The sequence below is a fragment of the Notamacropus eugenii genome, chromosome 5 (assembly GCF_028372415.1).
Source record: "Notamacropus eugenii isolate mMacEug1 chromosome 5, mMacEug1.pri_v2, whole genome shotgun sequence".
NCBI classification, from domain to species: domain Eukaryota; kingdom Metazoa; phylum Chordata; class Mammalia; order Diprotodontia; family Macropodidae; genus Notamacropus; species Notamacropus eugenii.
The window spans coordinates 37,492,182-37,564,270 of NC_092876.1; the positions used below are offsets into that span (position 1 = coordinate 37,492,182).

The 72,089-nt window shown below is 40.9% G+C and overlaps 1 protein-coding gene across 2 annotated transcripts; it reads left to right on the forward strand.

Moving 5' to 3' along the window:
* Positions 1 to 18,089: 18,089 nt before the first annotated feature.
* LOC140504073 (tumor necrosis factor receptor superfamily member 14-like) lies at positions 18,090 to 47,977 on the forward strand. 2 transcript variants are annotated; one of them, XM_072608608.1, is made up of 6 exons: positions 18,090 to 18,210; positions 19,184 to 19,292; positions 21,650 to 21,775; positions 30,937 to 31,092; positions 40,136 to 40,226; positions 43,986 to 47,977. In XM_072608608.1, the coding sequence occupies exons 1-6, from the start codon at positions 18,121 to 18,123 to the stop codon at positions 44,203 to 44,205; spliced, it is 792 nt and encodes a 263-aa protein (XP_072464709.1). In that variant the 5' UTR covers positions 18,090 to 18,120; the 3' UTR covers positions 44,206 to 47,977. The 2 variants fall into 2 exon arrangements, with proteins under 2 accessions (XP_072464709.1, XP_072464710.1); XM_072608609.1 differs by lacking the exon at positions 18,090 to 18,210 and adding an exon at positions 18,234 to 18,731.
* Positions 47,978 to 72,089: the final 24,112 nt, after the last annotated feature.

Consider the following 72,089-nt stretch of genomic DNA (forward strand, 5'->3'; position numbering starts at 1 on the left):
AATAGTGAAGAGCTTAGGTAACTGCTAACCCACCTCCTCATTAAAATGTTTACTAGTTGGAATTACCTTGTGTTTGCCAGGGAAGATTCAAATGTTGTACATCAAGTCAATCAGAAGGAAAATACAACTGGGTTTAAAATCATCTGTCTGCTCTCACTCTGGGTCTTTGGTCATTAAGAGAGACCATTTTCACAACTTATTTGTTATTGCTAGCTTAGCATGTTGACCATGCTCAGATCCTTGGCTTTGCTGAGCTGGCCAGTGGCCCATTATTTTTTAACAGACATGTGTGTCACTGTTAATGAATTGTTATCATTCCCTGGAGAAAATCAGTCCTCAGTTGCCTCAGTGTCATTTTACTTACCACAAGAGTTTCTATTTAGTGAGGATGACAGAGGGAGGGGCAGTGAGAAGTGTGCCAGCTCTTCCCTTCTCCCTGTGTGTGCCAAGAAATGTAGGATCCTTGAGGGCAGAGAAGGTTCCATTCTTCCCAGTCAAAAACCTTGTAAACACATTTCTCCACCTCTAGCATTGAGATTTTAAAAGTCAACCAGCAAGCATTTATCAAGCGCCCATTGTGTACCAGGCATCATGCTAGATGCTAAAAAGATAAAATTGAAATAACCCCTATCCTCAAGGAACTTACATTCAAATGAGGAAGGCAACATGTGTAGGAGTAACACCTTTATGTGGGGTGCCCTGATATGGACTTATATAGTGTGTCCACCCATGTTCCCTCCTAAGTGTCTTACCCCAATCTGCCTTCACACTGATAGGTGTGAATTCCCAAAGAAGGTCCAACATCACATATAACTCAAACTCAAGGTCCAAACCATGGGTGGGGGGTATAGGAATACATGCTCTCCACCCCCATCCCCACTGCACTTTCCACTGTAGCTTTTGAGCCCCCACTAGTGTGCTTCCCATGTACATGAAAGAAGCTATTCACAGTGATGGCAGCAGTAACTCTTAAGATTATTCTATTTTACTTATTTATTAATTTTTAACATTAATTTAAAAAATTTGGAGTTCCAAATTCTCTTCTCCTTCTACCTCTTGCCCCACCCATTGTGAAAGCAAAAAAAATGATACCCATGATACAGGTGAAGTCATGCAAAATATTCTATATTAGATATTGCCAAAAAATAAAGACAATAAAGACAGAGTTCCAAATTGTTCTCCAGAGTTGTTGGACCCATTCATAACTCCACTAACAATGCATTAATATACCTATTTTTCTATAACTCCTCCAGTATTTTCTTTTTCCTTTTATGTTTTGTGAACCAATCTGATAGATGTGAGGTGGTACCTTAGAGATGTTTTACTTTGCTTTTTTCTAATCAATAGTGATTTAGAGCATTTTTAAAAGCTTAATAGTATTTGATTTCCCCCCCTACTTTCATGTGAAGAATGTTTTTAGCATTAATTTTTACAAGATTTTGAGTTCCAAAATTTTCTCCTTTCCTTCTTCACCTCCCCTCTTCTGAAAATGGTAGGCAGTTTGATATAGTTTATATGTGTGCTATGATGCACAAAATATATGTCCATATTAGTCACAGTTGTGAAAGAAGAAACAGATCAAAAGAAAAACATGAGAAAGAATTAAACAAGTGAAAAAAAGTTTCAATCTGTATTCAGAGTCCGTCAGTTCTTTATCTGCATATGGATAGCAGTTTCCTTCCGTGAATCCTTGTCTTGGATCACCACGTTGCTCATCACAAGGTTGCTGATACTGTATACAGTGCTTTCTGTATACCCTTTTATAAAAAATACGACTATGTATAGCTCCTGAAAACTGCCTGTTTGTAGCACTTGAGCATTTATCAATTGGAGGATGACTCATTTTTTTTTAATAAATTTACCTCAGTTCCTTACATATTTGAGAAATTAGGCCTTCAGCAGAGAAACTTACTATGAAATATTTCCCCTAGTTTCCTGCTTTTCTTCTAATTTTGACTACGTTGGTTTTATCTGTGTAAAACCTTTTAAATTTCATGTAATTAAAATTATTCATTTTACTTACAGCACAGTGCCTTGCATATAGCAGATAACTCAAGAAATATTCATGGAATTACATTGGTTCACCAATGCAATCCTACCCAAGGACATTATTCAGAGATTTTTGATTTTTATTTGTCCCTTCTCTGACAAGTTCATAGTTTGGACTGATTTGGCTAAAGGGTCTTCCAAGAAACACCAGAGGAAAGTTATGGCTTTTCTCAGTGAGTTGATCTGGGTGGAGGAAGGGGGAAGAAGATGGGCAGTACTTGTCACCAGTACCACCTAAGAGGGCTCTAGCCTTGTTATCATTCTAGCCTGCTAAACAGGTAGGAGATAAGGGTAGGAGAAGGCAGGGACTCTGGATGATATGATGGCAGGTTTCTCTTTCATCTTGTGGCTGGTAGATTGGATAGGAGGTAGAGCAGAGGAGAGAGACCTCTGGAGGGCAGAGTGCATGTTGGGGGGATCCAGGTGTCTGAGTGGCCTCTTCTGGGGGATTGTACATGTACCCCTTGAGTTGTGGTTTTAGGCACCCAGAAGGCCAAAGAGGATTGTTACACTACTAGTGATGACTGTGTGTTTGAGAGGCACCCTTTCCCATCCTCTCAGGCGTGACTTTTTCAGAGATACTAAAACCTTGCTCATAATCAGAGGTGACAAGGCCCTTGGAAAAGGCACTGCCCCACACAATGATCCTCACCCAGTGAGGTATGTGTGATGATGGGCTGCAAGAGATCTGATAGATTAGTGGGAATTCCCCTCTCTGTGTTTTCCCTTATTTCTCTTCTCCAGACAGCCAGACCTCAGTTCTCTTGTGAAATGGGGATGGTTAGCTTAGGTTTCCAGTTTTTTTCTCCCACAGACAGTTTGAGCTCCCCACCTTAAAACCATCCTTTCCTTTTTCCTCACTTGATTGTCAGAGGAATTGATGAGGACTGACCAAGCAAGTGGGGGATATATAGATACCCAGACACACACTTGACATGCTCACTGATTTCCCCCTTACTCACTGCCTTGAAAACTATGTGGGAGTTTCCTGGTAAGAATCAGGGTAGGAGATGGAATGAAGGTGTGCTGTGTAGATACTTTAGAAGCCTGAGGAGGATGGATAAGCTTATCCAAAAATAACAAACAAACAAAGTTTTGTTTGAGGTAAGATGATATCCCACAAGCCCTTGGGAGTAAACGTCTTCTCATCATTCCTTTCTCCACTCACTCATTCCAATTTTTCTGACCTTTTAAAATTCATTAATTACTTTTCTCATCTAGTCATTTGTTAGCTTTAATTGGATCCAATAAGCATTTATAAATTATCTACTTAATAGGCTAGGAATATAAAGAGAAAATTAAAAAGCAGTTTCTCTCCTCATGGAATTTATATCCTAATGGGGATCCCCACTTTTAATTAGCTAAACATACAGAGTATCATTTGAGTAGGGAGAACTAGCACTCATACTGAAGGTATCTGGGAAGGCTTCCTGTAGGAGATGGTTCATGAGTCTAGGCTGCTTCATGCTGCTCCACTCTGGACCTGTGATTGTGTGGTTAGTCCAGCACCTGGGCTAAGATGTGAGCTCCTGCTTCTGGGGTTCTCAGCTGCCCTCACCAGTGATTCAGGCTGGCCTGTTCAGCTAATAAGAGAAGTGAAAACATCTGGGTCAGGCCCTAGGGAAGCAGAGAGGTCTGCCCTGGTCCTGTGACCAGAGGACTGGTGACTTCTACTTACAAAAGGAGGATTGAAGAAGTTCCCTTGAGATCAAATCTTTCTTCTCTCTTCCCCTCTCCCCGCCTCCACCAACTGCTTCATTAATAAAATAAGATAATAGGAGGAAAAGACAAGAGACATTGAGTTCAGAGGTTAGTTAGTCCTAAGTCTGGGTGACTACATTATTCTTTGTTGCCTAGCCTCATGTAATGCATCATGCCAATTCTGCATTCTTTGTGAATCTTCCAACTTCTAGACCTCAGCTCTAACCCTGACAGTAGTGGGGATGCCAGGAGGGTGTGGGGCTCAAGAGTTTGAGCTGAGCTAAGATCTACATCAGTAATCAACCCTCCTGCATGTAGTGTACCTCTCTGCCCAGGTGTTCAAACTATGGGGGCAGGAGCCCAGGTGAGAGGTATGTGTTCAGTGTGGAATCCAATTTAGGGCTTGTGTTTTACTTTTTGTCCTGAGGCTGGGAAGGTCCAGCATGGACTTAGGGATATGGGTGAGAAAGGAGCCAGGGATTGAAAGGTAGATCCTGGAAGCTCTGGAACAATAACCAAAGTGAGAGTTCTTCACCCTGATATGCCCTTTAGAGGCTACAGAGAATTTTCATAAACATTACAGTTGATCTTCACAACACCCCAGTGAGTGACAGAGGGCAAGGGCTGTGACAAGTGAGCCTGGATCACATCTTTAGTAAGTATTAGAAGTAGAGTTAGATGAGATCCTGGGTCTCTTGTTCCCTGTCCACTGCTGGGAATTACTACATGAGTAATATGAAGATGATAACATGGGCAGTGAAGTGTAGTGAGGTGCAATAGATAGAGTGCCAGGCCTAGAGTGAGGATGACCTGAGTTCAAATCTGGCTTCAGATTCTTACTAGCTGTGTAATTGGACAAGTCACTTAACACTCTTTGCCTCAGTTTCTTCATCTGTAAAATGAGCTGGAGAAGGAAATGGCAAATCACTGCAGTATCTTTGCCAAGAAAACCCTGAAATATGAAGAGTTGGACATGATTGAAAAACAACCAAACAACAACAGTACGGAGAGGGCATTCAGAGTCATGTAGAAATAACCAGTGGAAGTCTGAGAAATCCATATGGTCTTGGGATGTGCAAGGGTTGCCATGAACAAGGAGGCAATAATTTCACAATTTATTTTGATTCTCCATTTTAATATTCATGAAGATGATCACTTCTTATATTAGAAGATCAAAATGTATATGTGAGTGATGATGCTTGGAGAGACAGAGGTACAGGAACTCCAAGACTGGAGTTCCCTGCATGGACCATCTGGAAAAGAATTCATGGGCTCAAGCATTGTTGAGGTCCAGGTGGTAAAAATTTATCATGTTTTTCAGTGGGCAAGAGTTCTTAGGGAACCTACAACCTTAGAGGGCTACAGGTAAAGTTTATATAGGATATTCTATAGTAAAACATGTGCCAAATATGCTAACTAGGTGATTCAGGGCAGGATTAGGGAAAGGTTAAGGAGTGGTTAGTTCTTAAAGGAACATGCACTTTTAGTATCTACTTCACTGTTCATTGGGAAATAACCCAAGGTGGGGGCTACATGGAGGTGTGATTTCAGGCCTGAAATGTCACTAAGTCAACTAATGGTCAGGGCTGACTAAGGAGTACCAGGCTGCTCTCATCAATGTCTTGTTAGACAAGATAAGTGGAAGGGAGTGTACATATGTCTAAGTCTAGCATACATATGAATGTATGCTCAGTGAGTAGTAAATGTCATGATGACCCAATACCCAACCAGTTCAACAAGTACACAGCTGGTTCAAACTAATAAATTCTGTAGATGCATCTAGCTACTGTAGCAGGAAAAGAGGTAAAAGTTTTGCTAGGGCAGGTTTGGGTTGGGGAGAAACTGCATGGGATAGTGTTTTAAGGCTAGGGTAGAAATGTAATTTTAGAATTGGGGTCCAAGCACATACACCCAAACACCCCATCATGACTACTAAAGAAAAAAAATGAAGACAATGGAGCCAAACAACAGAACCAGACCCTGTTGCCCCGTTTGCCTCAGCAAAACCTCTTACATCTGACCAGAATTCCATTTCTACTGAAGCAAGGGCTTTCTGCCAAGGAAGGGCCCAAGAACAAAGCTGCTCCTGAATTCCTCACCTCCACCACAGGCCCTCAGGAAGACACCAATTAGTTACCTGACTTTGATCATACACTTGGATGAGCTGTTGGACAAGAAGGAAAGAGGCCAGAGGACATTCTGTAATTATATATCACAAACTCCTTGTCTGGAGGGCTGTGCTTCTCTGGCACTTCTGATACTTGGCAGAGGAGCTGCTCTTAGAGCAAGAGAAAAGGTCTATTACACATTTTATGAGTTCAAGCCTGTCCCCATTCTACAACTGAGTAACTCACTTTAAAGACTCAGTCCATAAGTTTTGGCACTATTCAAAACAAATCTCCTAATCCGAGGAGGACAGACCCCAAAAGGAAACTAACCAATCCCCCATGTAAGTGTGAGGACAATGGAGCTTTCTGGGAACCAGTATTCTGATGATCACATTTTCTTGTGTAAACCCAGAGAATAACATAGAAGCAGATGGTTAAAAATTTGTCACAGCCTACACTGAGAGGTAAATTCCCCTCTTCTAACATGAAGAAAAGTTCAAGAGCAGGTTCTCTTTACCCTTAACATCACTGAGATAAAGGATTTATAAGGCAGCATCTGAGGTCCCTCTGAAGAGGCCAGTTCTCCAAAGAGGAGAGTTGTCCATTCTCACCGAGGTTGCTACTCCTAGGAAGAGGAGACACAAGTGGTCCCTCAGGGCCAACAGGCCGCTGAGGTGCCTCCCTCCTGGTATTAGGTCCCCCATGAGAAAGGACACAAAGCCTCAGCTCTGGTTGTACATTATCCCATTCATTTCTCCTGGACCTTAGGATGAGTGTGTTCAATTCTGGGGCTCATGGTTCAGGAAGGATGTTGATAAACTTAAAGGTGATCAGAAGGGAGCAGACAGAGTGGGAAGGGGCCTCAAGGTCATGATGCCCTCGATAGGCAGTTTGGTCTGGAAAAGAGAAAGGCTGATGTTATGTGGCAGAGAAATTAGATAACTCTTGACCTTTACAGAGAACAGAAGTAGAAGTGACAGGTAGAAGTGGAAAATGGGGCCTGATGTCAGGAAGAAAGAAACAAAGAACCAGCTATCTAGCAACTACATCCCAAAGTGGAAAGAGCTGCTCTGGGAGGGACTGGGTTTCCCCTCAGTGGGAAAGCTGTATGACCTTGGGCAGCCATTTACCCTGCTGTGGCCTCAGTTTCCTGATCTGTAAAAGGTTAGGTTGTGCAGTTGACAGATATGTTGCAGTGGGGATTCTTCTGGAGACTAGGTTGGAACAGAAGGCTTCTGTGAGCCTTTCTGACTCTGAAATTTTGTGACTCTGTCAGCCCTATCCCCCTATTTTATATTTCAGTTCTTTTTCAGTCCTGTCTGACTTTTTGTGACCTACCCCACTTGGGGTTTTCTTGGCAGAGAGACTGGAGTGGTTTTGCCATTTTCTTCTCTAGCTCATTTTACAAATGAGGAAACTGAGACAAACAGTGTTCTGTGACTTGCCCAGGGTCACACAGCCAGGAAATGTCTGAGGCTGGATTTGAACTCAGGAAGAAGAGTCTTCCTCACTCCAGGCCTGGCACTCTATGTACTATGGCATCCTTTAGCTGTCTCATTTCCCTCTAACATCCCAAACTTTGGCTCAACAAGATGCTGTCCAGGGAATCCCCAGCAAAGATGGAGCTTTCTTGTTGGAACTTGGATATGCTAAATTCTAGAGCATCCTATTAATGGATTATTATTGACCCTTCTTTTTCTTTTTGCTGTGACCTACCTGGTACAACAGGAAAAAACCCTGGCTCTAAAGTCATAGAGTCTGAGTATCAGTCCTACATCTGAGCTGAAGAGCTTGGGCAAATCACTTACTTTCCCTTTGCCTTTGTTTCCTCATCTTAAAATTCAATGTCCTTTGGTGCTTCAAAGTCTATGATCTATGAAATAAAAACATTCTACCAAGACCCAGGGACCACCCTCCTCTCTGTCTACTGAGACTCAGTTGCATCTTTCGTTTTTCTGTGATGGATGCCCAGTAGTGACCTTTGCAATGAATCCTCTTCCTTTGTCCCCACTCCCCCATGCTACAGCCCCTTAGTGCATCATTTTAGATCATAAGTCTTCCCTTCTGTGAATTAACACTTCAGAATAATAAAGCTTTGGCTTCAAGCTTTCATGGACGATCTGAATGTACATGAAACTGTCTTTAAGTCATGAAATTGAGCTCAGAGTACATTGTATTTGCACACTCATTTGTCACCTTGAGGCCGTGTCCATCTTCATTTGACAACATGGCTGAAAACATCATGCTAAAAAGCATGGGAGCAAACACATAGCCCTGTTTCACTCCATTGGTGAGTGGGAAGGTATGAGAGCATTGTCCGCTATTCAGAACCCTGGGCAAGCATGCCATCAGATAACTGAGGTACAATACTGATGAACTTCTCTGGGCAACCAAATTTTGACATAATTTTCCATAAGCCCCCATGACTGATAGTATCAAAGGCTGTGGTCAGATCTACAAACATTGTGTACAGAACTCTGTTCTGCTATTGGCATTTCTTCTGGAGTTCTTGGGCAGTAAACACCATATCAACTGTTCTTCAGTCCTTTATGAAGCCACACTAACTCTCAGGTAGATGACCATCTTCCAGGTGAAGGATCAGTCTATTAAGGAGGACTTTAGTCCTTACTTGAACTAAATTGTCAAGCATTCAAACTATGCTTTAGAGAGCACAACTCCGATGTGCTGGCCACAATGTCTGAATGCAGAAGGCATGCTTGCCAAAAAGACTATTTTTATGGAGAGCTTGCATGGAGTAGGTGATCACATGGTGGTCAGATGAGGCGATACAAGGACATTCTCAATGTCTCTCCCAAGAACTTATAAATGGATTGTGTGACATGGGAAACACTGTCACAGGACTGCTCTGCATGATATTCCCACATCAGAAAAGGTACTGTGCTCTATGAGTAAAACAGAATTGAAACAGCTCAAAGTAAACATAGGATATGCAAATTTAGCATAACCACCCCAAATGTTCACATGGACTATCTGTGCTCAATCTATGGTAGAGCATTGCAAGCTCATATTGGTCTGATCAGCCACAGTGGGACACAATGAACATAGTGATGTCATTTTGGTCCTCTTTGAGAATGAAGGACAACAACCATACCATACAATACCAACCATTTGTCACCCCACAAATACTTGGAGTTTTGAGAAATAATTGATGGAAGCACCCAGTAAATGTGCCAGTGAGATACTCTCTTTGAAGATCCAGGAAAGCTGCTCTTAAGTAAGTTGAAAATAAGAAGTTAGAGACTGAATTTTAAATTTCAAAGGTTTTGGGGTTTGTTTAATGATCATGGGTTTTATTACTGGAGCTCCAGCTTGCAGGAATAAGAAAGTGATACTCCTCTGCTCTGGTCAAAACATATCTGCATGATTGGATTCAGATCTGGGCACTATAGTGTAGGTTAGACATGGAAAAATTAGAGAGTATCCAGGGCAAGTGGAGAAGTGAAAGCCATTGAGCCCATGTCTATAACAATGAGTGGAAAGAACTGGAGTTACTTAGGCTAGAGAAGAGATAACTCAGTGAGGATGTGAAAAGTCTCTTTAGGTGCTTGAAGGAGGGGTTAGAATTGTTGTTTGACCAGGAAGAAAAGGTAGATTTTTCAAAGGGGCAGATGCAACCTCAATGGCATGGGAAGCTTTCTAACAGTGGAATCTGTCCCCAAACAGAAGGGGCTGCCTTGGAAAGAGGTGGGATGCCCTCCTTTGGAGGTTTCCCAGCAAAAACTGGAAGAGAGGACCACTTACCATTTATTTTTTCCAATATGGGTTGGATTAGATGGACACAGTTCCATTCCAAATTCTGAAATGCCTCAATTTTGTGTGACTGAAATGCTGCAAAGGGGCTTTTTGAGGGGTAAAGGTGCTTTTTCTGGAAGAGAATTTTAGCTTAATTCATTGGACCCTGAGAGAGTAAGCCCAGCTGCTTCCCAAGGTTTTGGATTTCTCGAGTGAACATTTTGTGTATTCTGAACATTTTGTATATGCTAAGGTAAAGTCTAAGCTCCTAGAAAAGAGTAACTATTTCATTTTTCTCCCATGTGGTGAGTGCTTAAATGCCTGTTAAAATAAATCTTACATGAAGCCTTCCCTTTTTCCATTTTGTGAACTGTGGGGAATTAGTGTGGGTCACATCAGGTAGATTTTCTCAGACTTTCTAGGTGGTTATTCTGAGCCAGACAATTGACAAGTATCTCAAAGGAAATCTGGGCCCTCTACATTGTACAAGCTCCTGATCCAAGGGCTAGCTAGCCACTGGTAACTAAGATGGGATTCCTGCCTACTTGGAGTTTATAATCTAGAGGAGTGATAAGACAGAGAAAAAATGGGATATGCCAAGTGCATAAAGGAAATGTTATGATATTGAGATGAAGGATGGAAGGTGATAAGGTTACTGGTATTTAGTGCTAGTTTGCCTTGAGGGAAAGAGTATTTATGTTAAAAGACTAGGACTTGCCAGCATGGATAGAGTGCCCACCCTGAGCATTCAGAAGGACCTGAGTTCAAATCCAGCCTCAAGCACTTACTAGCTGTGTGACTCTAGGCAAGTCACTTCATCCTGTTTGCCTCAGTTTCTTCATTTGTAAAATTAGCTGGAGAAGGAAATGGCAAACCACTCCAGGATCATTGCCAAGAAAACCCCAAATAAGGTCATAAAGATTCAGACATGACTAAATGACAAAGTGACCAGAAAAGAAAAAACGTAAAGGGATGAAATAACCCCTGTGGGGCAGGGACCATTTCATTGTTGTGTATACCAGCACCTGAAACAGTGCCTACTGCTCTCTAGTAGGCACTTAATGAAAAACATGTCCATTGATTGGTTGGTCTGAAAAGATGGAAGACAATATAGACCTGTCAGATGCTGGAGAATAGAAAAGTGTCTCCCAGAGAAGAAAGAAGAACTTTGGAACCCATGGTTGTCCTTTGTTCGTGAAGAAGACCAAAATGATATCACTATAGCAGAGTCAAGTTTTCTTGTGTCCACCTGTGGTTGATCAGACCCCTACAAGTTCAGAATGCTTTACCACAGGTTAACAAACAGTCCATGTGAACATTTGGGTGGATTCTCTAAATTTGTGTATCCTGAGTTTCCTTTGAGTTGTTTCAATTCTGCTTTGCTCATAGAACACAGCACCTTTTTTGGTGTGAGCACACATCTGAGCTGTTCTGTGCCAGTGTCTCCCATGTCACACAAACAATTCCAAAGTTTTTCAGGGAGACCTTGATAAGTGTCCTTATATCTCTTCTTCTGACCACCACATGAATGCTTGCTCTTTGTGAGTTCTCCATAAAATAGCCATTTTGGCAAGCATACATTTGGCATTGAACCATGTGGCCAGTCCACTGGAGTTGTGTTATCTGAAGCAGAGATTGAATGCTTGACATTTTAGTTTGAGAAATGACTTCAGTGTCTGGTATTTTATTCTTCCAGATGATCTTCAGAATCTTCCTAAGGCAATTCAAATGGAAGAGATTCAGTTTCCTGGCATGGCTATCTAGGCTTCACAGGCATATAACAATGTGGTCAGCACAATGGCTCTGCAGACCTTCAGTTTGGTAGTCAGTCTAATACTTCTTTTCTCCCATACTTTCCTTAGGAGCTTCCCAAACACTGAGCTAGCTCTTGCAATGTGGGAGTCAACTTCTTTCTCAATGTGTACTTCCCCAGAAGGTAAGTGAACTTATCCACAACATCATTTTTGCTGTAACTGATGGTTCCACATATGGATGGTGTGGTGGTGACTGTGTTTTCTTGGTATTAAATTGTTAGGCCAAAATTAGCACAAGAAGCAGAGAATTGATCCATACTTTGTTGCATCTCAACTTCAGAGGCTGCATTGAGTGCACAATCATCAGCAAACAGAAAATCATGCACCAACACGCCCTCCACTTTGGTCTTGGCTTGTAGCCTTTTTAAATTGAAGAATTTACCATTAGTATGGTAGTTGACATTGATGCCATGTTCATCCTCATTGAAACAGCATGGGAGCCAGCATACAGCCCTGTTTTATTCTGTTGGTGACTGGGAAAGCATGAGAACATTGTCCATTATCCAGATGCAGGATAAGCATGCCGTCATGAATTTGATGTACAAGGCTGATAAAATTTTCCAGGCAACCAAATTTTGACATAATTTTCCATAAGCCCTCATGACTGACGGTGTCAAAGTCCTTGGTCAGATCTATAAACGTAATATAGAGACCTCTCTTTCTGCTTCTGGCATTTCTCCTGTGGTTATCTGACAGCAAACACCATATCGACCATTCCTCAGCTCTTTCTGAAGCCAACTGGCTCTCAGGTAGATGATCATCTTCCAGGTAAAGGATCAGCCTATTAAGGATGATCTTGGCAAAAATCTTGCCACCAATGACTAAGAGAGAGACCACCCTGCCCCCATGATTGTCACAGGACAATCTATTTCCTTTACCTTTATAGAGAAGGACAATGGAGGATTCCTTGAACTCCTGGGGGATATAGCCTCTTGCCATATAGGCTAGAAAATTTCAGTCAGCTTTTATATGAGCAGTGGACTCCCTGCCTTGTAAATCTCAGCTGGAATAGAATCAGCAACAGTTGCTTTGCCACACAAAGGAGTCTAATGACATTCAAAACCTCTTCTTCAGTTGGAGCTTCAGCTAGGGATGGATTAACTTCAACCTGAGGTGAATGGTCAGTGGTCTAAGCATTGATTGATGATGGTCTGTTGAGAACACTATGGAAGTGTTCAGCCCATTTCTCTGGAATCATATTCTTATCACTAATCAATGAGCCTCCATCAGCACTGAGTAGATGAGATCCACCATAGATCTTTAGCCCATAAATAGCTTTCAGGGCATCATAAAAGTGTTTTGGATTGTTACTATTAGCGTAAAACTGAATTTCATCTGCCTTCTTGCTGAGCCAAGAATACTGCATCTCTTTAAGCTTGCTGGTCCCTTACTTTTGATGGAATTAAATGTTGCTGTCCTAGAGATGGATGAACTATCCTGCTGGCAAACTCTGTAGAGTTCTTATTTTTCTGTTAGTATCTTCTGAATTTCACCATCATTTTCATCAAACCAGTTTTGGTATTTGTGAGTGTTCTAACCCAGATGAGCAAATGCAGTGCTGTACACCAAATCTCTGAAAGCTGCTCACTCCTTTTCTGCTCCAGTGTTGCCAACTGTGTGTTGGCTCAATTTTTTCTTCAAATTAGCAACCAGCTGTTCCCACTTAGAGAAGAGCTTTGAACTGTTGACATTAATTCTTCTGGTAGTGATTTTGTCTTGGGGATGCTATTTTTGTTGGATAAGGATAAGTCTATGGAAGGATGTCTTGGAAAGGATAAGTCTATGATTGGTCCAGCACTCTGCATCACACATTGCCTTTGTCACTCTCACACCCTGTCTGTCTCTTCTCTTTACAATCACATAGTCTATTAAATGCCAGTATTTGCTGCAGGGGTGCATCCACCAGATTTTATTGAATTTAGATAAATGGAAGACAGTGTTGGTGATGAGAAGGTTATGAGATGAACACATCTTCAGTAGTTAGTGATCCAGTGCTGTTGCTCTTTGTAATTCCATGTAATGCTAATGAGATATCCACAGTAGCCACTATGGATATGCATGCATATTTCCAGGGTAAATTTGTAAAATATAAACTCTCTTCCTCAAGGACAAAACCAAGGCATTTATTCAAACATGAGAAAGCCAAATCCATCATAGTAACAAATAAATCTATACACACTATCAATGCAGGGAGCACAGCCATTCTCAAGCCTTCCCTCTGTGAGGCCTCCCCACAAACAAGCTCCTTAGGCAAAATCACTCCCTCTCTCACTCATGCTAGCTGTTCTGCCATGCCTGTTTGCTCTCAGCTCCACGTCTCTCTCTTCCTGTTGCACCCTTCCTGCTCCACCCATTCAGCAATCTTCTCCCATCATTGACTCCATGTGACTTAAGCTGTGGGCTGGGCCAAAGCTCAAAGAAAGTCACATGGGTCTAGAAAAAGGCAGGAAAGATCTTCAAATTCCCTTACTGTTAAACTTCTTTCCTCCCTGGGACTCCCTGCCAAGTCTGGTAGTCTGAGCCTACTGTAGTATTTAAGCCATCTAGAATCATAAGCTTGTCCTCTTTTGGCACTTTGATGATAAAGATCTCCAGGTCTTCATAAAATTTTTCTTTGACCTTATTAGGGTTGGCCAGGGTGGGAGATCAGGCACTGATGATGGTGGTGTGAGGTTTTCCTACAAGTGGTAATTGCATTGACACAAGTCTGTTGTTTACTCTTTTTGGTAAGCATACAAGATTGTTGACTAGATTAGTTTTGATTGCAAAGCCTACACCAGCTTCATGGTGTTCCCTTTCATTGTGGTCACTGTAGAAAAAGTGTAGTAAGCTGGCCTTCATTTGCCAGTCTTTTTCACTCTACAACAAGATGCTACAACAAGAACTGTTCATCTTTCAAGTCTACTGGGCTTTGTGTCATTTATAAGTGTGAGCACATTCCATGTGTTGATGGTGAGTGGAATTGTCTTTGCAGACATTTTTGTACATTGTTTTGTGTTTCAGCTGCTGAGTAGGATCTCTACCTGCTGTGGTAATCAGGCCAGGGTTGGGAAAACAGATAATTTTTAGGGTACCTTCTCTACCCCTTTCCTCACTCCAGGAGGTGAGCAGTGCCATCATTCAAAGGTTGCCTAGACATCCAGGGGGCTGCCAAATCCCACTGCTACTTCCAATGAGAAACACCCCTAGGGCCTGGGTTGCCTGTGTGCAGGGTTGTGACTACAGCTCACAGTGTATCCACACTTTCTGGTTCATCTCTTGGCTGTCATCATAGAACTTTGAGATAAGTCAAATAGTAAAATGATATGGATGATGTCTTTTGATTTGTGTGCGAATTGGATTTAAGTGAGGCAGAGTTGCACCAAGTCTTTGCCCTCACTCTCTCCTCCAGAGTCATCACAGTTCAGTGGCAGAACAGAATCAAGATGACTGGTGATGGCTCCAGGTGCAGTGGATGACCTTGCCATCTTCTCTGTCTAACCAAACTCTAAATAATTCCCTACAGCATCTGCTTCAGCTGCCTTCATGGCTGTTGTAACAAATTGTTCTCATCTGCCCATTCCACCAGGGGAAGTCTTCCTGTGCTTGGGGTAAACTCCCCCTAACTCACCAATAGGCTTAAGACCCCTCAGTCACCCTCAACCTGGTTTAGCCCATCTGCCAAAATGGTTTACTGGGGTGTGACCTCTGTGCATGCCACAGCTTCTAGGAGCCACAGGTGAGAGGTGGGTAGAAGAGATAGACACCAAAGGTGGAAAGTAGTCCTGAAAAGAATTTGACAGCTTTCACACCAGAGGCACCAGTCTTCCCTGAAGACACCCTTGAACCCATGAAACTCATACCAATGGAGCCTGACAGAACTGAAGGGTGGGATTTCTATTGGTCCTTCAATAAAAGCCTGCAATTTGGACCTAAAAGTGTAAAGTGACCCCACTCACTTTACTGACCTCGCTGACCTTAAGAAAGTAAGATACTGAAGAAGCCCAGGACACAAGGAACCTTGTCCCAGCCTTAGAAATCTAGCTCCCAATCAGAAAATCAGTGATGAGAAATCCTTTTCTGAAGGACAGAGCTCCCACTTTGTACAGAACCCTGTGTGGTGCAAGGCTCCATGTAAGGAGAAGGCTGTCACAGTTTGTCTTAAAAGGAAGATTTCAGAGACCTTTTCCAAGAAATGTTGGTCAATGGCATCATTGGAAAATCCAGCAGCTCTTATGAATCACTTGTAGTGGTAGTGCCCAAGAAAAAGATATTGATAGGTATTTGTTACTGAACTTTGAACAAAAGACTCCAAGGGACCAGGTGTAAGACACTCTGGATTGTCTGCTAGGCAGCCAGTGATTTTCAGTCTGGGACTTGCCTAGTGTATACTCTCAATCAGTCAATCAATCAGTAAGTATTTATTAAACACCTACTATTTATCAACCACTATCAGATTCCTATATCTGATGGATCAAAGGAAAAGGTTGCTTTCCTAGTCCAGGGACTTAGATGATGGACCAGCTAACTCATGCAAGGTCATTAAGAGACTGGGAAGTTTTACAGTTTACAAAAGAGCCCCAGAGAATCCAGGGGGTCCTGTAAGGACTATTTATCACAACCACTTTGTACCTATAAGAAAGTTGGTTGGACTTTCCAATAAGCAGGGACACTCATCTGAGAAAAGGCTGAAAAAGAGAGACTACCAGCTCTACAAGACTTTCTGATCAAGATATGGGCATGGAAAGTGATGGAGCCAATAAAGGAAATTCTATTTATTATTAGAGGGCAGGAGAATTTAATCTGGAACCAGGTCCTATCACTCCCCAAACTGCTACAGAAACTCATGCCATGTAGATGAATATTCCAGAACCTGGAATGGTGGCCAGACCAGGTGTAGACACAGGTCTAGAATGATTCTGAGGGTCAGCCCACACCAACTGCTAGGGCTGGGACAGGAGCACAGAGGTCAGTCAGTGACAGAAGAACCAGGAAGCTTAGAGCAGTCACTAGATGAAGTTAAGATGTTGTAGGTAAACTCGAAGATGGATTTCTACCTGTCTCCATATGACAATGTGAGATAATCTCATGGGAAAAGTGCCCTGCCTGTGACTACATGCTTTTATTGCTGACTGCACATTGAGACTAGTTTTTATTTGCTGTTATATTCATGATTACATTTTGTGTTATACTCATGCCATGGCAATGTTTGTTAATTGTTGTACAGGTTGGTGTTTATAGTGCAGTTGTGTTTTATGTGTGGGTCTATTGACACTTTTGCAGCTGGCTAGTTCTGCTTTGAGTAGACTTAGCTTTTGAATGATTGCTTGAAATATGGGGATACATGAATATGTATGTGAATTTGTGTATATATACATGTGTGTATTGGTATAGACACACATATAGATGTGTGTGTGTGTGTGTGTGGTGTGTGTATCTAATGGAAGGGATTAGGAGGATTCTGAAGATCACTTGGCAGGATAAGGTACCAGACATTGAGGTCCTTGCTCGAACTAAACTGTAAAGCATTCAAACTGTGCTTCAGAGAGTGCAACTCTGATGGGTTGGATATGTTGTTTGAATGCAAAATGTATTCTTGCCAAAAAGACTATTTTATGGAGATCTCACACAGAGCAAACATTCACATGGTGATCGGAAGAGGTGATACGACACTCTCAAGAACTTTGGAATTGATTTTGTGACATGGGAGACGGTGGCACAGGACCACTCAGCATGATGTGCCCACATCAGAGATGGTGCTGTGCTCTGTGAATAAAGCAGAATTGAAACAGCTCAAAGGAAACGTAGGATGTGCAAATTTGGATTATCCACCCCAAATGTTCACATGGATTATCTGCCCAATCTGTGGTAGAGCATTTCAAGCTTGTATTGAAACTTGACCTTATCATCATAATGTCATTTTTGTCCTCTCCGAGAATGAAAGACAACAACCATATGTATGTACAATCACACACACATATATGTATATATATGTAGGTGTGTATATATCTATATCTATTTCTATGTGAAAGACAGTCCCTGCCTACAAGGAGCATGGTGTTCTTTGAAGTAGAAACCAAGAAAAATCACTGATGAACAGTGAAGAGTTACTGTCTTCAGAGTTTCCCTCTCGTTAGTCTCCTCTATTGCCCTTCTCCTCCCCCTCCTCCTGATCCCAGCCCTCATGCTGGATCTGGCAAGATCTTCTGGTCTTTGTACACATTCTCATTGTTGCTATTCAATCCTGTCTGACTCTTCATGATCCCATTTGTGGTTTTCTTACCAAAGACACCGAAGTGGTTTGCCATTTCCTTCTCCAGTTTATTTTATAGATGAGGAAACTGAGGCCAACAGGGTTAAGTGACTTGCCCATAGTCACATAGAATGTGAGTGTCTGAGGCTGAATTTGTATTCAGGTCTTTCTGATTCCAGGTCTGGCACTCTATCCACTGCACCACATCGCTGCCCTTATGCACATCCCGCCCCTGTCCCCCTAAGACTTTGGACATATTTTGAAGTTTCTGACAATCACCAGCTATTGTTTCCTTTACAAATTCATTCTTATCATGGGCACATTTGTGAGTTGGTCACACCCACGGCTGAGTCGGGCTGTTTACTTCTGAGAGCAGAATATCTCCGCCCACACTTTTGCGTAGTTTTTCTTTTCTCTTTAACTGTCTCGGAGGTCTTGGTCTAAGAACAAAACAGTATTTAATATGTTCTCTGGAGCTGGGGACTGCTGTCTGAGATCCGTGGTGATGATGAACACAGACTGTTTGATGATAGGAATTCAAGTCCAGTGGCAGGTGAACAGGGACAGCCTGTCCCCCATCCCCCTCCCTTCTATCCCCCACACCCTCCCAAAGAAGAGAGTGGAGGGATTGCTTCAGCCTCGACTCCAGAAGTCAGGGAGGAGGATTCAGAGGAAGATACCCAGCCAGCTGGAAAGCCTCTCCCCGTTTCCTCCCTAAGTCCCGCTCTAACTCTCTTCCCAGCTCCCCCCTCCTCATCCCTTCACCCAGCTTTTTCCTTCCTTCCCCTCTTCCTAAATTCCTTGACAGCCTGTGCCTCCTTCCCTCATTCCTTCCCACCCTACTCCCCTCCTACTCTCTCCATTCCTCTAGACTGGACACAAAAGGAATCCAAAGTACAGGTTCCTTCCTCTTGAATTCAGTGATGGGCCGAGGGGGAGAACACTAGAGGGTGGGAGGAGGAAATTAGAAACATCTAAGGAGAGTTAGATATTGTGTGATAGGAAGAGAATAGGAAGGGATCTCTGAGGCACTGGAGACCAACCCCTTCCTGCAGTTGCTTCTGCAAGTTGTTGGTAAGGCATTTTTCAGTTGTGTCCAGCTTTCCATGACCCCATTTGGAGTTTTTTTGGCAGAGGTCCTGGAGCGGTTTGCCATTTCCTTCTCCAGCTCATTTTACAGATGAGGAAACTGAGGTGAAGAGGGTAAATTGACTTGCCCAGGGACACATAGCTAATGTTTCAGCCAGATTTGAACTCAGGTCTTCCTCATTCCCAGCATGGTGATCTATCCACTGAACCACTTAGCATTTTACAGGTGAGGAAACTGAGGTCAAGAGCAGTACATCGTGCTGTCTCTCAACCCTCTCATTTTACAGATGGGGAAACTGAGGCCCCAAGAGGGTAAGTGCTAGCCCAAGGTCATCTAGATAGTGAGTGACAAGGTCAAAATTAGAATCCAATTTTCCTGACACCATGGATCACACTCACTCCTTCACCCTCCTTACATCCTCCTTTCCTTTCCCAAGATATTTAGCATATTTATGGCAACTCAGCTCATCCCCTTCAAGGAGGCGCTGGAGTGTATAGTGGGAGAGTATGAGGTGGATGGGCAGTGCTGCCCCACCTGCCATCCAGGTAAGTCAGAAAGTTTCTTCCTCCAGAACAGATCACTCTCTTCCTCTGGTAAATGTCTGCCTGTTTCAGGCTCTCTTCCTTTCTTCATATATCCGTTTGAATTCTAGAAACAGAGAATCTCAGAGCTTAGAGAAATAATGGAGGGTATCTCAGAGGTTAGAGGAGTCATGGCGGGTATCTCGCCCAATCTCTTCCCCAACATAGGAATCTCTTCTTGCATTGTCACTACCTAATAAGGCAGTATTCTTATTTTTGGACAGGATGAATTTATTCAACTAGCAGGATTTTATGGAGTGCCTCTTGCATGCAGAGTCTAGAGTTAAGCTGCAGTCTAAGGCTTTAAGGGGTTTAATGCAGGACTGTGTGGGCTGGAAGGAGGACAACTGGGTGGTCATTGAGATAAGAAAAGAAAAAGGGAGAAGTCCCCCAGGGCACACCTCTGATTTCCTCGGACTTCTCCATGGAATTCAAAGCCAGGTGGGACATAAGAACACTTATTCAGCAAATGCTGATACTGGACAGATTTGTCATGTTTGTCTAGATCCTCGTTTTCATTCAATTCTTCATGATTCCCTGTCCTTGGCCCTTAGACCCTGCATACCATTTGGATGTCTATGCATTAAGAGGTGCCCCTTATGTTTGGAATATCCTCCTTACCTCAGCCCCGTGGAACCCCTGAATGCCTTCAACAGAGATCTCAGACATCATCTCTCCAGAGGATCTTTTGTGATTCTCTCTCGTTTAAAAGAAATAGTATATATTTATTTTGAACACAATTTAAAACAATTTTTGAGTTCCAAATTCTCTCCCTCCCTCCCTCAGCTCCTCCTCCACCCATTGAAAAGGGACACAATATGATATCAATTACACATGTGAAGTCATACAGAAGATATTTATGTATTAGATATGTTGCAAAAAAAGCAAGAAAAAGAAAATGAAAAAATATACTTCATTTTGCACTAAGAATTCATCTGATTTTCTTTCTTTGTCTTTTCTCTCTCCTTCTCTCTCTCTGTCTCCTCTCCTCTCTCCCACCCCAAATCACTCTATATGTTTAGAATGAATTTGTATTTATTTATCTTTTTTCATACTGCATTCCCCTGCTTGAATGGAATCTCCTTGAGGGCAGACTCTGTGGTTTTTTATGCCCAAGTTCAAGCTGGTGCCTTAGAGATTTGTTGTACTTCAGGGTCTGACTCTTCTGGGGTTTCCCATCTGGGGTTTTCATGACAAAAAAAACTGGAGAGATTTGCCGTTTCCTTTTCCAAATCGTTTTAACAGATGAAGAAAGTGAGGCAAACAGGTTAAGTTTCTTGTCCAAGATCACTCACCTAATAAGCATCTGAGATCTGATTTACACTCAGGTCCTTCTGATTTCAGGCCTGGTGCTCTATCCACTGTGCACCTAGCTGCTCAGATTAAGCCTTGTAGAGTGCTTAATAAATTTGTGCTGTATTTTATTGTGTGCTGTGTCCTTAGGAATGTTATTCTGGATAAAGTCTAAAGAACACAAACATTGATTCTGTCTCTTGCACCTTCACCTTCACTCCTCATCAACCCATCTTACATTTTCCCTTATCTCATGCCAGTGACCACGGAAACCAGCCTAGATGGGGCCAAAGATTCCACACCTACCTTGGTCTAAATTTGCTTCATGTCAGAGTGGGATGGGATCTTAGGGACCAGCTTGACTCCTGGAGCTCCCTGTTACTACGTGTGTCACCTTACGCGAGTCATTTAATTTCCACATCTGTAAAACAAAGGTGTAGGACTAGGTGACTTCTGTCCTTTTGTTTACTGAAGTTATCCTCTTATTTCTGAATCCTATGTTCCAAGGTCCCTCCTAGCTCTGACATTCTAGGTTCTAAGGACTCTTCCTGTTCTGACATTAAGGGTCATCCCTGCTCTGATAGTCTATGTTATGAGATCCTTCTTACCTGTGACATTCTCTGTTCTACGAGCCTTCCCACCTCTAACATTCTGAGTTCTAAGACTGCCCTTCCAACTCTGAATCCTATTTTCTGAGATCTCTCCTATCTCTGACATTCTATGTTCTAGAGTTCTTTTTAATTCTGACATTCTAAGTGCTTGTCCTGAGGTCCCTTTCAGTTTTGACAGTCTGGGTTCTAAGGCTCTGAGGATAGGGGTACAGATGTGTACCATCCTAATTTTTATAGTAAGCCATAGTAAACCACCCTAAGTTTCATGGTGGCCTTGGTAGCTCCCTGGGTCTAGTCTCGGGTGCCATAGGGTGGTGTCAGGGTGATCCTGGGGGGAGAGTTGGGCTGGAGGGGTGTGGTTTCTGCAGGGAGGGGTCCTGTGCCTTGTTCTTGATGTTGGCTCTTTGATATCATTAGGTTACAGGGTTCATGAGACATGCAGTATAATGACAGGCACCATGTGTGTGCCATGTGATCCCGGGACCTACACAACACACCAGAGTGGCCTGAAGGAATGTCTCCAGTGTAAAGTCTGTGATCCTGGTAAGAAGCTCTTCAGGGGCCTTGGGGTCACCAAGAATTCTTGGTCTCACCCTGGGACGGGGGAGCTGCGGCCAGGGAAAGACATCAGTCTTGGAGCTCTCCAGACAAGATAGGGTGAGGGGAATTCAGCAAACCAGAGAGCAGAAGCTGGACCAGGTTAGAAGGAGAGGCAGTGAGAATCCTGTGCTGGTAGTTGGGCAGCCTGGGTTCCATTCCAGGCTCTTTGTTGTGTGACCTTGGATAAGTCATGTCCATTCTTTGGATCTCAGTTTGTCTGCCTATAACATGAGGACTTGGGCTAGTTCCTAAGGTCCTAGGACACAAGAAACATGATAGATTTATCACCCTCTCACGCAACAGTAGAACACAGACTATCCAAGCTAGAATGGACCTCAGAAAGGAGGACTTAAAATGTCAAGAATTCTGACGGGGCCTATCAGAAGATCTGGTCCTCAGGAACTTGTGAAAGAGGTTGTTAGTCCCTAGAGCCATGCCAGCTCCTTAAATGTGCCCATCTATATCTTCCTGACCCCTAGCCCATTGGAGTAAGATGACCTGTTGTTTCCTCTTGACTGCCCCAAACCTCTCCTTATAACCCTGTTGACCTGAAAACTTGGTTAAAGAAAAGGCAACAGGCTAAATGCATACATTTTATGATTTAATTAATTAATTAATCAATTCCCTATTAAAGAAAATGGTAACATAATGCATTATGCAGCCAGAAAGATGTTCTGGCTACCCAGTACAGAAATCTTCTGGCTTATATACATTTTGCTATGAGAAAGGAGTTCTCTTAGATAAACATATTGTAAAAAAAGTAGCATCAGTTGGGTTTTATGATCCCAAGCTACGGGCATCTTCTTTTCGTAGCACGTCTCTGTGATTTAAGATAAGGAAAAAGTTCCATCACCCAGATGACAGATATCCTGTCCTAAACAGGCCTTTGAAGTTGTGGCATCTTAACAGAGCTGACAAAGCTGAAGTTACAACTCAAGGTATCTGTGTTTTTCCTTATCACTAAGATGCCAGAAGAAGGGTCTGGGTAAGGAGGTCCCTTTTGTTTGCCTGACATCAAAAGGTGTCCTCTAAGTTAAACAAAGGGGACTATTAGGTCCAGGCTCTTCTTAATTCAAACTTTGGCCCTTATTAAAGTTCAAAATTATATTAAATATTATCAACCCCCAGCTAGGCTTGTCCTCCCCAGCCATGCTCTGGCATTTTCACAAAGCCCTCTTTCTGCTTCTTTCTGCCCTCAGTTGCCTGCCAAGGAGGAATTATGCTGAGCAATTCATTCACACTAGATTGTGGATGACTGTTAATGTTGCCCTTTTCTAGGGTATATAAAAAGTAGTTTCTTATTTACTTAAAGGCATGAATTTCTCAAGAGGAATTTTCACCCACAGTGATAGGAGGATGGTTTTCAAGAACAAAGGACATGCCCTCCCCATGATCCTACCCCACTTTATCCCTGAACTCCAGGTGCGTCAAGGCTGCATCAAACTGGAGAAGGGGGTGTGTCTCTCTGCTGGTGGGGGGATGGGGGAGAAGGAAGGCAGGTGAATGCTGGGTGGTAGAGCTGGCCTTGATGTCATCTCATCTACTTTGACTTCAGTATTCTGGAACTTAGACTTCTCTATTTGAATAGGCTGTTTTGCATAACTGGGAAATCTTCTTAAGCATGTCACATCTCTTATAATGTAAAGTACTGGGGACGCTTCTTGCTCCCTCATTTCCCCTTTTCTTCCCCGAGGGACTGAACACCTGTCCCCTCAGGGTTTATCTGCTCCATAGCCCCTATGGAAGGGATTACAAGATAACAGATCCGAGGTCATTTCATCCAGGACCCTCATTTTACTGAAGAAACTGACTCCAGAGAAGCTGTGATCTGTCCAAAGTCACAAGGCAGCAAAGAACAGTCAGGATTTGAGCTCAGGTCCTAAGATTGCAAATTAAGAACTTGCTTATAGCTTTTCATTTTTCCTTCCTCCAGTCTCACACACATTGCTTTTTAGAGTTTGAAGAGGTTTTCACACCCATTATTGACACCAGGTGATATACCTTGAGAGTCAACCTGGGTTCAAATCTCAGCTGTGCCATTTATTGTCTGTATGATGTTGGGCAAGCCAGTCAAGAAATATTCATTAAGTACCTAGTATGTGTCAAGCACTGGGCTAAGTGCCGGGGATCTAGAAAGACCCTTGAGAAGCTCATAATCCAATTGGGGAGACCCCATGAACCACCTCTGTACAGACATGATGGAGGTAGGACAAAGTGGAAACAATCTCAGAGGGAGGCGCCAGCATTAAGGGGAATCAGGAAAAGGTAACTAACTGTTCTGGGCCTGCATTTGCTTATCTTTACAGCGAGAGGGTTAGATGCAAAGACAAATCAGTTTCCTTCCAACTGTAAGTCAATGCTCTATTGGGGTTCTGTTAGGCAAGTGGTCCAGTGGACAGAGTATTGGATCTGGAGTCAGGAAGACCTGAATTCAAGTGCGGCCTCAGACACTTTTGACTTTGTGACCTTGGGCATCATTTACCCTCAGTCTGCCTCAGTTACCTCTACTGTGAGATGAGAACAATGACAGTGTCCACCTCTCAGGGTTGTTGTAGAGATCAAATGAGATAATATTTGTAAAGCATTCAGCACAGTGCCTGGCACATGGTGGGGAGGCACTAAATCAATGCTTTTTCCCTTCCATCTTCCCCTTTCTTCTTGCCACCTCTCACTGACTCTGTGTGTCCTTGAGAAAGTCCTTTTCCCAACTTGGTCCTCAGTGGCTATATCTGTTCAATGGGGGCAGGTAACAACCCTTGCCCTCCTCGAGGAGTTGTTAGACTGGGCTGAGATTGTGATCAATCCAGGGCTAAGGCCCAACCTGGTGGTTTGGCATAGCCAGGCAAACATGTAGGCTGTGAGCATCCAACTCAGAAATTTGAGTCTGTAGAGGTGGAGTGAGCCTCCCACTCACAGAAGGGTAAATGACTGACCCCCCCAATACCCTCAACCTGCATATCCCTGTAGCTAACCACAGCAATTTTTTCCTTCTTCAGCCCCATAATATTCAACTTATCGGCTCCCCCTTTCTTCCTAAACAGGTCCTCCTGACCCCCTTGTGTTGCCTCTGCAAGTTCTTAGGGGTTCATACTTTGGAGAGGAAATCAGACCCCTCCCAGGGGCCTCAGCTAGTTGGAGGTTGGGCTGGGGTTGGTGGTGGAGATATCAAGGACTGTCTTCAGTCTCAGCTACATCTCCCAGGAAGCCAACTGTCTCTGCAGGTATTTTCCTCTTGCCCAGGGCAGTTCATCAGGGAATAGGAGGGGCACAGCCTGCCTTAATATCCTTTATCATGACAGTGGAGGTACCAGGAACACTTTCTCTGCTTGCTCCCACCTTCCACTTCTGCTGGCTTTGTTAGACCAGACATAACATCTTCTCCAAACCTTGAGGATGGCTTGGGAAACCAGTCATTATTCCCACATCTAGGTTCAGAACTCAGCTCTGTGCAATTCAGGCAGATGACTGGGAGGTGTTTTTCTCAAACCCAACTCTACACCATGCCTTTCCTATCCTTAGTTCCCAGGACACTTAGGGTATAGGGTGTGTTCACGCAAGACTAGTACCTCTGGTGCAAGGGTTGCCAAGCCCTTTTCTGGGCTGCTTTCCACCTTGGCGTCTGCTTGTTCCACCTAACTCTCACCTGTAGCTCCAAGAAGCTGTAGCATGAGCAGTGGTCACACCCTGGTAAATCATTTTGGCAGACAGGCCAAACCAAGTTGAGAGTAACCAGGGGGGTCTCAAACCCATTGGTGACTTGGGGGGGGGTGTTTTCCCCAAGGATGTAAAGACTTCCCTTGGTAGAATGGGCATATAGGAACAATTTGTTCCAATGGCCATGAAAGTGGTTGAAGCGGGTGATGTGGAGTGCTTAGAACTTGGTTAGACCCCAAAGACCACCAATATCATCCACTACATCCTGAGCAATCACCAGTCATCTTGATTCTGTCCTACCACTGGACTGTGATGACAATGAAGGAGAACAAGGCTGACAACTTTGTTCAACTCTGCCTCACTTAAATCCAATTTATGCATGAATCAAAAGACATTAATAATATCAATCTCAAAGTCCTGTGGCAACATACAAGCAAAGAAGCAGCAGGTATGGATACACTGGGAGCCATAGTCACAATCCTGTACACAGGCAGCCCAGGCCATAGTGTCATTTTCTCACTGGAAGCAGCAATGGAGTCAGAAGTCCTCTGTTTGTCTAAGCAGCTTTTTAAGGATGGCACCACTCACCTCCTGGTGTGAGGAAGGGGCTAGAAAAGGTGTCTTAAAAATTGTGTGCTTCCCTAACCCGGACCTGATTACTGCAACAGGCAGGGAATACCACTCTGGTTGAAACACAAAAAAAATGTACAAAAATGTCTGCAAAGACAAGTTCATTCACCATTGGCATGTGGAATGTGCAAACACTTATAGACAACACAAAATCCAGTAGACTTGAAAAATGAACAGTTCTTGTTGAAAGAGAACTCAGCAAGTGTCACACCAAATAACAGACCTGAGTGAAATAAGGCTAGCAAATGAAGGCCAGATTACTGAAGTCAGAGCTGGATACATTTTCTTTTTCTGGAGTGGCCATAGTGAAGGGGAGCGCTACAAAGTTGGAATAGGTTTTGCAATCAAAATGAATCCAATCGGCAAGCTGGTATACCTGCCGAAAAGGGTGAACAGGTTCATGACAATGCGATTGTCACTCACAGGAAAACATTGTGTCACCGTCATTAGTGTCTATTCTCCCACCATGACTAACCCTGATAAGGTCAAAAAAAAATATTATGAAGACCTGGAGATCCTTATCATCAATGTGCCGAAAGAAGACAAGTTTATGATTCTGGGTGACTTTAATGCTAGAGTAGGCTGAAACTATTAGATTTGACAAAGAGTACTGGGGAGGAATGGAGTTGGAAACAGCATTTTGGCTGCAGATAAGGGCTGAAGAATGGTTGATATGATGTTTGTTGCCAGACAACTCCAGGAGAATGTCAGGAGCAGAACGGAAGTCTATACACAATATTTCTAGGTTGACAGAGGTCTTTGATACTGTCAGTCATGAGTGCTTATTGAAAATTATGTCAAAATTTGGTTGCCCAGAGAAGTTTATCATCATTGAACATCAGTTTCATGGTAGCATGCTTGTCTGGGTTCTGGTTAATGGACAATGTTCTCGTGCTTTCCTAGTCACCAGTGGAGTGAAACAAGACTGTGTCCTTGCTCTCTTAATTCTCAGCATGATGTTTTCAGATATGCTATTAAATGCTTTCAATGAGGATGAACATGGCATCAAGGTCAGGTATTGCACTGATGGTAAATTCTTCAACTTGAAAAGGCTGCAAGCCAAGACCAAAGTGGAGTGCTTGATTTTCTGTTTGCTGATGATTGTGCACTCAATGCAGCCTGTGATGTTGAGATGCAAGCAAGTATGAATCAGTTCTCTGCTTCTTGGGCTAACTGTGGTCTAACAATTAATGCCAAGAAAAGACAGGTGCTCCACTACACCATCCATATGTGGAACCATCAATTACAGGAAATGGAGAAGTTTGGGATGCTGTGGATAAGTTAACTTAACTTGGTAGTATACTTTCCAGGGATGTATACACTGATAATATACACATTACCAGAGCTATCTCAGTGTCTTGGAGGCTCTGAAAGAAAGTTTGGGAGAGCGGAGGTATTATACTGATTACCAAACTGAAGGGCTACAGAACCTTTGTGCTGACTGCAATGTTGTTCACCTGTGAAACCTGGACAGTATACCAGCACCATGCCAGGAAACTGAATCTCTTCCATTTGAGTTATGTTAGGAAGATTCTGAAGATTACCTGACAAGATAAGGTACCAGACAATGAGATATTTGCTCGAACTAAACTGCCAAGCATTCAAACTGCTTCAGAAAGCACAACTCTGATTGGCTGGCCACGTTGTTTAAACGAAAAATGTACCCTTACCTAAAAGACTATTTTACAGAGAACTCACACAAGGCAAATGATCACATGTAGGTCAGAAGAAGCAACATAAGGACAGTCTCAAGGTCTCTCTCAAAAACTTTGGAATTGATTGTGTGACATGGGAGATACTGGCATAGGATTGCCCAGCATGATGTGTTCACAACAGAGAAGTTGCTGGGCTCTATGAACAAAGTAGAATTGAAACAACTCAGAAGCAATGTAGGATGCACAAATTTAGAGTATCCACCCCAAATGTTCCCACTGACTATTTGTGCCTGAGCTGTGGTAGAGCATTCTGAGCTTGTGTTGGTCTGATCAGTCATAGTTGGACACACTGAAACATGACAAGCATAGTGATGCCATTTTAATCCTTTTTGAGAAAGAAGGACAACAACTAATCAACCAATCCAAGCACACACACTCAGCCAGGGATCTGTTGGGGGTGTAAGCTCAGTTTTCACATGGACAGTCTCTGGCAGGTAAAAGTGAGGACCTCTAAACCTCAGAGTTCTCAGGAGGCCCCCCGGGGAACAGCTGGGGTTGAGGCGTGAAACACAGGCTATCTCGTGCATTTCCACCTCTTCTCAGTGGGAAACTTGCTGGGGAGAGCATCCCACCCTTGAGATTGGTCCTTGGTCTGAGCACACCTGTTGTTAATTAGCTAGGGGCTGAGAGCACGCACAGTATTCACATGCAAATTATGTGGCGGGAGAGCTTAAGTAGGGACAGGAAAGCCTGAAGGCCCTCTTCTGGATGCGGGGCCCCCTCCAGGGGCTCTTCTTGCTGCAGGGCCCTTAGAGGGAAGAGGGTCCCTTCCCTCTTCCACTCCCATCCTCTTGCTGTATGATCCTTGCCCCTTGGGAGGAGGAGGATTCCTCTCTCCTGAGGAAGAACTCGCCCTGCATATGGATACGTAACTAAGACCCTGAATAAAGCCTAATCCTTGTTTGACTCTGGAAAGTCTCTTTTCTCAATACATTTATCTGGCTGATCACCGAAGACCTGGACGAAAGGTAAGAAGACTTGGGTAGCTCATTGGCCTCTAGGCTGAACAGGGATCCCTTGACTCTACTTCCTCAAGAAGGTTGGATTCATAGGATCATGGGATTTATAAACTGAGAGGACACTTGGAGTTTATCTTATCTTGATCTTTTTCTGCTTCTGTGGGCAAGTTACTTCCCTGGGCTTAAGTATCCTCAACTATAAAAGAAAGAGGTTGGACTCATTGGTACCCAAAGTTCTTTCTAGTCCTATAGCCTATGATCTAGTTCAACTGCTTCCTTCTGCAGAGGAAATTAAGGCCAAAGCATTCAGTGAACAAGCATTTATTAATGATCTACTGTATGCCAGGCACTAGACAACGTGCTGGGAAGGAAGGAAAGAAAGATGGAAGGAAAGAGGGAGGGAGGGAGGAAGAGGAGAGAAGGAAGGAAAGAAGAAATAGATGGAGGGAAGAAATAATCATTCATTAAGGGCCTACTATGTGCCTGTAGCAGCAAGGACCCTGACATACATAGGAGAACCTTCTGTACAGGTTCTTAGATATGCTTTTCTAAAAGGAAAGCAACTTTTGAGGAGTCAACAATCTACTTTAATCATACACCATTCACTTAGTTCAGGTCAAAAAGTTTAAACTCTGAACTTCAGAGAAAATACAAAGAAATAAAGACCAACAGACAGGGCTTCCAACTGTCTGACCATAAGCAATACATACATCACAGATCAACAGACAGATCCAACTTCCTGACCATTACATACATACATAGTTACTAGAGAGACGCACCAACATTTGGGTTTTCAAAGCCAGGGGTCTCCTTAGTGGTTGCCCAGAGTCTCATCTGACCAAAGAAACACTTCCATTGAGTAAGCCCCAAAGTAAAGCCTCACCTCAGAATATATATACATTTCTCAGAGCCAGAGGGGATCACAAACCTTGAGAAACAGTGCTTCATTGAAAATTAATAAAAGGTGTGGACCTTACAAAACAATTTGTTACTAAACAAATCTCTCCTAATCAAGCTTCCCTTAATGGACAGGTCCATTAATGGGTGGGGAAGATCTTTAACTCTCTTTAACATAATTAACATTACAGTGCCAGGCACTGTGCTAAGTGCCAGGGATATATAAAAAGGCAAGAGATATTATATCTTCACTAAGGAAATGTGACATATGAGGCTGTGCAGGTATAATATCTCCTTGAGGGGAGAAAATGGTTCTGTCTTTGTCCTTGTAGCCCATTCTCAACATAGTACTTTGTATTTTCTTTCTTCTTTTTAGAGAGTGATGGTGGGGGCATCAGGCCTGTGATTTTACTTGTCTAGGGAAGAATATTTCTTCCATCAAGGCACATGGGAACCTTGTCTGAATCTCATAGTCTTAGATCATCCTAGAGTGACTTGTCAAGCATCTCTCAGTCACACCAGATCTGGGACATCATCTGAGACCTCAGCTGGATGACTGCCTCAGGGTGCTCCCTCCCTGGACCTTTTCCGCTAGAGGCTAGATGACCATTGGTTTGGAGTAGTATAGAATGGATTCTTGTTTCTGCCTCTGGGATTGTGCTGCTGCCCTCCAGAATCTTCTAGCCTCAGTGGGGATAAAAGATGCAGTCAGCACTCATGGTCCTGTGGAAAGGGCTTTCATCCGAGGCCATGGATTTCTGCTCCCTAGTCATCCTGGACTCCTCACTCTCTTTTACCCTCCATATCTAATTTAGGGACTAGGCTTGTCAAATTCACCTTTCACAGCATCTCCTGATTATGTTCCTTCTGTCCTCTGACCCCACATTCTCCCTGCTGCAGACCCTCTTCAACTCACACATGAGTTATTCCAATAGATGCTCTGTCCTCACCCCCACCTCATGGCTTCCCTGGCTTCCTTCAAATAGTGGCTAAAATCTCCCTTCCTATAGGAAGCCAATCCCCTTTCCCATTAGGTTTTGTGTTTTTCCTTTTTATCATCTCATTTATCCTGTATGGATCTTGTTATTTTTATACATATGAGTTTTCATGCTGTCATTCCCATTAGACTTGAGAGCCTTGAAAGCAGGGTTTGTCTTTTGCTTTTCTTTGTAACAGAACATAGTAGGTCTTGAATAAATGTTGATTGACTGATGTAATGTCTCCTTCTTCTCTTTGTTCTTTCTTTCAGAACTTGGCTTGATGACCAGAAAGGAATGTTCATCTACATCCAGTACAGTGTGTGGCTGCTCTCCAGGCTATTTCTGTGTCAACGTGAACGATGATGACTGTGAGCTATGTGTGTCTCACAGAGTCTGCACCCCCGGCCAATATGTGAAATCTAGAGGTGAGCTTGCCCCACCTCCATCCACCCAGGGACCCAGAACTATTGTTTCTTCAGTCATCTGCCCTCAAAACCTAAGAAATCCTCAGCTGTCCTTCAGCTCTGGCTGTCTTCCTTGGGAAGATGGTTGGATTTGGTGTGAGAGGGCTTGGGTCCCAAACTCAGCTTTGCCATAACTATCCATATGATTCTGAGGTTATTTGACCTTTTTGGCCCTCAGTTTCTTCATCTGTATAAAGGGGGGGAGGTTTGAACTATAATGACCTCTGAGATGTCTTCCAGATGGAAATTTATGATTCCGTGGTAATAAAGTCTGGTTTCAGGTCCCCTGTATGATCTACATGTACTTTAGACAGCCTGGGACAAATCTAGAACTAGGCAGAGCTGGGAAAAGTCAACCAAGGCCTCCCCTCCCCCAGTGTCCTCCTCCTATGTGCTTTGGTGACACAAAGTGATTTAATCTTTGTTTTGTCTTTTTAAATGAAATATTTTTAATTGATGAAAAACCTATCTTCTCTCCTCACCTTTCCTCTCTGACTGGAAGAGAAAAAAACAAAAACCTTCATAGCAAATTTTATGTGTGGTTAAACAAAGCACATCCATGCACTGGCCCTTTCCAAAGAGAATATATGTCTCCATCAGCATCTTGAGTCCATCACTTCTCTATCAGGAGGCTGGTAGCATGTTGAAGCATGAGTCCTCTGGAATTGTAATTGATTATTTCATTCATCTGAGTTCTGGAGTCTTTCTTAGTTGTTTGTCTTTACAATGTTATTGTTGCTTCACTCTTCTTCTCACTTCCCTCTACATAAGTTCATATAAGTTTTCCCATGTTTCATTGAACTCATCCATTTTTCATGTCTTATGGTGTAATAGTAATCTCTTACAATACCTGATGGCATAATATGTTCAGCCAGTAGCAGTATCAGTGAGTCAAAAGGGATGCAGACCTTGATGACTTTTGAGATGTAGTTCCAAATTATTTTTCTAGATTTTTTCTAGAGCAATCCACAGCTCCACCAACAGTATATATTAACCATGTTCCTTTTTTTTGTTGGCTTTCTTAATCTGATGGGAATGAGGTGGAACCTTGAAGTTGCTTAAATTTGTATTTCTATAATTATTAGAGATTTAAGCCTTTATAAATATGACTATTGATAGCTTGGATTTCTTCCTTTGAAAATTGCTTATTTCTATCCTTTGACCATTTATACTTTGTAAAATGGCTCTTATTTCTACACATTTGAATTAGCGCTGTATATATCTTGGGAATGAGACTTTTATCAGAGAAATTTGCTGCAATGGTTTCCCACCCTCTCTTCCCCAGTTACCTGCTTCCCTTCTAATTTTAGCTGCATTGGTTTTGTTTGCACAAAATCTTTTAAATTTTATATAATTGTAATTGTCCATTTTATCTTCTGTGATCATCCCTTTCTCTTTTTTGGTCATAAATTCATCCCCTATCCACAGATACAATTACTAATTTCTTCATCGCTCCTCTCCTTGGTTTATGATGTGTCCCTGGGTTTTTGAAGATGATCTCCAAAGAGTTGAAATTCTGGCAAATACTACTGAGTCGGAGGTATAATTAATATTGTTTCAAATAACTAAAATAATGATAAGTAAACAAGCATTTATTTAGGCCCTACTATGTGCCAAACACTGCACTAAGTACTTTACCAATATTATTGCATTTAATCCTTACAACGGCCCTAGGAGATAGATTTTATCCTTATCCCCTTTTGTATTACCCAGAGAAATATTGTATGCCAGTCCATGATGACATGTTTGCTTGAGTTCTGTATAATGAACAATGCTCTTGTGCTTTCCCTGTCACCAATGGAGTGAATGAAGGGAGGCTGTGTGCTTGCTCCCAAACTTTTTAGCATGATGTTTTCAGCCATGTTGTCAGAAAATTTCAACAAGGATGAAAATGGCATCAATACCAGTTACTGCACTGATGGTAGATTATTTAACTAGAAAAGGCAACAAGCTCAGACCAAAGTGGAGGTAGTATTGATGCCTGCTTTTCTGTTTGCTGATGACTCTGCACTCAGTACAACCCTGAAGCTGAGGTGCAACAAAGTCTGAGTTGATTTTCTGCTGCTTTTGCTGATTTTGGCCTAACAACTAACACTAAGAAAACAGATTCTCCACCAGCTACCACCACACCATCCATATGTGGAACCATCAGTTACAGTAAATGGAGAAGTTTTGGATGCTGCAGATAGTTTCACTTATCCTAGAAGTATACTTTCTGAGGATGTACACATTGGTATCGAGTTTAACTACTGCATTGCCAGAGCCAGTTCAGTGTTTGGGAAGCTCTGAAGGAAAGCGTAGGAGAGAAAGGTATTTGATTGACTACCAAACTGAAGATCTACAGAGCCATTGTGCTGACATCAATTGTGTATGCTTGTGAAACCTGGAAAGTATACCAGCATCATGCCAAGAAACTGAATCTCTTCCATTTGAATTATGTTAAGATTCTGAAGATCACCTGGGAAGATATCAAACACTGAGGTCCTTTCTTGAGCTAAACTTCCAACCATTCAAGCTCTGTTACAGAGAATCCAACTCTCCAATGGACTGGCCATGTTGTTCAAATGTCAAACATAAGTTTGCCTGAGAGACTATTTTGCAGAGAACTCACACAAGGCAAGTGTTCACATTGATGTCGGAAGAAGCGATAGAAGGAAGCCCTCAAGGTCTCTCTGAAGAACACTGGAATTGATGGTGTGACATGGGAGACACTAGCAAAGGACCTTTCAGCCTGGTTTACCTGCATAAAAGCACTGAACTCCATGAATTAAGCAGGATTCTAGTAGCTCAAAAGAAAGATGAGATCAGCAAATTTAGAGACATCTCCACACCAAAGGACCGTGGTAGAGTCTTCAGAGCTCCTATTGGTCCAATCAGCCACAGTCAGAAACATTATATCTTTACTCCAACAGAGTAATGTCATTTTGGTCCTCTTCAAGAACAAAGGATAACAATGAACGGACCACACTTCATCCTGAATCTCCAGTTTCTTTGTAGAAGTGAGGGCTGTGGGGATGGAGCACTACACATAACGTTTCACTTTTTTTTGATAGGTTGATTAGTTTGATGAGCTATTTTCTCCTTTTTAAAAGCCTCTACATTATAAGAGATGGCTCTCTGGGTAAAATAAGGCCATAAACAGTATGCTAGAGTCAGTGTGAAGTGCTCTTCTAAGAGCTGGTTGTTAAATTTTCTTTTCTTTTTTTATTATTAATTTATTTGTTTTCAGTTTTCTACAATCACTTCCATAAATCTTAGATTCTTCCCCTCCCTCTCTCTCTTTTCCCCCTCCTTCCTCCCTCCTTCCCCAAGACAGCGTGCAATCTTATATAGGTTCTACACATACATTCTTATTAAATACATTTTTACCCCAGCCATGTTGCATAGAAGAACTAAGATGAATGGGAGAAACCATGAAAACAAAATAAAACAAAACAAAGCATAACACAAGAGAAAATGGTCTGCTTCATTCTGCAATATAATTCCATAGTTCTTTCTCTGGATGTGGAAGGCATTTTGCCTTAAAAGACCATTGGGAATTTTTTTAGGTCCTTGCATTACAATGAAGTTCTAAGTCTACCAGAAAAATTCCTTGCACGCCGTGGTTGTTACTGTGTACAAAGTTCTCCTGGTTCTGCTCCTTTCACTCAGCATCAGTTCATATAAGTCCTTCCAGAGCTCTCTGAAGTCTTCCTGTTCATAATTTCTTATAGCAAAATAGTATTCCATTACATTACCACAACTTGTTCAGCCACTCCCCAATTGATGAGCATCTTCTTAACTTCCAGTTCTTGGCCACTACAAAGAGAGCTGCTATAAATATTTTTGTCTACATGAGACCCTTTCACCTATTTTTTGATCTTTTTGGGATACAGTGCTAGAAGTGATACTGCTGGGTCAAAGGGTGTGCACATTTTTGTAACCCTTTGACCATAGTTCCGAATTGCCCTCCAGAATGGTTGGATTAGCTTACAGCTCCACCAACAATGAATTAGTCTTCTAACTCTCCCATATCATCTTCAACATTTATCATCTTCCTATTTTGTGATGTTAGCCAGTCTGATAGGTGTGATGTGGTATCTCTGAGTTGTTTTGATTTGCATCTCTCTAATAGTGATTTAGAGCATCTTTTCATATGACTATAGATAGCTTTAATTTCTTCCTCTGAAAACTGCCTATTCACATCCTTTGACCATTTATCAATTGAGGAATGACTTGTATTCTTATACATTTGACTCAGTTCTCTATATATTTTAGAAATGATGCCTTTATCATTTCTAGTTGCAAAAATTCTTTCCCAGTTTTCTGCTTCCCTCCTAATCTTGATTGCATTGGGTTTGTTTGTGCAAAAACTTTTCAATTTAATGTAATTAAAATTATCTATTTTACACCTCATAGTTTTCTCTATCTCTTGTTTAGTCAAAAATTTCTCCATTTTTCATAAATCTGACAAATACACTATTCTTTGCTCTCCTAATTTGTTTATAGTATCAGTCTTTAAACCTACAGCATGTATCCATTTGGACTTTATTCTTGTGTATGGTGTCAGGCATTGGTCTATGCCCAGTTTCCACCACACTATTATTCAATTTTCCCACTAATTTTTGTTGAACAGTGAGTTCTTATCTCAGAAGCTAGGGTGCTTGGGTTTATCAAACAGTAGATTGCTATATTCATTAACTACTGTGTCTTGAGTACCTAATCTATTCCATTGGTCTAGCTCTCTATTTCTTAGCCAGTACCAAGTGATTTTGATGATTGCTACTTTATAATACAATTTGAAATCTTGTAGGGCTAGGCTACCTTCCCTACCATTTCTTTTCATTAATTTCCTTGATATTCTGAACATTTTTGTTCTTCCAGATGAATTTTGATATTATCTTTTCTAGCTCTAGAAAATAATTATCTGGTAGCTTGATTGGTATGGCACCAAATAAGTAAATTAATATAGATAGAATTGTCATTTTTATTGTATTAGCTCAGCCTACCAATGAGCAATTGATTTTTTCCACTTTCTTAGATCTGACTTTATTTGTGTGAAAAGAGTTTTGTAGTTGTGTTCATATAGTCCCTGGGTTTGTTTTGGCAGGTAGACTCACAGATATTTTATAGTATTTACCATAGTTTTAAATGAGATTTCTATTTCTAGCTCTTGCTGTTGGACTTTGTTAGTAATATATAGAAATACCGATGATTTATCTAGATTTAGTTTGTAACCTGAAACTTTACCAAAGTTGTTTAGTATTTCAAGTAGTTTTTTACTTGATTCTCAGGGATTTTTTAAGTATATCATTATATCATCTGCAAAGAGTGATAGCTTAGTTTCTTGCCTATTCTAATTCCTTCAGTTTCTTTTTCTTCTCTTATTGCTAAAGCTAGCATTTCTAGTACCATGTTGAATAACTGTAGTGATGATGGACATCTTTGTTTTACCTGTGATCTGATTGGAAATGAGTCTAGCTTATCACCATTATATATAATATTTGCAGATGGTTTTAAATAGATGCTGCTTATTATTTTATGAAAGGCTCCATTTATTCCTATGCTCTCCATTGTTCTCAATAGGAATGGGTGTTGTATTTTGTGAAAAGCTTTTTCTGCATCTATTGAGATAATTCTATGGTTTCTGTTAGTTTTCTTGTTGATATGATCAATAATGCTGATAGTTTTCCTAATATTGAACTAGTTCTTCATTCCTGATCATAACGTATTATTCTTGTGATAAGTTACTGTATTCTTTTTGCTAATATCTTATTTAAAATTTTTTGCATTTATATTCATTAGACAAATTGGTGTACAATATTCTTTCTCTGCTTTGGCTGTTCCTGATTTAGGCGTCAGAACCATATTCATATCATAAAAAGAATTTGGTGGGACTCCTTCACTAATTTTCCCAAATAGTCTATATAGTATTGGAATTACTGTTCTTTAAGTGTTTGATAGAATTCACTTGTAAATCCATCTGGCCCTGAAGATTTTTCCTAGGGAGTTCATTGATGTCTTGTTAAATTTCTTTTTCTGAGATGGGGTTACTTAAGTATTCAATTTTCTTTTTTGTTCATTTGGGTAATTTATATTTTTAAAAATATTCATCCATCTCATTTATATTGTCAAGTTTTTGGGCATACAGTTGGGCAAAGTATTTTGTAATTATTGCTTTAATTTCCTCCTTATTGGAGGTGAGTACACCCTTTTCATTTTTAATATTGGTGATTTGGTTTCTTTCTTTCTTTAAAAAAAATCAGATTGACCAAAGGTTTATAAATTTTATTGTTTTTTTTCATAAAACCCACTCTTAGTTTTATTTATTTGTTCAATAGTATTTTTAATTTTGATTTTATTAATCTCTCCTTTGGTTTTCAGTATTTCTAATTTGGTTTTTATTGGGGGATTTTCTGTTTGTTCTTTTTCTAGCTTTTTCAGCTACATGCCTAATTCATTGATCTCCTCTTTCTCTATTTTATTCATGTAGGCATTCAATGATATGAAACTTTCCCAAAGAACTGCTTGTGCAGCATCCCATAAGTTTTGTCAGGTTGTCTTATTATTGTCATTCTTTTGAATGAAGTTGTTGATTGTCTCTATGATTGTTTTTTAACCCACTCATTCATTAGGATTAGATTATTTTGTTTCTAATTAATTTTTTATCTATCTTTCCATATCCTTTTATTACATATAATTTTTATTGCATTATGATCTGAAAGGATGCATTGACTATCTCTGCCTTTCTGCACTGGATTGTGATGTTTTTATGCCCTAGTACATGTATATGTGCCATGTACCACTGAGAGAAAGGCATATTCCTTTCTATCCTCATTCAATTTTCTCCAGAGGTCTATCATATCTACCTTAGCCAGAGTTTTGTTCACCTCTTTAACTTCTTTCTTGTTTATTTTGAGGTTAGATTTATCAAGTTCAGAGAGGGGAAGGTTGAGGTCCCCACTAGTATAGTTTTGCTGTCTATTTCTTCCTGTAGCTCCCTTGACTTCTCTAAGAATTTGGATGCTAAACCACTTGGAGCATATATATTTAGTAACAATATTGCTTCTTTGTCGATGGTGCCTTTTAGCACAATGTAGTTTCCTTCTTTATTTCTTTTGATTAGTTCTGCTTCTGCTTTTGCTTTGTCTGAGATTAAGATTGCCACTCTTGCTTTTTTTTTTTACATCATCTGAAGCATAGTACATTCTGCTCCAACCTTTTACCCTCACCCTGTGTGTATCCCTCCATTTCAAATGTGTTTCTTGCAAACAACATATTGTTGGATTATGGTTTTTAATTCATTCTGTTATATCTGTTTTATGGGAGAGTTCATCCCATTCATGCTCTTTGGACTTGATACCAGTTCATATTCTCTTCTGAAGTTTCAGATGAGAGTACAGTCTCAATACTGACCTTTTTGGTATTAGTGTTTTGGTCCTTGTCCTCATAGAAAGATTCTATGGTCTTTTCTTTTCTGGTTTGCTTCTTGCTTATGATGATCATCCTTTTCCTGGCTTTTAAATTGGATCTCTGCTTCTGGGGCACAGGAGGCTCTGTCCCAAGGTTCTTGTGCTTAGAACTTGAGGTTTTGTGTATTGTGGCCTGTGGTTCTTTCAGCTAGAAGCTAAAACGCTGCAGCTTACCTGGTCCTGAGCTGGATGGTGTGTCAAAGCAGAGGTCGGATGAAGTCTTTCTGAGTTTCCCCAGAGTTACTCTGGAGCTTGTTGTGTTAAATTTGGGGGAGGTGTGGTCTGGCCACAGGAGGTCTACTCTACTCAGCTACAGCATACACAAACTCAGAAGTTGGTGAATCCCATCTGCACTAATGTCTTCCCGATTCCCTGGCCATGCTGAGGTACTCCTGGGGTCCTGGTGTTGGTGATTATGCACTTCACCCCCTTGGGACTCAGGATCTCTTCCAGGTTTGCTGAGGTGGGGCTGTCTGGGACAACTCCAGTCCTACACTGGTCCCTTTCAGTCACTGTACCCCCACTTTGTGATTTTTCTAGCTTCATGGGCTAAGAAGCTGTTTACTCCTTTGGCTGATCCCACTGTTCCAGGATTTTTCCTGGGGAAATATTCTGTGGGTTTTTCAAGATCAACAAGGGGAGGGTATGAGCACTTACTGATCACTCTGCTATCTTGGCTTCTGGAAGTTCAAGTAGGTGACTTACAGACATTCAATCTGCAGCCTGATAGTCTCAGGAGTGCTTGTTGCTGTTACCTGGGGTTCTGTGTTTCTCTCTCACTTAGTTCCACTGGACTCCCCTCCTGGACTGATATGTTTGAGAATCCGCAGTGCTGCTGCTGCTCCAGATCCCCCAGGGTTTCCTGCTTAGCTTTGCTCCATGCTGGTACAGCCTGTGTTCTGTGCACTCCCCCAGCCCTATGCAACAGGTCCTTCCTGTTGACCTTCCAGGTTGTCCTGGGTTGGAAATCTGCCACACTCTGTCTCCTATTATATTCTGCCACTCTAAAATTTGTTCACATTCTCTCTTTAGAAGTATTTGAAAGAGTTTGTCTTAGAGCTTAGGTGAGCACTTGTTCTCACCCTGGCATCTTGGCTCTGCCCCTGGTTGTTAAATTTTCAATGTGAGCACTGGCACTTCAGAAATGGGAAAGCAGTATAAATCAGGGCTTAATTTATTGCTTTCTTAGTTGGTTAGATTTAAGACAGTGATTGAGAAAAGATGTTAATAATAACATTATTATAGTTAAACTTAAAAAACTTAAAAACATGCCATGTTCCTTCTTTCTCCTCCAGAGAATTGATTGTTAACCCAAAAGGAAAGGAAACACTGGGTAATGTAGGTGATGAAAAAACGAAATACATTAAAAATATTCATTTCTTGCCACAGGCCTGGGGATTATTCCATAGAGTTGTTTCCAAAACTATTTGCTCTGACAAGAACTTCCAAGGATGGGATCAGCCAATCCAGAGACACTGTCATAGCAGCCTTGTTTTGCTCTGATTCTATTGCTATGCACAGAACTAAATCTCCCATGTCTCTTTCTCTTTTAGGCACAGAGAGAAACAACACTATCTGTGAAGAGTGCCCGGCAGGGACATTTTCCCCCAATTGGACCTTTGACCGGTGTTTGCCATGGACCAAGTAGGTATCATGCTCTCTTGGACTTGGTGGTTCATTTTGTTTGTTTGTTCACTTATAATGCTTTAAAAAAAAATGCTGACCTTAACAAACACCAGATAAAACAAGTGTTTCCATATACAAAGCAGAACAGAAAAAAATGTCCAGAGGGGTTCAGGTAAATGGACTTCTGAAAAATAAATATACACAGAGCACACTTTTCAGTTTGTTCTGCATCATCAACACTTTCTTAGGCATTTTCTTAAGTCTAGACCCTCAAGAAAATAACATAACAAGCCCTACTTTGTGGTACTTGTCAATTTCTGAGGCATGAGTGCCCACCCAGAAAATTTTATAATTGGCTTATGGATTGAGCTAATTCCAGCCACCTCTGAATGTACAGCAAACTCTGAATCTCTGTTCAATGCAGTGCACATTTCCTTTTAGTCATAAAAGAAATTCAACATGTAGCTTTCAAAGCTCCTCTGCTTGTCTGCACTTTCTTCTGATCTTCCTTCTGTTGGATAGCTCCCATTGATAAATTTTACCCCTTAAACTGAACTAAAATCTGCCTTTCTGTTTCTTCTCTCTATCACTCCAGGTTCTGCCCTCTGGGGCCAAACTGAGTGATTTTTCTTTTCTTCTCCTTAACATCCCTTTCAGTACTTGAGACAACCTTTGGACCTCTCCAAGCCATCCTCCAACATTTCCTCACAGGTATGGTTTGGAGCCCTGGTTGCACAGTACCATGCGCAGGGCTTTGGAATCAAGAGACTCCAGGTTCAGAACTGTCCTTGGGCCAGTGAGATAATATTTAAATGTACTGGCCCAGGGGAGATGCTACACAAATGATAGTGGCTATTATCTGTCACCTGAACTCTCTCTGCCCTCTTTTCTTCATCCATAAATGAGGCGCCCCCTGAAGTCCCTTCCAGCCCAGAATCTGTGAGCCTATAATGTCCTCTTGTGGAGGCTCTTCACCTAACTGAGGAGCTTCCTACAATGGGATCCTGAACACAACTCTCCAGATCTGGGTTGAGCAGGACAGTGTCCATGGGACAGGTTTTACAGTAGTTCCTTTATTCTAAACCAGCCTGTGTAGTCTAAGGTTGAACCATCATGACTGGTTGTCCAATTGTGCTGAAGTTCACAGAGTGCTCAGGGTGCTCACATTCGAGGACCTTTTCCTGGAATATTACCTAGTTCCATCTCCTTCTCAGGATGGTGGCATGGTAGAATGGAAAGGAGGTTCTGGAGCCAACGGACCTGGGTACGGATCCTGCCTCCGATGTTTGCTTCCTTTGTGACCACGGATAAATCACTTTGATTCTTTGGACATCAGTTTCCTCATCTTTATAATTAGATGATTGGAGTGGGTGACTTCTGATGTCCCTTTCAGGAATAATAATGATGATAAACAGGCAGCTGAGTGGCAGAGTGAATAGAGTTCTGGGCATGAAGTCAAGAAGACTCATCTTCCTGAGTTTAAATCTGACCTCAGACATTTGCTAACTGTGTGACCCTGGGCAAATCACTTCACACTGTTTACCTCAGTTTCTTCATCTGTAAAATGAACTGGAGAAGGACATACAGAACTGCAGTATCTTTGCAAAGAAAACCCCAAATGAGGTCACAAAGATTTTAGACATGACTGAAATGACTAAATAACAACACTGACAATTATTAAATTAATAATTAAATGAAAATAATAATTATTATTGAAAGGGGCATTGGAGGAGAGGTACCAGATTAGAATTATATCTATTTACTCCTATAAATATTTTTAGTTTGGAGAATATGATTCTATTCAAACTAACTTTGGATCACTTTGTCATTTTTTAGAGGGAAGGAAAAATCCAGTAGTAATGACCTTAATGTATTCTTAGAGACTGCAAGTGGAGAGAGAGAAAGAGAGAGAGAGAGAGAGAGAGAGAGAGAGAGAGAGAGAGAGAGAGAGAGAGAGAGAGAGAGAGAGATGTATTCTTAGAGACTGCAAGTGGAGAGAGAGAAAGAGAGAGAGAGAGAGAGAGAGAGAGAGAGAGAGAGAGAGAGAGAGCTTAAGAAATCTCTTTATGGAGCTTAGACCCATCTCTTCTGGGCTGTCATGTGGCTCCAAAGGAGGAAGACTAGTCATCTCTACCCTTGTTTCTCTTACTTACTTACTCTTTTCCAGGGAAGATCAGAGCAGAAACAGGAAGTTGGGGCCAGAGTCTACTTTGTTCTTCTCAGAGAGACAGGGTACTAGGCTAGAATTATAATTATCTGTTCCTCTAAATATTATTCGTCATGGCTAGGGGATGTGACCAGTTTCAATCTAATTTCTGATTACTTTGAGATGAAAGAAGAGAAAACCCAAGCTCTCTAGCCAAAGTTTGACCCCTTTCCCAGCTAATACCAATCACACATCACAAAAAGCAAAGAAACCCAAAATTGTAGCAAAAGGGAGATCAGAGAAGATATACATTGATGAATATATGCCAAATAATAGAGTAAAAGCACTTTCCCAGTTGGAGTGGGATAACTCAGCTTAATCCATGAGAGAGTTCTAGATCTCACCCAAAGGAAAACTTCCCCACGTCTCTACTGTAACAAAGTGGGGATGAGGACATGATGGAGGCTACTGGCTACTCTCATGTGTTTCCAGAGTCTTTCCTTCAGCAACCTGAATTGGGGTTAACCTCTTCCATCTTCCCTCTTGAAGCTGGAAGCCAGAGGCAAATTGATGCTTGAAGAATCCCCTACAAAAGACCTGAAGCTTGAAGAGTTCTGGAAAGGATTGATCAGGGCTGGAGTTTTCCCACCAACTCTGCCAGCCAACTCCTTCTGGGCACGACATTCATATCCACCAATAAGGAGAGTGTCTTGTACCAATGGGCATTGGGACAGGAGCTACAGTAACAACAATAATAGCTAGCATTTACATAGCACTTTCTAGGAGTTGTCTCCTTTGATCCTTAGAATAACACCAGGAAGTGAGTGGTAGTATTAGCCTTGTTTTACAGATGAGGAAACTGAGGTAAATAGAGGCTAAGTGACTTGCTCAAGGTCACACAGCTAAGGAATATCTAAACTATGATGTGAATTTCCATGTTCCAGACTCTAGGTCCAGCACTCTGTGCACTGATGTCCACTGGACCACCTAGCTATCTCTTGCTTTGTGATCTTTCTCCGATGATTTCTTTTGAGCCCAGTTGTGAGACATTGATTCCATTCAGTCCTATTGATTTCCATCTTACTGTTAGCTTAGACCATGGGGGACACAGAGCTTGCCTTGGAGTTGGGAAGCCTTGAGTTCTGTCTCTTAAACATAGGAAGCTTTGTCTCACAGGCAGGTCAAACCCTCTCAGTGCCCTAGTCAACAATCTAAGACTCAATTACTGACAATTCCTACATCAGAGGAAGGCATTTCTCCCCAAACTGATGCAATTGCAGTTTTGGGCCCCTCAAAAAAAAGGAAAAAACCCAACAACCTTGTCTCATGGTTCTAATGTATCTAAATCTTTTTGAATGCTGCCTCTGGGCACAGTAGCTTTCTAGTCGATCCAATATGTATGCCCTCCTTCCTGGCTTCATATTTTTTTGTCTACAAATTGGAGAGGTGTGCACTTCTGCTTTACCTACTTCTCTCCTAGTTGGGATATTCTCCTTCCCTTTCTGTCAGCTTCTTTGGCTGCTGGGTTGTATGACCAACTGCAATGGGGGAGGAGTTGGATCATTCTGCTTTTCTGGACTGATGGGAATGAATTCAGGTTCAATGACACATGTCCTTGTCTGTCTTCCTAGTTGTACTACCTTGGGTTTGTCTGAAGAAATGCCAGGCACCAATACCACAGATGCATTGTGTTCACTGCAGAGTATCATTCAACAAAGAAATACTATTATTTCCACCTGTATCATCAATATCATCCTTTTAATTAATTTAGTCAGTTGGATTGTTGTGTTCATCCATCCTTGCGGAAGAAGACCACGCCATCAGAGAAATAAGGACATGACTTGCACTTGACTTTGTTTTGAGTGAGGGAGGACTGTGCAGGTCATCAGCCTCACTTCTCCTCCAGAGCCATCTGAATCCAGTGACCAGATATTCATCAGGATGACTGGAGATGACCCAGGATGAGGCAATTGGGGTTAAATGACTTGCCCAAGGTCACCCAGCTAGTGAGTGTCAAGTGTCTGAGGTGGGATTTGAACTCAGGTCCTCCTGACTCCTGCACTGGTACTCTATCCACTGTGCCACCTAGCTGCCCATCTTCCTAAGTGCAAGCTAGGAGAAAGATGGTTAGACCATAATTCATTCAAAGAAGCTCTGGGAGTTGTTTTGTATTGCACATGCTCAAATGAGTCAGGAGAGTGATGTGCTAGCCAAAAAAGCTAATGCCATTTTGGGCTCTGAGAGGCAAAGCTTCTAAGAATAAGAATGTGATAGGAAGCTAGGTGGCACAGTGAATAGATTGTTGGGCCTGGAGTCACAAAGACTTGAATTCAAATCCAGCCTCAGATACTTACTAGCTGTGTGACCCTGGGTAAGTCACTACACCTTGTCTGCCTCAGTTTCCTCATCTGTGAAAATGAGCTGGAGAAGGAAGTGGCCAAACACTCCAGCATCTCCACCATGAAAACCCCACTTGGTAGAAGGAAAAACAACCAAGAAGGTGGTAAGTAGAGACATAAAGAGGGTGGAGTGCTGGGGACTTTGTCCCAGAACACTGAATTTAGAGGGCTCTGATCAAAACAGGAGTCCTTTAGGATTGTAGAAGCAACAGTTGTTAATACCTAAATCATACATTCATTCAGCAAATCTAGGTAAATGCCAGCTGGAAGGGAGAGATCTCCCCTGCCCCGTTCCCTCCTTCCTCCTTCCTCCCCCTACCACTTTCTCAGTTAACTGAGGGTGGGCTTGACCTAGGTTCAGTTTGTGCTACTTGCCCCCGGACACAGAAATTCCTAGTTATATTTCTGCTGTTAATCACTAACCTGTTAAATTCACATAAAGGCAACCTAAAGGAAATTTCTTATCATCACAACTTTGTGAAGTGAACTTGGAAAACATTCCTTTCTCCAAAGGGAGGTAATGATTGTCAACAGAGATAGATATATAATAGATAATCCAAAGATCAATCATTAGATTGATACTTGGCTGGATAGAAAGATGGATGGATGGATTGAAAGATGCTGGATAGGAGGCTAGATAGATGGAAGAATTTGACCCAGAAATTCCATTATTAGGTCAGTTTTCCAAGGCAATTGGGAGAAAAGAAAAAGAACCTATGTGTCCTAAAATATTCATAAAAGATCTCTTTGAGGTGGCAACAAATTGAAAATTAAGGGGTTACCCATCAACTGGGGGATGGCCGAACAAGTTGTGGTACATTATTGTGAAGCAATACTCGTGTGCTATAAGAAAAGATGGTCTGGTTGATTTTAGAAAAACATGGAAAGATTTGCATGAAATAACGAAAACTGAAATGAGCAGAATGAAGAGAATGTTGTATACAGTAGTAGAAATACTGTTTGAAGAATAACTGTGAAGGTCCTCATTATTGTGAGTATTATAAATACTCGAATCAGCAATATCAGGTTACTATAGTCATTGGCTGCTGTAAATTTATGTCTCTGGAGGAGAAAGTGAAGCTGGTGACTTTGCACAGCCCTCAGTCATTTAAATCCAATTCACTTGCATGTGATGGTATCACCTCCCTGATGCCATGGTCCTCTTCAAGAATGAAGGCCTCTAAAACCCAACAAATTTATATCTACTCTGTTCCACTGATCTATTTATTTCTTTTTATAAATTAATTAATTTTTAGTTTTCAACATTCACTTCCATAAGATTTAGAGGTCTAAATTATCTCCCCCCTCTTACTTCCTTTCCTTACTGCATTTCCCTCCCCTTCCCTCCCTTCCCTCCCTTCCCTTCCCTTCCCTTCCCTTCCCTTCCCTTCCCTTCCCTTCCCTTCCCTTCCCTTCCTTTCCCTTCCCTTCCCTCCCCTCCCCTCCCCTTTCTTCCCCTCCCCTTTCCTCCCCTCCCCTTTCCTCCCCTCCCCTTTCCTCCCCTTTCCTCCCCTCCCCTCCTCTCTCCTCCCCTCCCCTCCCCTCCCCTCCCCTCCCCTCCCCTCCTCTCTCCCTGCTCAAAGCCTCTCTTCTGAACCCTCCTGGGTTTAGAATGATTATCAGTAGTAACTGTTGCTGTTTCGGGGGCCATGCCCTGACTACTTCTTAAACAGGCCTATTCAATGAATGGGTGTTACCTCACCCTAAGTGAGTACCTGAATAGACCTTGCTCTAAACGGGCCAAGGTCTCCCAGTGCATCCAGGGCCATCTCCAGTCATTCTAATGAATATTTGGTCACTGGATTCAGATGACTCTGGAGGAGAAAGTAAGGCTGGTGACCTGCACAGCCCTCACTCACTTAAAAGAAAGTCAAGTGCAAGTCATGTCATCATTTCTCTGATGGCGTGGTCTTCTTCTGCAATAAAGGATGAACACAACAACACGTACCTGTCTCTCTCTCTCTCTCTCTCTCTCTCTCTCTCTCTCTCTCTCTCTCTCTCTCTCTCTCTCTCTCTCTCTCTCTCTCTGCCTGTCTTGTCTGTCTGTGTATGTATGATTTATCATCTATCTATGTATGTATCAACCATCTATCTACCTATGTATCTATCATCTATATACCTGTCAGTTTCTTTATCTATATTTCTATCTGTCTGTATCTTCTTTTACCCATCTATCTAAGCATGCTTCTCTCTATCACCTTTCTCTATTCCTGTATTTATTTCTCTCTATCTTTCATGTATCTTATTATCTATGTATGTATATATGTATCTACCCATCATCTCTCTCTTTCTCTCTCTCTCTCTCTCTCTTTCTCTCTCTCTCTCTCTCTCTCTCTCTCTCTCTCTCTCTCTCTCTCTCTCTCTCTCTCTCTCTCTCTCTCTCTCCTCCCATCTCTTCCTCCTTAAAGGCTCAATCAATCACCTATCATCCATCTCTGTACTCTTTGCCCTGTTTCTCAGTCTCAGTGGCCAGTGTTAGTGACAAGAACAAAACCCAAAATATGAAATAGAAAGAAATTTCTTCAGCCATTTAGTAGGGAGATAGTCAGAAAGAATGAGGGGCTCCCTCTACTACTCTTTAGGAGGTTATATTATGTAGAGATCAGACTAGGGCATAAAGACATTCACAAAACTGCATACCCTTTGATCCAGCAATACCACTATTGGGTCTGTATCCCAAAGAGATTCAAAAGTGGGGGAGGAGGACCTATTCATACAAAACTATTGGTAGCAACTCTTTTTGTAGAGGTAAAGACTTGGAAACTGAAGTGGTGCCCATCAATTGTAGAATGGCTGAACAAATTGTGGTATATGGTTTTAATGGAATATTACCCTAGTATAAGAAATGATGAGCAGGCGAATTTCAGCAAAACCTGGAAAGATTTACATGGATTGATACAAAGTGAAGTGACCAGAACAAAAAACAAATTGTACGCAGTAACAACGATACTTTTATTAAACCCAGCTTTGATAGACTTAGCTATTCTCAGCAATACAATGATCTAAGACAATTCCAAAAGACTCATGATGAAAAATGCCATCGACCTCCAGAGGAAGAACTGATGGAGTCTGAATGCAGATCAAAGCAGACTATTTTTCACTTTTTGTTACTTTTTTCATGTTTTGTTTTTTTAATTTGGGCCATGTGATTTCTTTCACATAGTATTTCATGACTAATGTGGTAAAATGCTTTGCATGATTAAACATGTATAATGTATATCAAATTGCTTACTGTTTCAAGGAGAGGGAAGGGGAGGGAGGGAAAAAATTTGGAACTCAAATAAAAAAAATTAATGTTTAAAATTGTCTTTACATGCACATTGGGGAAAATAAAATATCTTTAGGAAAAAAAGAACATTTGCCAATTGGCTCACATGGTAAGTCTCCAAGAAAAAGACTGTTTGAGATAGAGATTGGCAGGTAAGCCAATTTAATTTGGGCAACCCAAAATACATCTTTGGGTGCCTGCCGAAAGGCACTGCATGGGATCTAAGCATTCCTTACCACCGTTTTGCTTCTCTGAAGCAACTCTGAAGTCAGTCTGAGCTCTACAGAAAACTTTTGGAGCCAGACAATGTTCTGTGTAAATTTAATAATAAAGGAAAAATAATACTTTCTCTAAACCTTGGCCCCCAGGCTGTGCTCCTCCTCCCTTCCACTCTCTGCTCTCCTAGACCTCCTTCCTATTTCATCTCAAACTCTTTTTTTTCCTCTGTTCTCCCACCATGTCCAGGGAGCTGGTTCTTTTCTTCCCATAAATTGTAGAGGGGGCCACACACATACACACACACGTATATAAATACACACACGTGTGTTCTCTCTCCTATTAGACTGTGAACTCCCTAAAAACAGAAACTTTTTGTATTTCTTTTTATCTCCAACACTTAGCATAGTGCCTGGCACCCAGAAGATTCCTAATAAATGCTTTTTGATTGAATGTCTTGTATCCCCATTGTCTGCCTTAGCCTCCTGTCACTAATGATGAAGGCATTGGGGTTGTTCATCCTGGAGAAGAGAAGACTGGGGTGAGGGTTTGAACAGGGACCCAAAGATTTTGAGTGGGATGAGACCTTAGAGATGGTCTAGTCCAATCTCTCATTTTTCAGAGAAGGAAACTGAGGCCTGGAGAGAGGAAGGTCAGAATTCTCTCCACTACACCATGAGGCCTTTCTGGTCCCTGGCCTCCCTGAGATTCTGTGATTCTGTGAGTAGAGGGAGATTCATCTTCCCCTGGGAGCCAGCAGGCTTCCCTGATGGCCTCTGAGCAAGAGGGTCAGCTGAGGCTACTGGACTCAGATTCTGCTTCTAGAGAAACTCGGCTATGCTTTCCAATCGCCACCAGGTGTCACTTGTGAGTCACTGGGAAGAGGGGCAAGGCCTTGGGGAGAGACTGGAAAGCTTAGTTACATAATGTTAGGTTCTGTTTGCTTCATGTACAATACCGATGTTAATTTAAAGTTGTCCCGTGGGAATGTTCCATTTGTGTTCTCAGAAGCCAGCAGTTTTCTGTTGGGGTTAGACATCTGACATGTGAGGCGTGCCTTCTCCACCCCTAGTCCCTGAATAACCTTTCTTCTTAGCCAGATGTTTTGGTTAATATTATCCACCACAAAACCTTTTTTTTTTTTTTTATCATAACACCACACACATTTTATAACTTGGTAGAGCAGCTATGTCAAGACCCTTTAAGGCGATCATATTTTTCCCTTCAATTCCGTGTAAAACAATTTTTAAAAGTTAGCTCTTATGAACACATCAGAACTGACATGAAACAAAGTGAGAACGAGGATTACACTGTATGTATTAACAGCAATGCTGTATGTTGAAAAACTGTGCATGACTTGTCTTGTCCTAGTAACGCAAGTATTCAAGAAAATCCCAAAAAACTCATGATGCAACAGGCTATCTGCCTCGAGAGAACTGATGTTGTCTGAATACAAACTCAGGCATATTTCCTTCCTTCCTTCCTTTCTTTCTTTTCTCTTTTTGCACAAAATGACTAACACAGAAATGCTTTACATGACCGCACATGTATAACCTGTATCAAATTGCTTACCATCTCAGGGAATGCTCTGAAGGAGGAAGGGCTAGAATTCGGAACTCAAAACTTAAAAAAAAAACCAGACAAATGTTAAAAATTGTTTTTACATGTAACTGGGGGGGGGGGAATAGAATATTATTTAAAATAAATAAATATCAAAAAGTTAACTCTTACCAATCAGTCACAAATAATAATAACTAATACATTAAGATCTACAAAGCACTTTACATGATTTTTTTTGATGTTCACAACAATCCTATGATCTAGATGCTATTGTCACTCCCACTTTACAGATGAGGAAATTGAGGAAGACAGAGATCAAGTGACTTGTCCAGGGTCACACAACTAATAAATGTCTGAGGTAGGATTTGAACTCAGGTCTTACTGTTTCAAGGCCTAGCTCTCTAAATCAGCCCACAAAAATTGGCAGCCAAGACCCTTGGCAGGCTAGTAAGTGTCTCAGGCAGAATTTGAATTGAGATCTTCCCAACTCTAAGTCCAACACTCTCCCTGAGCCACCTCTATATTTCAACCTTCCTTTGATTCTAAATCCATTATTTTTTGCAGTGCCCCATGCTCCCAGTCTCTTGGAGATGCCAGGGATTGAATCCAAGGCCTCCTATTTGTAACACAGATGATCTATCAGTGAGTTATACTGACTAGCTCAGACTACAGTTAGCGAGGTCAGGATTGTGAAAAGGGGCCTCCTGGGACAAAGGTACTCAATAAAGTCCAACCCCACCCTCCTCCAACTATCTGGGATAGGAGACAAGAAATAATCAGATTTAGACAGAACAGACTTCAGAGATAGGGTAATCCAAGCCCTTTATTTTATGGAACAGAAACTGAGGCACAGAGAGGATTTTATATACACACTCTTCCATACAATATATAGTCCTTTTGTCAGTACACCTCAGGAAAGTACCAGGGGCAGAATTCCCACTCCACACTCCAAGCTTGTTTGGGAAGTGTGAGGAACCCCTGGGCTGGTTTCCAGAGTGGTGATCTCAGAACTGAGTCACACAAGACTGTTTTCATATAATCTCTGTCTTCACTTTAGCAAAGTGGAATTCTGATCAGAAAATTCCTGATGTGCAGATCTCTTCCTCATAATGAAACTAATTAAAGAGCTACATATTGATTGCACTTTGTCTTTGCCCTGCTGATTCATTACTCTCAGGTTAGAAACTGACTTAGTAAAATCCTGTTAACACAATCACCTGTGAATGACTCAGCGATACAGTGATCTAAGAGGATCCCAAAGGATTCATGATGAAATTGCTATCCACCTCCAGAGAAAGAAATAATGGACTCTGAATGCAAATTGAAGCATCTTATTTTTTACTTCTTGCAATTTTTTGGTATTCTCCCCCTTTGGGGTCTGTATCTTCTTTCGCAACATGACTAATATGGTCATGTGTTTTGCATGATTGAATGTGAAAAAAAAGAAAAGATCCAAGATTTTTAAGGAGTCTTTTTCAGTACCACAATTCAAAGGTGTGAATTCTGTGGTGCTCAGCTTTCTTTGTAGTCCAACTTTCACAGCCACATATTATCCCTGGAAAAACCGGAGCTTTGAGTTTATGGACCTTTCTCAGTAAGGTGATGTCTATGCTTTTTCGTATGTTGTCCAGATTTGCCACAGCTTTCCTTCCAAGGAGCTAGCTTCTTAATTTCATGGCTGCGGTCCCCACCTACAGTGATCTTTGAGCCCGAGAATATAAAACCTGACACTGCTTCCATTTCTTCTCCCTCTAAATGCCAGGAACCAGTTGCCAGGATCTCAGTTTTTTTTTTGATGTTAAGCTTCAGACCAACTTTGACACTTTCACTTTCCCCCTCGTCAAGAGCCTTCTCAATTCCTCTTTGAAAAACCATCCTGCTCTTCTGGGAATTCTCAGGTCACATGCTGTTGAAATACAACTTGTGGAATTTTAAGCATAACCTTGCTGGTGTATGAAATGAGCACAATTGTTTGGTAATGTGAACATTCCTTGGCATTGCCCTTCTTTAGGACTGGGATATAAACTGATCTTTTCCAATCTAGTGGCCACTATTGAATTTTCTAGATTTGCTGGCATACTGAACCTATGCCACTTTAATGGCATCATCTTTTAGAATTTTAAATAGCTCTGCTGAAATTCGATCACCTCCACTGGCCTTATTGTTTAGCAATGCTTCCCAAGGTCAACTTGACTTCATTCTCCAGGACATCTTGCTCTAGATCAGTAACTATGAAGGGGTGGGAAACCTGAGACCTTGAGGCTACATATGGCCCTCTAGGTCCTCAAGGGCAGCCATTTGATTGAATCCAAACTTCATGGAACAAATTCCCTTAATAAAAGGATTTATTCTGTAAAACTTGAACTCAGTCCAAAGGCTGCACCCAAGGACCCAGAAGGTTACCTCTGGTCTACACCATTGTGTTTATCAGTGATCTTTCTTGTACAGTTCTTCTATGTATTCTTGCCACCTATTCTCAATATTTTCTGCTTCTGTTAAGTCCCCACCATTTTTGTCTTTCATCATGCTCATTTTTCCATGAAACATTTCCTTGGTATCTCTAATTTTCTTGAAGAGATCTCTCGTCTTTGCCATTCTGTTGTTTTCTTCTATTTCTTTGCATTGGTCAATTAAGAAAATTTTATCTCCCTTTCATTTTCTCTGGAATTCTGCATTCAGCTGGATATATCACTCCCTTTCTCCTTTCCCTTTCCTTCTTTCTTCAGTTATTTGTCAAGCTTCATCAGACAGCCATTTTGCTTTCTTTGGGATATTTTTTATTGCTGCCTCCTGTAAAGTATTGCAAATCTCTCTGAATTTTCTTCAAACACTCCAACTACCACATCTAATCCCTTAAATCTATTGATCATCTCCTCTTTATATTCACAAATGATATTATTTCTGTCATACCTATACAATCTGATGGTTTCCCCTGCTTTCTTCATTTTCAGCCTGGATTTTGCAGGAAGAAGCATGATCTAATCTGCAGTCAAGTCTAGGTCTTGTTTTAACTCGTTTTAACTGCTTCACCTTTGGATACAAAGTTATCTACTGATTATATATCTTTCTCTTCTGTATGTATATTGTATATATATAATATAGAAAATATATAATATATGTAATATAAATACACACCTATATATGTATGTGTGTGTGTGTGTGTGTGTGTTCATAGCAGCTGCTCATCGTAATACATCTTGACAAATTCTATTGGTCTCTGCTCTCTTTCATTCTGTACTCCAAGGCTAAATTTGCCTGTTATTCCAATTTACTTTTCATTTCCTGCTTTAGCATTCCAGTTTTTTTATTGTGAATGACATTTTTTGTTTTATTTCTAGAAGATATTGTAGGTCTTCATAGAACTGATCACCTTGGGCCTCTTCAGCATCAGTGGGTGGAGCATAGACTTGTATGAATGTGGTGTTGAATGGTTTGTGTTGGGTTTGAACCAGATGTCATTGGGTGATTTTTGAGATGATGCCTCAGTCCTTCTTTTCTCACCCTTTTATTGACTATGAGGCTGCTCCATTTATTTTAAGGGATTCTTGCCCACAGTAGCTTCTGTAGTGATCACCTGAATCTAATCCACCCATTCCCATCCACTTCAGTTCACTGACACCAAAGATGCTGATGTTTCATCTTTCCATCCCCTGTTGGTTCACAAACTTTACATTCCAGCTTCCTGTGCAATATTGATTTTTGCAGCATTAGAGTTTCCATTCATCACTAGATACATCTATAGCTGAGCTTTCTTTGTTTTTTTCCTAGTCTGGTTTATAGTCGGATTTTAACTGATGCTTGTTGAATGAATCAATGAATCAATGAATCAATGAACGAGACTATTCAGAGGAAAATAGCTAGAATGATGAAAGGTTTTGAGTCCTTACCACATAATAATAATACCTAGCACATTTAGAGTGCTTTAAGGTTTGCAAAACACTTTACAAACATCTAACTTGATCCTCACAAGATGGCCCTCTGAGGTAGGTACTGTTATTATCCCCATTTTACAGATGAGGAAGCTGAGGTTGAGAGAGGTAAAGTGACTTGCCCAGGGCCACATAGCTAGTGAGTGTCTGAGGAAGGATTTGAACTCAAGTCTCTTATCACTGTTGCACCTATCTGCCTCCACTGAAAATGGAGGCAACAGGGGAAAAAGTTAGAAGATTTGAGTCCTGGGAAAATCACTTCCCCCTTCTCCATCTAGTTTTCCTAGAGGGTTTGGAGGATTGGACTTGAACCGGCTGGTCTTTAATGTTTTTCTTGGGAGATCTTAGACTACCGCCCTCCCAAAGTTGGGGGTGACCTCAGAGCTAGGCAACTGTGTAAGTACAGACTATTTTTTAATCACTATCCCAGGGGAGAATGAAAAATTCTGGGGAAATTTGCCTTATGGGGGAAACAGATGGCCAAGGTGGGGAGGAAGAAGTGATCTTAGAAGCTTCTCCCTTTTCTCTAAAATAAAACAGGCTTTCGGGATCTCATATCAATCCTAAACAACCACAGCAATTAGAGGAAGACGTAGAAGAAAACTCAGGACCCCTCTCTTCACTGGGACTCTCTGCGCTTTGAGAAGCTGCTGGGTTACTGGAAACAATGCAGACCTCACCTTTGACATTTACTTGGAGGCCACCTCTCCAAACCTCATTTTTCTCATCTGCAAAATGGGGCAGTCATAAAGACACTCACTTCCCCAAATTGTCCCCTCTGCCTGGAGCACTCTCCCTCCTGAGCACCACCTCCTGGCTTCCTTCAAGTCCAGCCAAAATCCCACCTTCTACAGGAAATCTTTCCGTATCTTGCTTAATTCTAGTGCTTTCCCTCTGTCTATTAAGTACAGTCCATCACATCTACAGCTTGTTTGTACAAAGTTGTTAGCATGTTGTCTCTTCCATTAGACTGATTTGCTTGAGGTCAGGATCATCTTTTACTTTTACTTTACTGAGATGAAAAAAAGCTTTTTATCTCAAGTTCTTAGTGCAGGGTCCATCATTCTTAAGTGTGTGGAAAGAATAGAAACCTTGAGAGTTAAGGTACTTAGGGTCAAATCCCTTCTCTGAAGCTGACTGCTCAGTCTTGAGCAACTTTGTTTGCTTCTTTGAGTCTCTTTCGGCTTCCTCATCTGTAAATGGCCTTGGAGGTCCTTCCTAGTTTCGGTTTTTGAGACACCATCTCAGGGTAGAAAAGCGTTTTCTAAATCTTACAGGCAAGCAACACAGACTCCACTTCCATCCTATCAGCCCAAGAGGCCAAGACCCTTAGCAGGCTGTGGGGAACAGCTCCTCCCAGAGGAAGCCCAGCCACCTGGCCAATCTACAGATCCCTGAACAATAGGGAACTGTGATTGTGTGGGTGGATTGACTTATGGGACTTTCCCAAACAGAAAGAAGGAATGGTTGGCCAGTCAAACAGCAAACTTTGTGCGTTCTGGAGCTGTGCAGAGGTCCATGCAAGGAGTTATAGCTGAGCTCTTACATTTGTTTTATTAAAAAAATTATTGAAATGCATAAATGGAAACAACGAAAAAAGATACATTTCTATCACAATTACAGAGGTGTGTTGCCCTGAGAAAGCAAGGTCATTTCAATCACTAAGAATTCAGCTACCTTTTTAAAATGTGATTTTCATTTAAATTTATTATAGTTACTGTGTATACAATCTGGATGCCTTAGAGAAGCCAGACATACTACCTTGTCCTTCGGTTACAGTCTGATACTCCTAGGATACAAATGTAACCTTCCTTTCTGGGTTGTTTCCCCAACTCTTACTGGAATTGGTAAGCTAGGTCCCCAGAGAGGGGCTGATTAATATTCCCCTTGGGTTTCTAGGGGTAAACCTGAGAGTCTCTGAGCTTTTTTTAGTACTGTTGCTCACAACCCTCCCCCACTACCAGTTTTGTACTTGCTGTAGTCCATAGATAATTAGCTTTTAGGGTATTTAGGAAGCAGGTAAGAAAAGAACAGCTATTATGGGAATATTTTCCCCCAAAACTGAGAGCAGGGGGTGCTGTTCTTCTTGTGGTAACCACAAAGTACCTGGGAGGAGGAGGATCTGCTCCTTATTCACCTTTCCTAGTTTATAAGGTCATCACCTGATCACTGAGGGGAGAAAAGAAATAGGGGATAGGGGGGATTCCCTTAAAGGCAATTCCTTCCCCAGAGCCCTGATTCTTGTAGCATTACCTGGCGTAAGGCTTGCATTCCTCCAGAAGTACATTTGATTCCTCCAGATAACATAATATCTGTAAGGCATTTAGCAGAGTGCCTTGCACATACATACATACATGTATGTATACACATATACACACAAATATGCATATGTGCATATATGTGGATATATATGTGTGCCTATATACATACACATACAACACACATATACATACATAACCACACATACACACATACACATACTTGCATACACACATATTTATATATGTACTTTTTTTAACCATTCAATTACAAGGCATCACCTGCCCAGCCCAGCATCACCTGCTGTTGGGCAGTGACCCAAAGCCTGTATATCCTTTCAAACTGATTACAGATTTAATTACACTTAGATTATTTTTGAATGTTTGGTATCTAGGACTTCTGTGATTATATTAATTAGGTATCCCATATATCCATGGGGTAAGAAATACAAAACAGCCTTTTCTAGAATATAGGGGAGCAGTGTGACATAGTAGAAATCATATTGGATCTGCAGTCAGAGAAGTGGGTTCAAATACCAGGTATGCTATTTGCCGCCTGTGTACTCTTGGTTAATAGCAGTTAACATTTATGTAGATAATAGTAATTAACATTTATGGAGAGTTTACTATATGCTACTAGGTGCTAGGCACTTTACAAATATTATTTCATTAGATCTTCACAATCTGGGAGGTAGGTGTTGGGACTATCCCCATCTTACACTGGAGGAAACAGAAGGGAACAGAGATTAGGTGACTTGGCCAAGGTTACATAGCTATGAAGTATCTGAGGTTGGATTTGAACCCAGGTCTACATGACTCCAGGCCCCATGCTCCATGCTCTGTGGTGCCACCTAGCTGCCCTGCAATGAGAAGGATGCTAGACTTATGCTCAGAAGAGGTGGGTTCAAATCCACTGGATCCAAATTTTAAATGGAACAGTTCTTTTATTAACTACCTATTGTAGGCTTTGGGGATACAAAGGCAAAACAAATCCATGGCATACTATGTGCCAAGCACTGTATTAATTTCTGGGAATATAAATCAGACAGTCCCTGCTCTCAAGGAATATGACACATACAGGAGGGATCAGTTATGGTATAGATGGAAAAGTCTAGATTTTGTCAGAAAAGAAAACTAAAAATGAAGCAAAATTTGGCAGAGAAGTCCATGACGCATATTTGAACTCATTCAGTTCTCCAAACAAATCAGCACTGCCTGTGTATAAAACTGAGGCATCTCTGTATTAGGGATCTAATTCTATTTTTCTCATTCTTACTCATCATGGGAAAAAAAGAAGATTTTTCAAGGAAAGTTCTGGAACTGAAAAAAAAAAGACAGTGACATCATGATAGTCAAGGCCCAACTGTCCTTAAGGTTCAATGGCAGGTAAGTGCCCACTTGGTTGGGAATCACAGTGGAACTGACGAGGTTTGGTGGTGGTCTTGATCCATTGCAGGTCAAATGGAAAGATTCAATGGGTATGGATTGTAGCTAGTGATTCCCTGATCATCCACGTGAGAATCCACGCCATCATGTTGGCATCTAAGAATGGGATTTGGAGTTCTGTACCAAAATTTAAAGTATAGGGATGGTGGCCTACTGGACATGAATAAAGTGAACTCAGTGAAGTCTGGTATTTGTTGGGTAGCTTGCCAATCTAACAAAATAGAGGTTTTAAAAGATGATGCATGGGAGGGATGGAGGGGATTAAGAAAACTGTTTATGTTTATCTGTCAAACTAATTGCTGGAAATTCAGAGGAGACAAAAATCTAAGAAAGAAATCAACAGGAAAACTCTTGGCTTCAAATGGCTAGATATAAATTTACAAAGTCCAGCCTGTGAAGGAACTATATCTCCTAATGAAAGTGGGCAAATATAATCACCTGCCTATTGCTGTACACACATTGAGAATCATATTTGAATTACGAGTTTCCTCCTGACAAGTTATATATATACACATGCACATGTATATGTAAATATTATGTGTATTTATACTATATACATACATAAAACTATATAAATATATACACATCAGATGCATGTACATGCATGCATATATTGTGATACACATAGATACATACACAAATACATACAGTATATACATGCATTGCACATATAAATGCATACTTGTATATATACATATGCATAGTTTAATGAGAAAGATTAACCATCAATGCCTTGAATGCTTTGCTTAGTAATTATTAGATATAATTATCTTGATAGGATAAGAAGTAACTGTGTGATTTATAGTAAGAGTATAGTCCCAGGTGAAAACCTGTGTAACTGAAATAATGATGTCCCAGATGAATACCTGTGTTAGTTAATATTAGGGGTGTAACTATGATTATCTTTGTATTGAACTATGCTGGATATGACCTATGATGCAAAAGTTAGACTTGCAAATATACAGCTTGCAGTTGAGACAGCATGACCTGCTTGAGTCATATAGGTCAACTTGCTTAAGCCATGAGTTGACCTACTTACAGCATATGTGAATCAAGAGAACTATAAATAACTGTGAATCTTGTAGGTTGGGGATCTCAAACCATACTGGGTGGATGACAGACTACCACCAGTTTCTTTTTTACCATATATAATGCACACATGTGTGCATACACATACATATATGTTTATCTATCATCTATCCATTGCTCCCCCCATCCATCTACCTATCTATATATCATCTACCTATCTATCCATCCATTCACCCATCCATCCATCCATCCATCCATCCATCCATCCATCCCTCTCTCTCTCTCTTTCTCTCTCTCTCTCTCTCTTTCTCTCTCTTCTTTATTCAAAAGGAACAGGTGAGGTGAAGGGAGGGAATGGTAGGAGTGGAAAGAGCATTCCATACTGAGGAGGCATGCCCAACATTCTTCTTACTAAAACTAAAATGTTTTCAATATCAAGGTCCAAAGCAAAAAAAAAAAGTTTTTCTGATTGTACTCAGTTAAATAAAACATCTCATTTCCTGAATAGTCCATTTAATAAAATTTTGAAAAGATGGTTCAGATATGGCATAGACTGAAGACTCTCTCCTATCCTGATCACCTCTGTGGTTTGTCCATTTCCTTCCTAACTGTAGCATGGCTCTTCGGATGGGGTCCAACTAGGGCAACATGCAAGGGAACTCTCTCCTCCTTATTCCTGGAAACTCTTCCTCTCTCCATGCATCCTAAGATCCCATTAACTCAGGGGTTCCCAACCTGTGCAATCCTCACACCTCTTACCTTTCTATAAAGCTTCATATACCTTCTATTAAAAAAAAGAAATAAATTCTTGAGTTTACCAAGTATATGCATGTAGTAAATAAAATAAATTAAGCTTTCACACTGATAATTCCATGCATAATTAGATTTTTAGAACACAGTCAGGCAAATTAATGAGACCCTTGATTTAGTTTCTTGTCAACTAACAATTTTATTCTCAGTAGAGTTTTTAAAGGAGCATCATGCATTATATGCAGCTTTCAGTTGATTGATTGTTTTTGATTTGATTGAGAATGGGATTGACAATCTAGAAGGACAGAGATAAGGTGAACATTCAGTAAGAATGGGATGAGCTTCTTCAAGGGTCCATCAAAAAGTGTAATTTCATTGATCAGAATACAGCTCAGAGTTTCTAGCTACTTTGAAGACCAATGAGTTCTTTCCACGTATTTTTTTTGCTATTTTTTCTAGCTTGATATGTAAAGTGATTCCTGTCCAGTTCTCATTCATTTGGCTTAGGTCAGTAGGAATTATTTCTTCAACTGTTTCTTTCACATTTTTCATGTGCAACATAACAGTTCCTCCCTTACTCACCCTGTCCTAACCTCCTCCCTACTTTCTCTTCAATCGCAAGTTGTTTTCCCTAAGCTTACTACTTTCAAAACATTTCAGTAGGATATTATAGTTACTTACCAACTATTTTCTGTAATCAACCCTTTGACAAGCTTTTCACACTTCCCAGTGTACATATATACCAGGTTGAGAGCCTCTACATTCATTGTTTTTTCTGTTGACAAATCACACTATTGACTCATATTTAGCTTTCGGTCTATGAATCTCTATGAAATCCAGACAAACTGGCATCTAACCATGGCTCTCACATCTTGAACCTGTGAGAGCTTCTGTAAAGTCATCGATTGGGAAATCAGATTGCAAGGGATGGAAGACAGAGTAGGTGATGAGGAAATGGAGATAATGAGTAGAGAGAACTCTTTGAAGGAGTTTGGCAGTGAATAGCAGGACAAAGATGGGAGAATGGCTTGAGGAGTCAGCAAGTGGCTGGATGGGGGAGAAGGTCTTTCAAGGATTGGGGGCATCTGAGAGTTTTTGTAGGCAATGAGAGAGGGTAGGAAAATACTGAAGAGGAATGGGGAGGGAAGAGGAGAGAGGGGGAAGGGAGGAAGGGGAAAAAGGGTGAGAGAATGGAGAGAGAGAGAGAGAGAGAGAGAGAGAGAGAGAGAGAGAGAGAGAGAGAGAGAGAGAAGGGGAGGGAATAGAATCAAAGAGAAGAGGTGAAATTTAACAAGGGTAAGAGTCACCTTATTATCTGAGACTGAGGAAAAGGAGAAAACAAATGAAGACAGAGAGAAGACTTAATTAGAAGAGTAAGAAAGAGGAAGGAGTTCAATTCAGCTCTTCAGCTCTTCAGTAAATGAGGAAGGGAGATTCTCTGCAAGAGAAAATTTGCCAGGTGGTATGAGAAGCTTGAGAAGGGAAGGTTTGGAACATCTGTTATAGCAAGAGTGAACCTGAAACAAATACAAGCATGACTGTGTAGCCGTGAGGGGCCTTACTGAAGGTAGATAATATGAATGAATGAGCTGCTTTCCCATTTACAGAGTAATTTCCTTTACCTGTAAAATCGAGACCGGATGACTGCTATGTTTCTTTTCAGTTCTAATATCCTATGATTCTGGGGCAGCTAGGGGGGACAATGGATAGAATACTGGCCATGGAGTCAGGAGGACCTGAGTTCAAATCCATCCTCAGACACTTGATGCTTACCAGCTGTGTCACTCTGGGCAAGTCACATAATGTCGATGGCCTTGCCTATATACATATATGTGTATATATGTATATATACTTATGTATATATGTCTATATAGACACAAACGTATGTTCTCATATATATACATACATGCATATATGTGTATATATATCGTCTCACTTTGAGTGAGTTTTTTTTTTTTTATTAAAGGGGCAATCCCTTGAGTAACTACTCTATTAATTGAATAGGGACACCTCATTCAAAGTGAGAATTTGATAAGACCTTAGCCTAAAATGGCCAGGGACTCACATTACATCCTGAGCCATCTCCAGTCATCCTGATGGATATCTGGCCACTGGACCCAGATGTCTCTGGAGGAGAAAGTGAGGCTGGTCATCTTGCATAGCCCTCCCCCACTCAAATAAAAGTCAACTGCCAGTCATGTTCTCATTTTGATTTCATGGCTGTCTTTGAGAACAATGGACAAACACAATAGCCAATTGTAATTATTTTACCTTTACCAGGGGAGATCCAAATGTTGTATATCAGGCCAATCAGAAGGAAGACACAACTGGCTTTAAAAGAATCTGTTTACTCTCTCTCTGAGTCTTTGGTCATTGAGAAAGATCATTGACCCAATTTATTTATTATTGTTAGCCTAACCAATACATTGATCATGCTCAGATCCTTGGCTTTACTGAGATGGCCATTGGTCTACTTTTTGTTAACAGCTATATGTGCCACTGTTAATGAACTGTTATAGTGCCCTGGAGAAAATCATTCCTCAGTTTGCCTCAGTGTCATTTTACTTAGCACAAGAGTTTCTATTTAGTGAGGATGACAGAGAAAGGGATGAATGTGGCCATGAGAAGTGTGCCAGCTCCTCCATTTGTCCCTGTATGTACCAGAGAGGGTGAGGTCCTTGAGGGTAGAGAATGTTCCATTCTTTCCAGTCACAAACCTTCAAGCTCACATTTCTCCATCTTTTGCCTTGAAATTTTAAAAGTCAACCAGAAAACATTTATGAAACACCTGTTGTATATCAGATATCATGCTAGATGCTGGTGATAAAAAGACAAAATTGAAATAATCCCTATCTAAAGGAGCTTACATCCAAATGAATGAGACAACATGTATAGGAGTAACACCTTTATGTGGGGTGGCCTGATGGACCTGTATAGTGTGTCCACCCATGTTCACTCCTAGTTGTCTTACTTACCTCATCCACTGATAGGTGTGGATACCCAGAGAAGGTCTAACGTCATGTACCATTCAAACTCAGTGTCCAAACCATGGGTAGTAGGTATAGGAATACATGGTCTCCCCCGCCAACCTCACTCCACTTGCCACTGCAGCTTTTGAGCCCCATTACGGTGCTTTTCATATACATGAAAAAAACAATTCACAATGAAGGCAGCATTAACTCTTAAGATTATTCTATTTTACTTATTTATTCATTTTTAACATTCGTTTATAAAAATTGGAGTTCCAAATTCTCTTTCTCCTTCTACCCATTACCCCACCCCTTGAGAAAGTAAACAATGTGATGCCTAATATATATACATGTGAAGTCGTGCAGAACATTCTATATTAAATGCTGCAAAAAACAATAAGAACAGTAACAAAAATAAAAGACACAGTTCCAGATTGTTCTCCAGAGTGGTTGGACCAGTTCACAGTTCCACCAACAATGCATTAATGTACTTATTTTTCTATAATCCTTCCAGTATTTTTCTTTTCCTTTTCTGTCATGTTAGCCAATCTGATAGGTGTGAGGTGGCACTTTAGAGATGTTTTCCTTTGCATTTCTCTAATCAATGATTTAGTGCATTAAAAAAAATTAATATTTTATTTTTCTATACTTTCATGTGAAGAATATTCTTAGCATTCATTTTTATAAGATTTTTATTTCCAAATTATTTTCTTTCTCTTTTTCTCAAAATGGTAGGCAGTTTGATATAGTTTATACATGCATTATCATGTAAAAATAATATGCTCTTATTACTCACAATTGTGAATGTAAAAACAGACCAAAAGGAAAAAAAAAACATGAGAAAGAAAAAACTAATTGAAAAAATATCTTTTGATTTGCATTGAGAGTCCATCTGTTCTTTATTTGGATGTGGACATCATTTTTCTTCCGTGAATCCTTTGTACTTCTCTTGGATCATTACGTTGCTGAGAAGAGCTGAATCATTAATAGTTGATCATCACAATATTGCTGATACTGTGTACAATGTCTTCTTAGTTCTTTATAGTATTTTTTAAAAAGATGACTGTTGATAGCTTTGATTTCTTCTTCTGAAAACTGCCTGTTCATAGCACTTGACCATTTATCAATTGGGGAATGGCTCATTTTTAAAAAATAAATTTGACTCAGTGTCTTATATATTTGAGAAATGAAGCCTTTATCAGAGAAACTTACTATAAAAAATTTCCCCTAGTTTCCTGCTTTCTTTCTGATTTTGACTACACTGGTTTAAAACTTTTTAAATTTTGTGTAATTAAAATTATTCATTTTACTTTTTGAGAGACTTTCCATTTCTCTTTTGATCATAAACTCTTCCTTTTCCTATAGATCTGAAAGGAAGATTTTTCCATTCTCCCCTAATTTGCTTGTGGTATTACTATTTATGTCTAAATCATATACTTTTGGAATATAGTGTGAGATGCTCGTCTATGTCTAGTTTCTGCCAAGCCGCTTTGTATTTTTGTCAAATGATAAGTTCTCATCCCAATGGATCTTTATCCCAGTGGATCCCAGTGGATATTACTGTGGTCTTTTACTAATATGTATTGTGTATCTAATCTCTTCCACTGATCTGTCATTCTATTTGTTAGTCAGTATCATATTGTCTTGATGATCACCACTTTGCAATAATCTTTGAAATCTGGAGCTAGTAGACCACCTTATATCATTTTTTCCCCATTGATTATCTTGATATTCTTGCCCTTTTCTTCTCCCAGATGAATTTTGTGAAGAATTTTTTCTAGTTTATATAAAATAATTCTTTGATAGTTTGATCAGTTTGGCATTGAATAAGTAAATTGATTTATGTAGAATTGTCATTTTTATTATATTAGTTTGGTCTATACATGAACAATTACTATTTCTTCAATTGTTTAGATCTGTCTTATTTATATAAAAATGTTTTGTAATTGTGCAATGTAGTTCCTAGTTTTGCCTTGGCAGATAGACTGTCAAGTATTTTATATTGTCTATAGATATTTTATATAATTATTTTTTAAATTTAAATTTATCTGCTTTCTGTTTTCTACAATCACTTCCATAAATCCCAGGTTTTCTTACCCTCTCTCCCTCCCCTCTCCTTCCTGTTTCCTTTCCCCTCCCTCACCGAGAAGATGCATGATCTTATATGGGTTCTACACATACAGTCTTACTAAGTGCATTTTCACCTTAGTCATGTTGCATGGAAGAATTAAAATGAATGGGAGGAACCACGAGAAAACCAAAACAAAATGAAACAAAACACAAGGGAAAATAGTCTGCTTCATTCTGCAATCCAATTTCATAGTTTTTTCTCTGGATGTGGAAGGCATTTTGCCTGAGTCCATTGCGAATTTTTTATGTTTTACATTACTGTGAATGGCTAAGTCTACCAGAAAAGTTCCTGGCACACTGTGGTTGTTGCTGTGTACAAAGTTCTCCTGGTTCTGCTCCTTTTACTCAGCATCAGTTCATATAAGTCCTTCCATGCCTTTCTGAAGTCTTCCTGTTCATCATTTCTTATAGCACAATAGTATTCCATTACATTCATATACCACAAGTTGTTCTGCCATTTGCAGATATTTTAAATGGGATTTCTGAGTATAAAATTCTGCTGCTCGGTCTGTATCCCAAAGCAATTTAAAAAAAAGTATGTGTGTATGTGGAGGGGGGAGGTGAAGAGTGGAGAATCCATTTGTACAAAAATATTTATAGTGGCTCTTTTTGTGGTGACTAAGAAGTGGAAATTGGGGGAATGTCCATCAATTGGGGTATGACTGAACAAGTTGTATTGTATGAAAGGTGCTATGAGAAAGGACAAGCAGGATGATTTCAGAAAAATCTAGAAAGACTTACATGAACTGATGCAAAGTGAAGTGAGCAGAACCAGGGGAACATTGTACACAGTGACAGCAATATTGTATGATGAAGAATAGTGAATAACTTAGCTATTCTTAGAAATACAATGATCCAAGGAAATCCCAAAAGACTCATGATGAAAAATGTTATTCATCTTCAAAGAAAGAATTGATGTTTTCTGAATAAAGACTGAAACCTACTGTTTTTCACTTTCTTTCTCTCTTTCTTTTTTTCTTTTGAGTCTTCTTGTGAAAAAATGACCAATATGGAAATGCTTTACATGATTACACATTGATAACCTATATCAGATTGCTTACTGTCTTAGGGAAGAGGGAGTATAGGGAGGGAAAGACAGAATTTGAAATTCAAATTGAAAGAAAAATAACCAGTGTTAAAATTGTTTTTACATGTAATTGGGGAAAATAAAATATTATTAAAAGTGGAACTTATCTATGTCTTCCTACTGGATTTTGTTTCTAATATGTAGAAATGCTAATAATTGGTGTGGCTTTATTTTACATCCAGCAGCTTTGCTAATGTTACTTTTTTCAAATAATTTTTTAGGTTATTCTCTAGATTTCCCTAAGTATACCATCATATATCATCTGCATAGAGTGATGATTTTATTTCTTCATTACCTATTCTTTTTTCCTTCGGTTTCATTTTCTTATCTCATTGGTGGAGCTAGCATTTCTTGTACAATACAGAATCATAACGATGTTAATGGATACTCTTGCTTCCCCCCAATCATATTAGGAAGGTTTCTAGTTTATCCTCATTACTGATAATACTTGCTCTTGGTTTTTAAACAGATAGCACCTATCATTTTAAGAAAAATTTTTATTCCTATGCTTTCTAATGTTTCTAATAGGAATGGGTGTTCAATTTTGTCAAAAGCTTCTTGTGTCTTGATACTATCATGTAATTTTTGTTGTTTCTGTCATTAATATGGAAAATTCTGTTTATAGTTTTCATAATATTGAGTCAGCTGAGAAAATTAAATTTATTCTGATTCCATTTTGTAATTGATTCTCTTCTGTATCACCCCCAACATATTTTAAAATTTCTGAAGTCATGTTGCTTTGTCTTTAAGTTCAGAAGTTTAGCTTTCTTCTCTGAGCTAAGTTGCCCCATGAATCACCTCAATTTGGAGAAACATATTGTGCTACACATCTTACTGCCTACACACAATTAGAGATTATCATCTTAATAATAAGTCTTGCAAGATGTAGGTGGTCACCAGAGTGTCTGTTATCTCTGCAACACTAGCTGCTCTTTAAGAAAATCTCAACAGTTATCACTCTAATTAGACATACAGGTGGCCACCACCAGTGAGATTGCCAGAGCAACAAGATGGAAGGAGAGGTTGCTACTAGTCCTGCATTCCTGACTTCCATCCAATCATATAGCTTTCCAACATCTGTTATACTTCAGACTTTGTAATCAGCCATGTTGTTTTGTGCTTCCTGTTCTTTGTTTCCTTGTACTTCTCAAAACTATATGAACACTAGTAAGTCCTACCTCATCATCTTTTGATTGACTGACAAGAACCCCCTTTATTAGTAATTTTTAACCTCAACTGAAAAAAAGAATGTGCTCAGAACTTTGTGCCTCAGTTTACCTTAATTTCCATCACCTCACAACCCACTTGAGTGTGAATATATATAGTTTATTCCATGCCCTTTGTTTATGTAGACTCCTTTTAATTTCCCTAAAAATGAGAAAGCTCTTTGGAGTTAAGTGTCATCTTTCCAGTCATGTGTCCAATCACCTTCTTCTAACAGGGAAACAGGTGTAGAGCCTATCTTTTCTCTCTGCTTTTCTCTCCTCTAGGGAGAGACTGGGAGAATGAGTCTCTCTGACTATGTGGTACTAAAGGTAAGAACAGAATCCAGCAGTTTATCATGAACCTTCAGTATTTCTTCAGCCAATCAGAACTCAGAACAGCACCTGAACTTCCCAGTCAGGTGATTGTGCCTGCTGGTTTTTTCTTGGTCTGCTCCTGCTTGCATCTCGACCATCTATTGGTCCTGTTCTTGAGAGGTTCTTCAACATGATAAATGGTTCAAATTTGACTCAACTTTTCTTTATAAAATCCACCTTTCTATTGGTTATATAAAGTCATTCAATCTTCCCATAGTCTCCAAATTGTTATTGCTTTTTTAAATATTTATTTATTTATTTCTAGTTTTCAATATTCGTTTCCACAAAATTTTGAGTTCCAATTTTTCTCCCAATCTCTCCTCCCCCCTCCCCATAATGCCTTGCATTCTGATTACCCCTTCCCTTAATATGACCTCCCTTCTATCACATCCCTCCCTTCTCTTATCCCCATCTTCTCTCTTTTCTTGTGGGGAAAGATAGATTTCTATACCTCATTACCTGTATTTCTTATTTCCCAGTTGTATGCAAAAACAAATCTCAACATTAGTTCCTAAAACTGAGTTCCAACTTCTCTCCCTTCTTCCCTCCCCACCCATCCCCACTGAGAAGACAAGCAATTCAATATATGCTATATATGTGTAGTTTTGCAAAAGACTTCCATAACAGTCATGTTGTGTCAGACTAACTATATTTCCCTCCATCCTTTCGTGCCCCCCATTTATTCTATTTTCTCTTTTGACCTTGATGGTCCCCAAAAAGGTCAGTGGGAAGGCTCCCACATCCAGGAAAGGAGAGTACAGTCTAGACGGCGAGCAACAGCTACTGCAGCAGCAGCAGAAGCATCCATTTTTAGAGCCCTCTGCCTAAAGCCCCTGGGGGAATTGAGCAGTTGATCTGAATCTCAGTCTTGAGCACAGCCCTGGGGTGAGGAGAAGTGCTGGCCTGGTGGAACTGGAGGTGGTTGTAGAGAGGGAATTCTATTACCAACAGATTCCGGGCAGAAAAGTCATGTAGCAGAAAGAGTTTTGACTCTGGAGTCAAAGATTCTGTATTCTACCATTGTGATCTTGGACAATTCACTTCTACTGCCTCAGACTTGGGTTCCTAATCTGTGAATTGAGGGGGTTGCAGTATGTCTCTGATCCATTCCCGTGTCTGTGATCTTATGATCCTTGAAGGTTTTCTTCTCCCACTGCTCACCAATTAACTTAGGCTACATTCTCTTCAACAGAAGAGCCCTCAGGCACAGGCCCCCTGTTGGACTTCCTCATTTTTCTCCTCCCCTAGCCTGACTTTCACAGGCTCTAAGGCAGAAGGAGCCTGAGGTGTAATGGGAGAGGCCAGGTAAACATTTGTAATGTCTGGGTTTGGGGCCAGCAATTCCAACTCAGCACCCAAACAGGGTTAGTTTCAATTCTCTCCAATGTGAAGAGGAGGCAGAGGGTAATATACCTGTGAGCTCTGAGGAGATCTTTGGGAAACCACACCCTAGCAAAGAAGTTCACTAGGTGAGGTTTCCTGCTGTCATGTTTCCAGCAGCATATTTCATTTTCCCCTCTTACTGGCAGTCCACACTCAGACTCTTCCCTGAAAGGACCAGCCCTCATGAAAATTCCCCTTTGAGTCTAAAAAGAAAATGGTAGCTGGGAATTTCCTGATAACTGCCTCAGGACCAAGCCAGGGAAGGATTCCAACATGCTGTAGGTTACAACTGAGAATGAGACTCAAGGGCTGCTGAACAAGGTGCCCTGGAAGAGACAGCAAGGTATAGAGTGGTCTAAGCTTCTGAGGAAGGACAGAACTATGTTCTACTTCCACTCCCCTGCCCTCACCTGGGTTTCCTGTATGACTTTAGGTCATGTGCTTTCCCTCATCTTCTTCATTCATCCTCATCTGCATTTCCCATGGACCTATCTCTGTAACTTTCCATTTCCTTTAAAATCCACCTGAATTGTTTCTCTGGGTAGAGTGTAAGTTTCTTGAGGGTAGAGACTGTTTTAATTTTATCATTGTATATAACTGATATATACAGTACCAGAGCCACAGTACCTAGAGACATCCCTAGGCTGTGTGTGTGTGTGTGTGTGTGTGTGTGTGTGTGTGTGTGTGTGTGTGTTGGGGGGGGTGGAGTGGAGTGAGAGGCATGGACATTTGAGGAGAGGACTGTCTATAAAATTTGATTAAAATGTATCACAAAATTCATAGGTCCATATATACTGATTTATTGATGAAGATTTAGAATAAATAACTTACAACATTCACCTTTTTAAAAGAAGAACTGTGACTTAAAACACTGAATAATACTGAACTGAAATGTCTGTCTACATCTAGATGGCTGCTGTAGCCTGGGTTACCAAGAGAGTTATAATTTCATGCCTAGTCAGACCCTTATCATCACTGGGCAGGATTATCTGTCTCCCTGAAACCGGGTCTTCCCCCTCCCATCCATGTAACTGCTAAATTAATTGCTAAACCTGAAAGCTTCTGTGGCTCTCCATGAAGATCCCTCTATTTGACATTTGAAGTTCCTCATGATTTGATTCTAGCCTGTCTTTCTAGGCTGATTAGACCTTTTTCCTAATATAGTAAATACTTCAGTCACACAGCTGTGCTCCACACAACTTTTCTGTGAATGAAGGTATCACCCCATTATGTCATTGGCCTTCTTGGGAAAGGAGGAAAAATGTGTCTTTGTACATACAGGCTACCCTGCGTACCTGGAATGATGTTCCTCTCTCCCTCTCCCTTCAAGCAGAGACCTTTGGCAGTCAGCTCTGGGTAGCAAGATCTAATATTGTCCAGGTTTCAGGGTGACCTTTGATACCTTGGGGTTATACAAAAGGGCTTAGTTTGTGCCTTTGTTGATTATTCAGCCTTAAGAAAATGTTAATAATGCAAATTAAACTTAAAACTGTGTGTGGTCACATTCCTTCCCTCTCAGAGAGATAGATTGTTAAACATTTATGAACATCTGCCCTGTACTGCTCTGTAAACAGGGCTTGAGCCTAGTAGGAGAGGCTCAGTGAATGAAGTCATCTTATCAGTAGGAGTCTGGAAATGACAGGCAGCTATGGCTGTTGCTAGTCCTCCTCCTCTTCTTCACATAGCTAGGAAGTGTCTGGGATCAGATCTGAACTCATGAAGACGCGTCTTCCTGGCTTTAGGCCCCACACTCTCTGTCCATTGTATCACCTAACGGTCCCTACTATTGCTACTACTACTACTACTACTACTACTACTACTACTACTACTACTACTACTTACTACTGCTACTACTACTACTGCTGCTACTACTACTACTGCTACTACTACTGCTACTACTACTACTGCTACTACTACTACTGCTACTACTACTACTGCTGCTACTACTACTACTGCTACTACTACTGCTGCTACTACTACTACTACTACTACTACTACTACTACTACTACTACTACTACTACCACTACTATGACTAGCTGGCATTTATATAGTGCCTTAAGGCTTAAAAAGATTTCTATGTTTATTATTTCATTTGAATCTCATACTATTCCTTCCTTCCTTAAAGCCCCAGTTCAAGTTAAGAAGATTCTATTAAGAAGAGTTATTATTAATTACTTATTATTATTAAGATCTCTGTTAAGAAGACTTTCTTCATCCCTTCACTTCACTTGTTAGGTCCACTCCAAATCACCACATATTTGTCATGTATTTCCTCATCTGTGAACACATTGTCTCCCCCTGGTAAAATGTGAGGTCCTTGAGGACAAGGATTGACTCCTTTTTGTATGATCAGTACCTCATGCACCTAGTACAGGACCTGACCAATAGAAGGCTCAGTACATGTTTATTGATTAGGCAGTGACACCATAAAGATAAAGCTATGATGTCTGTCCTGATGGAGGTTACAAGTTGGAGCATGTGCACAGATCACTGTAATACTGGGGTAGGTTTGATCAGAGCGAGGATGAGATACAAGAACTAACAAAAAGTTTCAGTGGGAGAAACTTACAGAGTGGAGTATCAGAGATCCTCACCTACACTGAACCTGGAGGAAAAGAAGGCTTTTGATGAGGGAGAGATAAAGAAGCAGAGTTTTCTGGGCTTAACAGAGAGACAACACAAATACACAGAAGCCAGAGATAGCAGAGAGGCTTTGGAGGAGAGCTCCTAGTCCTTCCTGGCGGGAACATAATTCTATTAAGCCAGATATGCAAACAAAATGCCATAGTGCCAACACACAATTTCAAATAAAGTATGAAATGAAATAATTCCATCAAAGAAACCATCCAAAAGACAGTAAATGTTTGGCGAGGCAGTGTACCATAGTAAATAGCTGCCCTTGGAACCAAGAAGATATGGGCTGCATGAACCTGGGCAAGCCAAAGACTCTCAGTGGAGAGAATTCTCTTATGTCTATACATTGCAGAGGAGAGGGGGGCTTGCATCAATAGAGGGAATTTTCTCACCTTGGAGCTAGGTGGCATCAGAGTGCACAGAGGGCTGCCATGGAGCCCTTGAATTCAAATAAGACCTCAGATACTACCTAGCTGGATGACCCTGGGCAAGCCACTTAACCGCTATTTGCCTCAGTTTCCCCAACTGTAAAATGGGGATAATAATAGCACCTCCCTCCCAGAGATGTGATGAGGATCAAATGAGATATTTGTAAAGTCCTTCAGACCTTAACGTGCATGCAAGTGCCAATTTTTGTTGATGATGATGAGGTTGCAGTGATGCCTCTATTGTATACTTGATCCCATTCCATGGCAGTTGGGGATGGGAGAAAAAGAGGCATGTGGAGGAGAATGACATTGAACTCACTCCTGCTCTTATCCACTTCCTCCTGATGTTGGAGAGAATATAGGAGCTGCCATCGTTCCAGTCATTCTCCTCGACCACACAGAGGATGTTGAGGCAATCAGGCACTCCAGAATGTCCTGGAACAGGAAGTGTTACACAATCAAGGCAGCTGCATGAAGGATGACTGACATGATGGAAGATAGTTTTCATGTCCCACTCCATTTATTTCCATGCTTAGTAAAATGTTTAACACACAATAATTGCTTACTAAATGTTTCACTTGTTTTATCGAATCTTCATCATTCTAACATCACTGCCCTCACTGACTTCTCCCTTTCCTGAATATCTATAGTTTACTTATGCTCCTCAC

Excerpts from the sequence above, each read along its gene's own strand:
- LOC140504073 (XM_072608608.1), top strand. The coding sequence starts at position 18,121 with ATGTTCTCTGGAGCTGGGGACTGCTGTCTGAGATCCGTGGTGATGATG. Across the intron at positions 19,293-21,649 it reads CTGCCCCACCTGCCATCCAG|GTTACAGGGTTCATGAGACA; the intron begins GTAAGTCAGAAA and ends TGATATCATTAG. Across the intron at positions 40,227-43,985 it reads CGGTGTTTGCCATGGACCAA|TTGTACTACCTTGGGTTTGT; the intron begins GTAGGTATCATG and ends CTGTCTTCCTAG.